The sequence below is a fragment of the Nomascus leucogenys genome, chromosome 18, assembly GCF_006542625.1.
Source record: "Nomascus leucogenys isolate Asia chromosome 18, Asia_NLE_v1, whole genome shotgun sequence".
NCBI lineage: Eukaryota > Metazoa > Chordata > Mammalia > Primates > Hylobatidae > Nomascus > Nomascus leucogenys.
In genome coordinates, this window is record NC_044398.1 from 70,915,101 (window position 1) to 70,987,189 (window position 72,089).

At 38.8% G+C, this 72,089-nt stretch overlaps 1 protein-coding gene and 1 pseudogene across 2 annotated transcripts; both read right to left on the reverse strand.

The window, feature by feature from the left end:
- Window positions 1-1,491: 1,491 nt before the first annotated feature.
- On the reverse strand, window positions 1,492-2,928 carry LOC100591102 (annotated as a pseudogene).
- Window positions 2,929-6,218: 3,290 nt separating this feature from the next.
- Window positions 6,219-44,430, reverse strand: ELOVL7 (ELOVL fatty acid elongase 7). 2 transcript variants are annotated; one of them, XM_030798630.1, is made up of 7 exons: window positions 44,333-44,430; window positions 28,618-28,808; window positions 24,543-24,623; window positions 23,280-23,336; window positions 20,928-21,033; window positions 15,468-15,604; window positions 10,867-12,781 (listed from the first exon to the last, which is right to left on the reverse strand). In XM_030798630.1, the coding sequence occupies exons 1-7, from the start codon at window positions 44,394-44,396 to the stop codon at window positions 12,572-12,574; spliced, it is 846 nt and encodes a 281-aa protein (XP_030654490.1). In that variant the 5' UTR covers window positions 44,397-44,430; the 3' UTR covers window positions 10,867-12,571. The 2 variants fall into 2 exon arrangements, with proteins under 2 accessions (XP_030654489.1, XP_030654490.1); XM_030798629.1 differs by lacking the exons at window positions 28,618-28,808; window positions 44,333-44,430 and adding an exon at window positions 6,219-6,283 and having other exon boundaries at window positions 12,564-12,781; window positions 24,543-24,655.
- Window positions 44,431-72,089: the final 27,659 nt, after the last annotated feature.

Genomic DNA, 72,089 nt, shown 5'->3' on the forward strand with positions numbered 1-72,089 from the left:
AATAAAATAAAATGAAATAAAAGGGTTATAAGATAGTATTTGCAAGCCCCATGGTAGCCTCAAATCTAAAAATATACAACAGATGCAAAAAAATAAAAAAGAAAAAGAAAGAAATTAAGACATACCACCACAGAAAATAACTTTCACTAATAGGAAGTCAGGAAGGAAGAGAGACTACAAAACAATTAGAAAACAAATAACAAACTGACAAAAGAAAGTCCTTACTTATCAGTAATAACATTGAATGTAAATGGAGTAAATGTTCCAATGGAAAGACATAGAGTGGCTGAATAAAAAAAATAAGATCCAATGATCTGTTGCCCACAAGAAATACATTTTGCCTGTAATGACACACACAGACTGAAAATAAAGCGATGAGAAAAGATAATCCACACAAAGGGAAACCAAAAAAGGGCAGAAGTAGCTATACTTATAGCAGACAAAATAGATTTCAAGACAGAATCTATAAGAAGATACAAAGAAGGTCATTATAGAATGATAAAGGGGTCAATTCAGCAAAAGGATATCACAATTGTAAATATATGTGCACTCAACACTGGAGCACCCAGATGTATGAAGCAATATTATGAGAGCTAAAGAAAGAGACAGACCACAATATAATATTAGCTGGAGACTTCAACACCCCACTTTCAGGATGGGAGAGTTCTTCCAAAAAGAAGATCAGTGAAGAAATATTGGACTTAATCTGCCCTATAGAACAAAGGGACCTAATAGATAATTACAGAACATGTCATCCAAAGGCTGCAAAATACACCTTTTTTTCATCACATGGATCGTTCTCAAGAATAGACCATATGTTATATTACAAAACAAATCTTAAAACATTCGGGAAAAATAACATCAAGCATCTTCTCTGACCACAAACAACTCACCATTCACCCCGCCCCTCCTATCCCAATCAGTACTGCTCCTGGTCCTGCACTCTTAAAGCCGAAACACTGGGCTCACCTTCCATATTTCCCTCAAGCTCAGGCCAGGGTGTTTCTTTCCTTTCCTCATCTGGAATTACCTGTTGGGCACACTCTTCTGCCTCATTTTCTGTCTGGCAAACATCCCCTTATTGTTCATGAGGCAGCTGATATTATCTCCCCTTTAAAGTCTCTGCTTAAGTCCTACCACAGCCCAGATAGAGCTATTTCTCCTTTCTGTGCCTACATTGTACAGGCTAAAAACTTCTTTCTTCCTTTCTCGCTTTCTTTCTTTCTCTTTCTGCAGAGCTAGCTGAGGTTTTATTTTGGACCATAAAAAAAAAAAGCAATTGAATTGTTTTGTAGCTGGAGAGATGAGCATGGGAGATCCCCAGGCAGTAAACTCCCCTGGGGGTGGGCTGAGGGCTAGGGCTGAGTCTCAGGTGGGTCTCCCATTCCCTGTGCTCCCCTGCACAGCCGCCTCCCTCGCGTGCTCTGGGGTAGCCGCAGGAGTGGCAGGCTGGGAGGGGCTGCCGCCTCAGCTGTTCACTTGAGCAGGACGTCAGGAGGACTCAGACACCAGCTTCCCATCGCGGGTCTCAATCTTCTTCACAATCATGGCCCTGATGGAGCTGGTGCGGCTGAAAGCGCAGGAGCCCGCGCCAGAGCCAAAACTGGAGCCCAGGCCGTAGCTGAGGCCGGGGCTTGTGAGGCCCCCACAGGTCGAGCTCAGACCACCTGCACAGCCGCTGGTGGTCTTCATACGGACACTCATGCTCTGCATCCTAGACTCCAGCCGGCTCTCCTCGCCCTCCAGCAGCTGTAGGTGGCGATCTCGATGTCCAGGGCCAGCTTGACGTTCATCAGCTCCTGGTACTCACGCAGCTGCCGCGCCATGTCCTGCTTGGTCCGCTGCAGGGCGGCCTCCAGCTCAGACAGCTCGGCGTTGGCATCCTTAACGGCCGGCTCCCCACGCTACTGGGCATCTCTGATGGCGGCCTCCAGGGCAGCCCTCTGGCCTTTGAGGCCCTCAGTCTCAGCCTGGAGCCGGCTTATGTTCCAGTTCATCCAGGAGATCTCAGTCTTTGCATGCCGCAGGTCATCCCTGTGCTTCCCAGCCAGCATCTGGAGCTCCACATACTTGATCTGGTACATGCTCTCAGCCTCAGCCCAGCTGCGGTTGGCGATCACCTAGTACTGTGCCTTGACCTCAGGGATGACGCTATGTCCAGGGAGCAGCTGTTGCCCATGGACAGCACCACAGATGTGTCCGAGATCTGGGACTGCAGCTCCCAGATCTCCTCTTCATACAGCTGCCTGAGGAAGTTGATCTCGTCAGTCAGCCCTTCCAGAATAGACTCCAGCTCTACCTTGTTCATGTAAGCTTCATCCACATCCTTCTTGATGAGGACAAATTCATTCTCCATCCCTGTACGCTTATTGATCTCATCCTCATACTTGTTCTTGAAGTCCTCCAGCAGCCCCTGCATGTTGCCAATTCCGCCTCCAGCTTCAGCTTCTCCTGGCCCAGAGTTTCCAGCTGCCACCTAAAGTTGTTGATTGATGTAGCTCTCGAACATGTTGTCCATGTTGCTCCGAGCCATCTTCTGCTGCTGCAGGAGGCTCTGCTTGGTCTCCAGCATCTTGTTCTGCTGCTCCAGGAACCGTACCTTGTCTATGAAGGAGGCAAACTTGTTGTTGAGGGTCTTGATCTGGTTCTTCTCCTGGGTGCAGACTCCTGGATGTTGGAGTCCATCTCTAGTTAAGGGAGCTCAGCAGGCTCTGGTTGACCATGATGGCGGTGATGCCTTCCATGCCACTGGCCCCACTATAGCCTCTGCCCAGGTCACCCCGGAAGCTGCTGCTGCCCACTTAGGAGAAGCTCGAGGAGCTGATGCGGGCACCAGGCCCACAAGGTGGACACCTTGTAGGACTTCTGGGTCATCCTGATGGACATGGTGGAGGCAGGAGTGGAGGCAGGTGGCCTGAACCAGGCAGAGATTCCAGAAGGAAAGGACAAGCTGCTTCTTGGTATTTATTTATTTATTTATTTATTCATATTTTAAATTCAGGGGTACATGTGCAGGTTTGTTATACAGGTAAACTTGTGCCACGGGGCTGTGTTGCATAGACTGTTTCATCACTCAGGTATTAAGCCTAGACCCTTTCATTATTTTTCCTGATCCTCTCCCTCCTCCCAGACTTCACCCTTAGACCCCAGTGTCTGTTGTTCTGTTGTTCCCTCTATATGTCCATGTGTTCTCATAATTTAGCTTTCACTTTTAAGTGAGAACATATGTTATTGGTTTTCTGTTCCTGTGTTAGTTTGCTAAGGATAATAGCCTCCAGCTCCATCCAGGTTCCTGCAAAGGGCATGATCTTGTTCTTTGCTATGGCTGCATGTATTCCATGGTGTATCTGTACCACATTTTCCTTATTCAGTCTACCATTGGTGGGCATTTAGGTTGATTCCATGTCTTTACTACTGGAGTGAACATACATGTGCATGTGTCTTTATGACAGAATGATTTATATTTCTTTGGGTATATACCCTGTAAAGGGACTGCTGGATCAAATGGTAGTTCTGTTTTTAGCTCTTTGAGGAATCACCACATTGCTTTTTACAGTGGTTGAACTAATTTACACTCCCACCAACAGTGTATAAGCATTCTTTTTCTCTGCAACCTTGCCAGCATCTGTTTTATTTCTTGACTTTCTAATAATAGTCATTCTGACTGGTGTGACATGAAATCTCATTGTGATTTTGATTTGTATTTCTCTAATGATCAGTGATGTTCAGCTTTTTTTCATGTGCTTTCTGGCCACATGTATGTCTTCTTCTGAAAAGTGTTCATGTCCTTTGCCCACTTTTTAATGTTTTTTTCCTTATACATTTGTTTAAGTTCCTTATAGATGCTAGATATCAGACTTTTGTTAGATGCATAGTTTCTAAAAATTTTCTCTTATTCTGTAAACTGTCTATTTACACTCTTGATAGTTTCTTTTGCTGTGCAGAAGCTCTTTAGTTTAATTATATCCCATTTGTCAATTTTTGCTTTTGTTGCAATTGCGTTTGGCATCTTTGTCATGAAATCTTTGCTTGTTCCCATGTCCAGAATGGTATTACCTAGGTTGTCCTTCAGGGTTTTTATAGTTTGGGGGTATACATTTAAGTCTTTAATCCATCATATGTGGTGTAAGGAAAGGGTCCAGTTTTTACTGCCACTACTAAAAATACAAAAATTAGCCAGGTATGATGGCAGGTGTCTATAATCCCAGCTACTCAGGAGGCTAAGGCAGGGAGAATTGCTTGTACCTGGAAGGCGGAGGTTGCCGTGAGCTGAGATTGTGTCTCTGTACTCCAGCCTGGATGACAGAGCGATACTCCATCTCAAAACAAACAAACAAGCAAACAAACAAAAACTATTTGTTTAACAGCAGAATATCTCACTGGACTTGTTTGCATGTTTGTTGCCCTCTATCCAAGTGAAAATCTCTGTGGGGATTGGTATTATTTGACTTTATTTTTATATTCTAGCACAGCAGTTGGCATATAGTAGGAGTTTAACAAATTGTTGAATGATTGACTAAACCACTAAAGAGTGAGCAGAGGAAGAGAACTTATAATAATAGCACATACTTATTCAGTGCTTCATTCATTCATTCATTCATTCATTCAACAACAGTTATTGAACTCCCGTAATATGCCAGCCATTGTTCTAGGCACTTGCAGTGAACAAAATAGACAAAATCATCTACCCTTGAAGAGATTACTTTCTCATGAGGAAAACAGTCAATAAATAATATTAATAGTAACTAAATGCATTGTATAGCATGTTAGAAGGTAATAAGTGCTGTACAGGAAAAAGAAAGATGAGGGTGCAGGCTGCAGTACTGAAAAAGTGAGATTTGAACACAGGAGAGAATTGAAGGGTTTAGCCAAGCAGTTATTTTGGGAACAGTCCCTTAGGCAGAGAAAAATAAATGAAGAACCCTAAGATGGAAATGCACTTACAATGGTCCAGCGACCAGCAAGGAGGCCAGTGTGACTGGAGCAGAGGGAACAAAGTGGGGACTGGTACGTGGTGAGGACAGAGAAGCAATGACAGAGTTTTTACGCTCAGTGAAACCAGAAACCATTGTAGGGTTCGGAATAAAAGAGTTACATGATCTGATTTACGTTGAGATGACTTTGGCTGCTATTTGGACAAGAAGTTTTAGGGAAGCAAAGGCAAAAGCAGAGAGTCAGATAGGAAGCTATTCCAGGAATCCAGGCATGAGATAAGGGCCCAGGATTGGTCAGATTCTGGTTATACTTTGAGAGGAAGCCAGCAGGATTTCTTGTTGGATTTGGCATTGAGTGAGAGAGAAAGGACCTGAGGATGACTCTGAGGTTTTTAGCCTGAATAACTGGAAGGAAAGCACTGCTCTAAAAGTTTTCCCTGTTTTAACTCATCTAATATCCCACAATAACTGGATAAAGAAGTATTGTTTCCATTTTCAGTTGGGACACTAAGAGACAGAGAAGCTGTCCAGGTTACAGAGCTAGCAAGAAACAGAGTCAGGATTTGACCAGGCCAGCTGGTTCCAGAGACTGTGCTCCCAACCAGTGTACCACGCTTCCTCTTTGTGACAGCATCTAGTAGGATGAAAGGCTTTTATACAGGGATAATATAATATTATAATCTAGGCAAATATTATAATATAATCTAGACTATATTATAATCTAGGATAATATTATAATCTAGGAAAAATTATTCAGGTCTGAACAAGGAAGGCTGCCACAAGAATACAAAGAAAGGCATAAATTCATGGGCAAGATAACCCAAAATGGGCAAAAGACACACTGACCAGAATCTGTACAACTTTTAAGATAGAAGGCTACAAGGGGGGGCTCCTGTCAGTAATCCCAGTGCTTTGAGAGGCTGAAGTGGGAGAATCATTTGACGCTAGGAGTTCAAGACCAGCCTGGGCTACATAACAAGACCTCGTCTCCACAAAAGATAAAAAAAATTATCCAGGCATGTTGCCACTCCGGAAGCTGAGGCAGGAAGATTGCTTGAGCCCAGTAGTGTGAGGCTACTGTGAGCTATGAAGGTGCCACCGTGATCCAGCTGGGGCAACAGAGGAAGATCCATCTCTTATAAAAAAAAAATAAAAGGAACACAGTAGCTCCAAGTTTACATCTCCACATTCAAATACTCAGATGCTTGTATCATTCTTATTTAAGTTGTAAGGACTATGTACAGAGTGTCCTTTTATGTGGCCTGGGCACTTAGAGATACTTACCTCATATCAAGCTTTCTCCCTTTAGTAACCAGAGTACATCCCAAACTAATTGAATCCTGTAGGTCCTAGAATACAAAGAAGGTGCAGCAATGTTTTAATAATGCTGTAGTTTGAATACAGGCAAAAATGTTCATATTTAGATTTGAAGAGTATTATAGTTTGTAACTTTGTTGAGTTATAGGTACATGTGCAGCCTGACCTGATGATACTGGCTGTCAATAAAATGTATGAACATGCCGAGCCAGCGCCAGGAAAGTAAGAGCCCTTTGGCCCTCTCTCTGGGGCAGCCTGGTATAAAAGACATGTTGTATGGCCTGTTATATTGTGGTTGTATCAGCTAGAAACATCTGGAAGAATTTCTATCTCCCCAATCATCATGTATCTTATGCTGCTTGAAACGAAGAAAACCATAACCCTTGCTCTCATTTAATCTAGGTACCTACCTTCAACTCCATACTCAAATCTGAGTCCATTTCTCTGTGCAAGGGGCCACTTTCTTAGTGAAAAATTAAAACAGCACTTACTTTCACCTACAGAACTAGTCAATACAAACCAGAACTGTGTGAATTAAACATAGGCTTTAACTCCCCTAAAGAGAAAAATAAGTATTCCTGTCTATTTTAGGTAATACTTTGTGTGGCAGACTGTATTTTCCAAGTACAATATTTCTCCCATCCTACATGTACTTACGAGGTAGCTTTTACATTTTTCCCATTGAGGGACATGGTCTGTGTCCTCTCCTCTTGTAAATGGGTGGGCTTTTGTACAGGGGAAGTGATATTCCCTGACTTCTATGGCTAGGTTATAAAAGGCAATACTGCTTCCATTTGTTCACTGGAATGCTTACTCCTGAAGCCTTCGGTCTGACTTCCCTGAGACTGCCATGCTGTGAGGAAGCTCAAAGTAGCCCAAGGGGAAAGACTACACGGACAGGACTTGAGACTACACAGAGATCTCCAGCCATCCCCCACTGCCTCAACCTCCTGGTTCCTGGTTAAGCCACAGTCTGGCTGCAATTGCACCAAGAACCCCAAACAATAACCACTCATCTTCTCAAATCATTGATCCTTCAAAGTGGTAAGAGATGTAGCCTTGATGTAGCTGTAAGTCATCAAATTTAGGGGTGATTTGTTAGTCAATAATAGATAAACTGTAACAGCTTGAGAAACAACAATACTATTTATATAAAGATAACAAAGGCTATACAAATAGCATACTGATGGAAAAATATATGCTAAATATATACACTGAATATATAGACTATATATAAATTATATTAGTATATCAATCATTTTGAATCTATTATATATAATACATTATATATAACTTATGTGTATATATATTCATCCAAAAGTAATGATTTAATCATTTGCTGATGCCAGGCAGAGTGCTGGCCCTAAATAAGTGTGTTCAATCACTTTTCCATTTAGACACTTGAAGAATTATATGTACTTCTGTGCAAAATAATGGCCCATCATGGTGGTGGATTCTCAGTGGGTGAGGTTACATCAGGTGCTTACTCAAACATCATCTCTTACCTTCTTTCTAATAGAATCTAATTTTGTTGGAGATGACAATGTGCCCATCTAGAAAATTAGTTCACAGCTTCCCCTGCAGCCAGAGATGGCCATGAGGCAGTTTTGACCATTGAGATATAAGTGGAAGTTGTTGTGTGGGACCCCTGGGAAAGCCCTTTAGAAAGAAACAGACCTAGACTCTATTGTATTTGGTACCCAAGGAGGCATACAAAGACATCTTCTTCCCTGGTGGTATATGGTATATGCAGATTTTCTCTGTATCCCTGCCCCTCCCCAGAGTACTTAGCTACATGACATGATGCTTTGGAATGACAGACACTAACTACAGTCTATTACACCCAACTGCTTCCTACGAGAAGGATATACTGGAAAATGCTGGTGACAGGGAGCCTGAGGCTCCATGGAAGGGATTCTTTTCCAGAGGCTCTCATAACCAGGCTGATCATGTTACTCCTCCATCAAACATCTTCAGTGGGTCCTGATGAACATTATTTTTTGTTTCATCAAAGGTAACTACTTAACATTAGGATAACATATCTTGCAAATCTGTCATACATTTTTCACTTGTCAACAGGTATGCCACCTTTGTTTTTATTAAAATTTGATGTAGGCTTGTCTTTTTAAACTGTACTGTAAACTTTTTAAGGGCAGGGACCACATCCAGCACATTTTAAAGTTTCTCATGACACTTAGATGCAGTAAGCACCCTCAATACTGACTGACTACCAGTGAAAATCATGTCAATTCTGTCATTTTGGTTTCTAACTTAAATAACATCTATACAGAACATTATAATACATACATTACTTTTTAAAAACTGGACAATTTCAAACATACACAGAAGTAGACAGAAGAGTATAATAAACTCCTATTAAGTGAACCCATTACCCAACTTTAACAATTATCAACACCTCCTTTTCTTTTTACTAGAGTATGTTAAAGTGAAATCAGACAACCTATCATTTTACATATACATACTTCAGTGTATGTATTTCACATATAAGGACTTTAAAATATATACATCTGCAAAACAGTAATAATATCTAATATTAATAATTTCTGTCTTTTAACATTTAGTTCATGTTCAGTTATATCTAATTGTTCCAAGAATGTCCTTTTATGATTTGGTTTGTTCAAATCAGGATTCAAATGACATTTGGTTAGTATATCTTAAGTCTTTTATCTACAAAAGTTGCCTTCTCTGGATTTCTTTTTTTTTAAATGACATTTATTTATCGAAGAAACCAGGTCATTTGTTCTATGGAATTTCCTGCATTTTGGACTCGGCTGATTGTACCCTCTTGGTGTCTTTTAACTCTTACATACTGTACTTCCTGTAACTAGTAGTTTAGATACAGAGGATTGATTAGATTCAAGTTCAAAATTTTTTTTGCCACGAATACCTCAGAGTATTATAGTGTATTATGAGACAAAACACCTGGTTGTCCCACTTTGAATGACATTAAGATTGATCAGTGGGTTCAGTCGTATCAGCACAAGCCATCCCCATCAACCTTTCATCTAACTGTTTTAGCAACCAGTGATCATTAGCTATTCCCACTTATTAGAGACAGTGGGGATGGCAAAATTATTCTTTTTTGTTAATTCTTTCCACTTAAAAAACCTTGCCTACTAACATACCACCAAGTTTAAAATTCTGTACAACCTAAACACATAACTCAAATTCAAATTCTTTCATAGAGTCTTCCCTGTCTGCTAAGTGGCAGAACTGTCACTCATCTGGCACCTATCATCTACTGCCCTGTCACATAATTTCATCTGCCAGTTGGTAAGCTCCAGGAGATCCCAATTATGTTCTCGGTATCTTTGTATCCCAAAGATTAACACAGCACGTGTACAAGAAATATGTAAAATAACTTTGATTGGTGAGTATTCAAATTAAAAGTCACCAACCCATGCAAATACATGCAGCTAGATTCCAAAATGAAAAATACACACACATATACATGCGATACCACAAATTTATTATAATACACAGGGAAAAACAAACTCAAACTTTGACAACATCCACAGAATGTTCCAGTCTTTAAAAAGTTAACAGAAATAAAGGGTAATGGAGAGAATATAATCTCATAATTTTATAATTAAGGCTGTAAATGGCAAAGTCCCATAGATATTTAAAAATCTATATTTGTATTTATTTATAATATAGATATAGGCCCTCAAGGATTCATAGAGATTTATGTAATAAACTGGATTTTGGAACTATTTATTTTGTTGTTGTTGTTGCTTGTTAGGTAAGCAAACCCAAACAAATTAAGTCCTGAAAAGTGGGATGAAATCCCACAGGAACTCTATGTGACCACACAGAACTCTAATAAATATGGCCCATACAAATTCTATATCCAGTGAAAATCATTTTGATCCACAATCATGTTGATGTTTCTACAGAGGATACTTCTAGCAGCTGTGATTTCTTTTGTAGAATTCTGGCTCTCCACTTCTATTCATATAATTGAGTATGTGTTTTATTACATGTTAGCTTATAGGCAAGTTAAACATTTTAAAGACTACAGGGAGGTTAGGAGAGGTTGTATGATGACGGTCGGCAAGTATGCAAGAAATAAACTCTCCTGTTTCATCTCTTTAATTTTTGCCTCATTTTGGTCTCTATACTACTTGGGGTCTTTGGAAATGGTGTGATTTATAACAGCACCTAGCATACCTTCTCATTTTAGCACAGGTTAGATATGAAGAGCCAAACCTGGAAAACAGTTAAGGAGTCCTGAGACCTTTCCAGTGGAATAAATTAGAGCAGCAGTTTCATTTAGCTGTGCTCTTTTGTCCTTTATTCTTTATTTTCTAAAAATATAAAATTATGGCCAGGCGCAGTGGCTCACCCCTGTAATCCCAGAACTTTGGGAGGCCGAGGTGGGAGGATCACCTGAGGTCAGGAGTTCGAGACCAGCCTGGCCAACCCTGTCCCTACTAAAAATACAAAAATTAGCTGAGCATGGTGGCAGGTGCCTGTAATCCCAGCTACTTGGGAGGCTGAGACAGGAGAATCACTTGAACCTGGGAGGCAGAGGTTGCAGTGAGCTGAGATTGTGCCATTGCACTCTAGCCTGGGCAACAAAAGTAAAACTGCTTCAGAAAAAAAAATAATAAATTATATATATATATATATATATATATATATATATATATATATATATGTAATTACTCCCATTTATCAACCTTTACCTTCTCATGCTGTAATCAAGTAAAATCACAAAAGATCACTTAAAGGCAAATAACCTTATGAATCTGGTAAGTGTAAACATAACAAGCCATGGTATTGAGTAAAACTTAGGCATTGCACAATAAGTATCTCTGTGTGTTCAAAATTAACTGGGGCTTTAAGTACTAATTGTTTAACGTCCTACAAACATAAACAGTGCTTCAAAATTGAGTATAAATAAAAGAAGAAAAAAATACGGAAAAATTCACAAATGTCCAAATATTATTTCTTGGACAAAACTCTACTGACTAGTAGTTTTGATTCTCTGACAAGAAAATGTAAAAATAACAGAAAGAAAGTAGCAATTTTAAAGAAACAAAGCCTGTGCCAAATGAATTTCAGTCCTTCATTACATGGTTTTATAGGTCTGGAAACAGAAATCCAGGTTGTTAATTAATTCATAATTCCAGAAAATACTTTATTGTTCAGTATACCTATAACATTAATTATATAATCTATTACCGTTATGTAGTCTGTTTGCTTACATATTCAATTTTCCCCTGGATATTCTCTGTGCCACAATTTGCCTCTAGTTGCTTCACAGCCACTCTAACCCAAATCTGGAAACTGTGTACAATAGGTAATATTATTTATGATTTAAGGGTAGTACCTGTAGTGTGCCAATAATATGAACATGTAAGTATCTAACCTACATATTTAACCAAGATAATAATTTAAACCATGACAATGTAAGAAAGTGATATGATACTATAACAGACAACAGGTTTTTCCCACTGAACTACACAATACTTTTTACATTGACAAATTCATCTCTTTCCAGAGACATACAAAGTTAATTGTAAAACAGTAATAGCAAAGTATTCATTAACCCATTAAAACAAATCACCTTGTTTTGAAAATAATCAACTGAATGAAACTTGGTGTCAAGTGCATCAGTGTACTAACCCAAAGGATTGCAACTTTGAAACAGTTTGTACAACAAATGGGTTGTGAGGAAGTCTTAACAGCAAAACTGGTGATGGCTACTGAAAAGATCCATTGAAAATTATCATTAAAGATTTTAAATGACAAGTTATCAAAAACTCACTCAATTTTCACCTGTGCTATCTTGCTAAAATGGGAGTTAACTCTAGAGCAAATATAGTATCTTCTGAATACAGTCAATAAATGACAAAGCCAGGGCCTACAGTTGGTTTCCAGACTTTCCAGACCCAGCAGAAGGAATGTATTGTATCACATGGATCTCTGTCTGTGCTCAAAATACCTAATGATATTTTTCATCTTTATTGGACTTCCTTGAAGAGTACTGTATTGCTTCATATCTTTTTTTCACTGTAACAAAATGTTTTAAACAAAACCTTTGGATTAGGTTTAAAAGCAGCTAAAAAAAAAAACAAAAAACAAAAAAAACTTCTGGCGGCTGTAGGCTCTAATTATCAGAAGACTGTTATCTGGAAGCTTCGGGCTCTCAAATATCAGACATCCCAATAACTTATCATAAAAATACAAGCTCTTAGTTTTGAAAAATATACAAAATGCACTGCATAGGTAAATATCTCTTGATTGTCAAGGAAGACAATGTATCAGTTTCGATCACAGACTTACGTTGGGCTTCAGTTATCTTTGTTTTTGCAAGTTCCATTTTTCACAGTTTTGGGCAACCTCTGACCTTTGGTGTAAGCGCGGTACCAAAAATGGAGAAAGAGCAGCAGAAACATGAAACTGTAACTCATAATGATGCACGCAAAGACTGGAAACTGATACTTGCAATCCTCCATGAAAAAGAACTGGCTTATGTGGATGGTGACAATAACAAACTGGACCTAAGAAATGAAAATGTGAAAAAAAATTATTCAGATATGAAGAGTTAACAATTCTTTACCTATCTATGTTTATGCACTCCCAAAGTGCAGAGAGTGCACTATTGGGCAGAGAAGTCCACCTTTAAATCTAGCCTCCCTGAGAGTGATAATGGGTGGTATAATGTCAAAAGCCAGTTGGAAGTATGGATCCACTATTCAGAACCGCAAAATTGCACAACCACAGAGTCTATATTTAAATGTTCCCTGGAGCTGTGCAGTGCAGCAACCTTTTTACTACTCAGAGAATCAACAGAGCAGGTTTTCTCTATAAGTCTCTGACTTGAGTCCTTGACTATGATGAAATGACCATGCACTACATGTGGCCTATTTTTTTCAGGATGATTTCAATTTCAAATATTCTGTCCTGTTATTGGACCAGATATTTTAATTTTTGGAAAATAATAACATTTTACTTAGAGCCCCTTGAATTTTGTAGTAGCCAAAGCATCTCTGAGTCCTTATACCTGCCACTTGTCCTCCACAGTCACAGATAAAAATGTGTCTGGGCCAGGCACGGTGGCTCACGCCTGTAATCCCAGCACTTTGGGAGGCTGAGGCGGGTGGATCACGAGGTTAGGAGTTCGAGACCAGGTCGGCCAAGATAGCAAAACCCTGTCTCTACTAAAAATACAAAAATTAGCCAGGCGCAGTGGTACGCGCCTGTAGTCCCAGCTACTCAGGAGGCTGAGGCAGGAGAATCGCTTGAACCTGGGAGGCGGAGGTTGCAGTGAGCCGAGATCGTGCCACTGCACTCTAGCCTGGGTGACAGAGCGAGACTCCATCTCAAAAAAAAAAGCGTCTGAACTGCCAGCTGAGGCAGAGAATCTACAAGGTGTGAGAGAGCACTGGTGGCCCTTCTAGTAGTGCTCAAGGGCTCTGTAGGGCAGAACATGTTACACAGTCCCAAGAGGGACCTTTTCTAGGCTAATATTCAGATTTTCTGGTTATCATGTTTTCCCTGATTAAAAAGCAACATGTGTTCTGTGGAAATTTTAGAAAAGTAAAACTCTATAAAGAAACAGACAACAATTACTCACAATCTGTCTAGTTATAATCATGGTTAAGATTTTCACAGTTTATTTTATTATCATTTTATCCTTGTCATCATCAACTTTCCTTGCATTATCTTAATGTATATTTATGACATTCCCACAGCATAGCCACTTATTCCTCTCATTTTGCAAAAGAGAAAACAAAACTTTAGGAAGGCTAAACGGTATCCTCAACATTCTATACATGTGTATGTTTGTGTATAATTGACATATTTGAGAATATAATGAACAAATGTCCATCCTATTTTTTCTACATCAGTATTTTTTCATGTTATTAAAAAGTCTGTACAACATTTAAGAGTATGCTAAGAGAAAAAAGCCTAAATACAAAACACAAAATTATATATGCAATAATATACAAATAATGTAAAAGGTGTACACATATGCCTGAGAGAAAAACTGGATGAAAACCAAATAAAAATATCATCAGTGATTATCCCTGGGTGGCAGAATTACATGTATTTTTTTTTCTCTTTGCTTAATTAGGTGTTCTCACGTATTTGCAATGAGCATATACTACTTTGAGAAAATAGTATTTTTTAAAGAAGCAATGGTGAGTAATTTTCATGACTTCATAGTATTTCAAAGTATGAATTAAAATAATTTATTTTACCATATCCTTATGGTTGGTCATTTAGTTTGCTGCCAACTTCAAATACAACAAATAACTCTGCAAGGAAATACTCTGATCTTGATTTAGGATCCTTACCCATTAAAATATCAATCTCTCACCTGGAAGAACACATTATATGAATGTGCCAAATTTCATGTAGGAAGTTACAGGATTTTAATAAAAAATTAATCTTCACCACGCTATCTAAACCAAATTCATACTTTCTCATCGGTGTTACTGGCAGAATACGACATCAATTTATTATAGACTGCAAATGTGGAAATACAAGGATGGCAGAATTCTCCTTTTAATAGACACCAATAAAATGTAAAGCAAATCATCATCTCAAACCCATAATGAGTCTCCAAAAAAATTAAATATCATATATTTTGAGAATTAATGCTTAGAATACATTATTAGGTCTAAACTGAGTGCCTCTGGCTTTTTCAAACATTGTTTATTTAAGGGCAGTATTCAAATTTAGGTAATACATATATGTTGGTCTAACCCTCTACATTTTTAATTCTCACAATGCTTTTTATTAACTAGAGGAAAGATGGACTTATAAATCTTAGGACTAGATAGGTAAGCACACAGGAAGGCTCATTGTTCCCTCAAAGTTGCATTCCCTCAAGGTCATTTAGATCTAATGGAATTTCTAATTTCTAATAGGTATTATGCCTATTGATGGTCATATAACTTTGGAGTTATTTTAATCACAAATGTATTTATTCTTGTATAAATGCATAAAATAGTATAAAGATGGCATAAAACTACACATGCTTGTTTAACTGTCTGAGCCTCTTGGTTACCAAAGTTCATCTAACATATTAAGAACCATGATGGCATATCATGTAGGGGCCAGACTCTCTACCCCTATTGTTTTGTCTTTCTTCTTTATTTAACTAGTATCCTAGTTCACAGTGAAAACAAGTGACTCTAGTTGCTTCGTATATGGTTTTAAAGGCAATTAATTGCTCACAAGCTGTAATGATGTCAAATATTTTTTCCACCACAAATACTTCTGGTAGGCTGGTCCCAACGCAGAAAGTCCATAGTAGGAATACATGACTACATGTACAGCTGTATTTAGAAGGGCATGGAATGTTCCCAAACCACCTGGAAAATAAAATTATTGTAACATGAGGCCATTGTTCCTTAAAATGAACCACATTTTCATCTGAACTGAGATTTTTGTATAATTATTTCTTGAATTTTGGAAAAAAATATATAAAATATCAATCCTTTTAAACAACTATCAAATTAGAGGGGGCTGGACAGTATATGTAGTAAAATATAAGATACGAACCTGAGAAAGTAAATTAGCATATCTTTATTTTGTTATATCTTAGCTTAAGGTGGTCTACGATTTGAATTTACTTACACTTAGTTGAGTTACCTTTTAAATATAGTATGTTGCTAAATAATAGTAATAACGTTCATATTTTAGTGAGGGTTAACATATAAAAAGTATACAAAGTACATTAATCTTGATGATTTTTCACGTATGTATACATCCATGTCACTACCAAGATCAAGACACAGAACATTTCCAACACCACATAAGATTCCCATGTGCTCCTTCCAAGAATATACCCCTCCCAAGGTAGCTTTACTCTAACTTATCACCAACTATTATTTTTGTCTGCTATTAAACTTCACATAAATGGAATTACACAGGATTACTCTTTTGTACCTGGTACATATATTGGTAGCTTGTCTTTTTGCTACTGTGTAGTATTATACCATATAAACGCATCACTAGTTACCCATTCTCCTATTGACAGACATGTGGGTTGCTTCCAATTTGGGCTATTCTGAATAAAGCTGCTAAGAATATTTTTGTATATGTCATTGTGTGGAATCAAATTTACTTTTCCTACTCTCAATAATCTTCATTAAATAATTTTGGCAGTAAAACCACTGGCTTTCACTAGCAAACTGCTGAATTTAATTAATTATTGTTTTCCCAAAGTAAATATCTACTAACTGTGAAACCATCCTTATTTATGGCTTCCAATTGATTATGCCTTCCTATCTTGGTTTTCTTCTTCTCATTTCGCCACATTTCCTACCGATCACCTTCAACTGAGAATAGAAGCAAAGAACACATGGGAATGTAAGACAAGATCATTTCAATTGTCTTTAGCTGGACCAGTAATACAGCAGAAGGGGAAACGGTGTTTAGCTGATAGTGTGGCGGGGGGAACACTCTCCCTGGGGTCTGTTTCCTAAGAGAACAATCTGGAAGAATATGTGTTCTTTATGTATAGCCTGACTCAGCTTAGTAATGTTCACCTGGAATTTACATTTTTCTCTAAAACATTCTATTTTCTTAATTCCAGTATTCTTTAATTCTGGAAATAAAGCAAACCCTCATCAATTTAGATTACAGTAGAAGAAGAACTGAATTCATAAACACTATGCATTACAGAAAGTTTAAAGGAAAATACAAATTCATCACTTCTAAAATAATCTGGAGAAAATCTAATAAATCTGTTACACAGTAGAAATTGCTTTTAAATAATTATTCCTAATTGCAGCAATTCTAGATATTTCTAGATACTAGCACTGCTGAAGTACTCTGTTAAAATAACCTGTTTTAAATAATTACTTTTAAGCAGTTAAGTATTCTCCCAAAGCCTGATTTATGCTATACTGTTCTACATAAACTTGCTCCTCCTGACGAGAGAAAGCTGTATTTTAGCTAATCCCTCAATTACCATAAATTTCAAGTCAGAAGGAACTGAATTAATTAAGCTTATTAACAACTTTCCAGCTTGAATTATTTACATTTGGATTGGTCTTCTTTCCCAAAGGAAATCTGAATAAACACATTATTGTGGTGTAAGAACACCTTTTCTAAGTTAATTTAAAAATAGAATAGTTGTCTACTTCTGATAGTTTAGGAGTCAAGGTGCTTAAAAGGAGGATAAGCCAAATACCTCTCAAATTCATTTGTGTTTCATAATAATATACACATAGGACATCTATTTCACCTTTGATATGGAACTATGTCAGAGCTTTTCTAACTAAGACACCTCTCCTATTATTTAAAAGAGGAGTGCCTATTTTCTATTTGGATACTTTCACCATTAAATATCCTAAAATGAGGATCTTAGGCACATGGATTTAACAAAGCACTAGTGTAGCCAAGAGTGTTTAGTAAGGTTTACTGATCAACATAAGCTATCAAATAAAAGTAACATGTTTACTTTCTCTAGTTATGATTATTTTCTGACAAGCTATTTTAATCAGTTTATTTACAAAACAACCGTATTTTAATTAATAATGTTTTTTGTATCTTCTTTGGAAAGCTTTCCTAACAAAATATTTTCTAAGCCTGTTTTCTTCTTTATGATAATGGGTCTGTAAACAAACATCTCAGAATGAATTACGATTAGTACCATCACATTTTACTCCTTTGGAAAAAATAAAGGAATCACCTGGGTAATAATCACAATTCTCCATATCTCTGGAAGGGGATATATGCATAATTAATATAAAAACCTACCACAGAAATATCTTCATCCTATTCAAAAGAAAAGCTGGATTGCTATTACCCCACTGAGGAGTACAACAGAAAAACAGGAAATTAAATACTAGATAGAGATCAGCTGTGCTCAAGTTTTTGCAAAAACCGGTTTAGAATGGACAGTTTCATTCTAGGAGTGGACGTCAGTGCCAAACAACATTTCTGGGAACAGCTTTTGTTGCTGTGCTTGTCACTGAAATAGGTATCAGGTCTGCTGAATAAACCTCTATTATTTACTCTATCAATGTAACTCTTTTGTCAGACATATTTCTTAGGTTTGGGGGGAATACTGGAGATTGTGACGGGTATTGAAATATACCATATGAAAAACGCTAGTGTGAGTGGCAGAAAGTTTTTTCATAAAAGGTATATAAGCTGATTATAGTGGAATTGGGGGTATGCTGTTTGAATTCATAAAAATAGGGAGGTTAGGAGGAGAGTTTTAATAGTAAAATATATCGTATAGAGTTCTGGTGAATAAATAGTGTGTAGTGCTCCTAGGAAAATTGTAGCAGTTAGGGCATTTATTACAATAATGTTTATATACTCAGCTATAAAGAAGAGGGCAAATGGGCCTGCAGCATATTCGATATTGAAGCCTGAGACTAATTCTGATTCTCCTTCTGTAAGATCGAAGGGGGCTCAGTTAGTTTCTGCTAGTGTAGAGATAAATCATATTATGGCTAGGGGTCATGATGGTAGGAGTAGTCAGTGTTTACTAGAATTCCACATGTAAGATTGAACAGAAGTGCCAATGCATGGAACATATGAGAGAGAAGAAAACTATCTTCTACTATTTTCATTTTGTAAAGAAGAAGAAGGATTAAGGTATGGACAAGAAACCCGTTATAAAGTGACTGATGTCCATAAACATAGTACCACTTAAAGACTGAGGTATGTCGCTTGAACCTGGGAGGCGGAGGTTGCAGTGAGCCGAGATTATAACACTGCACTCCACCCTGGGCAACAAGAGTGAAACTCTGCCTCAAAAAAAAAAAAAAAAAAAAAATTTGAGGTATATCATATTTAAATTCTCATTATTGAAAGCACTGCTTGCTTTTGAAATGGAAACTACACTATCAATGAACTCAAACATAGAAGTTAGAAAAATGCTCAATTGTATTCATTAAATAAAATTTATTTCTGCCATTTTTGAACTGTCAGATAGTCAATATTTAAAAATTAGAAAATATAGAGAAAGGGACGGAAATAAAGAGGGAGAAAAAAACCACTTTTTGTTTCAATATCTCCAAATCACCTGTTTATATTTTGGGATATTGCCTTCCAATCTTTCTTCTATTCACATTTAGTTTTCAGTGTGTATCCTGGCCTCATGGGAGAAATCAGAATAAATAAATTATAAGGATGTGAAAGCACCTTTTCTAGCGTTCTTTAAAAATAGAATAGTCATCTATTTCTGATAATTTAGGAGTCAAGCCGCTTAACAAAGAAGATGAGCTTTGTTAAATCCTTGTGTATAGGATCCTCATTTTAGGACATTTAATACATCTCAATATCATTTTTGTTTCACAGTTATATACACACAAGTAATAATAACCACTCTATTAGTGAGTGTTTAGGTATTTTCCAATTTTTCACAAACACCAATAAGTGTCAGTGTATATCACTGTAGAAAGAATGGGAAGGGTCTATATGCATATAAGGGGAAACAGAAACACAGAAAGTAAGGATAAATAAAATAATGGAGATTAATATAGTTACCGTTGATTTGACAAATGGACACCGCTGAGACTATCTTGTTTTAATGCAAATGAAAGGTTTATACTAACAACCCTCATAAGAAAAAAGCAGCTACATTTACTTAAAAACATTCCTCAATAATAAATGCCAATTTTGAACAAGGAGGTACTTTACATCCTGGAAAATCCGATGCCCATAAGCCATGGTAGCTACAGCTGTTTACTCATGATTCACAGCCCCTGTGGCTCCTCTGAGTTCTGGCATCCCCTTCCTGATACGGGCTTATCCATGTCTTCTCATGCTCTGAGACATGTAGATATTTTTCCTCCATGTTTAAAGAGTCTAGAACTCAAACAAGAGTTCCTCAATTGTGGTTCCCCCTTTCTTTTAGTCTAGCAGAGTTAGAAAGGCCAATAGAGGCAAGCTATTCACAGAAATGTTATCAGCTATAGGTCTATTTGAAGACTTTTAAAATTTAAGAAACTGGAACAAATAAATCCCCCAACCAAATTTTCCTAAGGTAAGAATATATCCTTGGGGATATCACTTATTTAAAACTGTATAATAGGATAAAATTATTTCTGGTTTCTCCAATTCTTGACGTTCAGAAGCCTAAAACGAAAAAGAAACAACCTGTTTTCCAAGCTTTCAATTTAAACTATTTTAGACCTTAAAAACAGTATCAACACATTCTTTAATATGGTAGGATGCTTTAGGAAGTTGGGGTAACCACAATTTGACACATCTTTAAAGAGCTGTTAGGGGTTAGAGTGTGTGTCAGCTATTAGAAATTTGAAGGCAAATAAGACATAGAATTTGAGATAAGCATTCCAACTTCCTGGGAACATACAGGAAATCGTTCTCTATACTCCTATAAAGCCAAAGCTTTTACCATTTGATTTATTATTTATTTATTTAAAGATATTCAATAAACCTCTCTGGGAAAAGAATAAAATACAAGCAAAACAACTAAAGAATATGTGTAGAAGGCTGTGCCCAGAAGTTATGTATATCTAAAGAGTGGGGTAAACCTAATTATTATGAGTCTTATGTTTATTTTTCAAGTAACAATTAATGAGAGAAGTATAAACAAAGTGACTCTTTGATTTTTTGAGTTTCTTATAAATCACATTTTAGAAAAACATTTTGTTTTTAGCATATAGAAATGTTGTTTATAACACGTGATCCCAACTTTCCCTTGTCTACCTGCAGCAAATTTGACTCCAAACCACCAGGTCCACGGCATGATGGTATGATGGAATACATGAAGGAAAGTCACTTGGCTATTTTTCTTGCGCAGAACAAAAAAGATCTGAAATAATTTAAAGAATATCAAGTTCACAGAAAATCATTTGATAGTGTATTGAGTATTATAAAAAATATTGGCAAAGTGCAAAGTATTTCATATCATAATTTCATCTAAAAGTGTTGCCTTATAGAATGCTTACAGAAGCTGCTAATTCCCCAAGGGGCAGCTCAAATCTAATTATTATGAAGTAACTTAGGTACGATGCCTACACATGGAAGCACCAACAAAAAGGCGAAAAAAAAACTTTATGCAGATTTTAAAATCAAAGATATAAAGTAAGGAATATGGCCAAAATTACTGAAAGAAATTGTATTGGTAAAAAGAAAAATTCTCCTGGATTTTGAAGTGTATGAGCAAGCAGAAGACTTAGGATTGAAATATTCTACATTGCTCTCTAATACATCTTACTGATATGGATAAGGGATTAGGCAAACGAAGAGGACTTGCAACAAATCAAAAGTTAGCAAATTATTATTAAAGAAAAATGAAGGGAGAAAAAGTTGAAAAGTGAATTTGAGAAATATGAGGGAAAAGAAAGCAAAACTGCATAGAAAAAAATGAGAAGGCGAAGGAAGATAACATTCAGAGTGAACGTTATCCAGTGGTTTGTAAAAACCCTATCAACAAAATGGTAGAATTTGGGAGAGGGGGAAATGTTCAAAAAATATTCCAAAGTGAAATTAAGAATATGAGTGTTAAGATTTTTAAATACAAGACTAAACAGAATAGCACAAGGAAAAGTATTAAGAGGAGTATTTGAGAAATGTAGTTTAGAGAAGGACATAGAAGCAGTACAGTTTCCTTATGGAAGCTGGAACTGAGAATATGCAAAGCAACTGAGAATATGGAGATTTTGCACAACTTCCAAGTGCAAAATGCGTTTGCTTATGCACGTGGAAGAAGGCTGAGTGGTGCAACAGAAAAAGCCATACACTAACACTCCGGGTCCTAGTCCCACTTAGTAGCAGCATTCCTCTGGGTAAGTCACTTAACTTCTTGGCTTCAGTTTCTCAGAGGGAAGGTTCCGGACTAATGCTTCTCAACTCTGACTGCATATTATAATAGCCAAGAAGCTTTTTAGAAATAGCTATGCTTGGTCTCTGTTCCAGACCATTTGGCACCAAATCTCTGGAGGTAGGGCCTTTTTTTGTCGTTGTTGTTTTCCCTAATGCAATTAATTTTATTGCACAATGCGGGCTAGAACTACTAGAATACAGGCTCTCAAAACGTGGTCCCTGGACCAATAAGTATTAGCACCATCTGAGAACTTGTTAGAAATGCAAATTTTGATCCCCATCCAAGGCCTAGTGAATCAGAAACTCTGGGGGTGGCAGTCGAGGCATCTGTGTTTTAACAAGTCTTCCAGGTGATTCTAAACACATGTTAAAGTTCGAGAACCACTGGATTGTATGTTCACACAAGTCCTTTCCAATTCTAATGTTATGTGATTAGTCATTTCAAAAGGTGAAGCATATGGAGATTTCCTACAAGAAATATCGTGGTATGCATTCCAAAGAAAACACACTTTTCCGTCTCAGAGCCAAAACTAGCTCCAAATAACTAAGATACACTTGCTGCAAAGATACAACAAATATTCAGCTTTCCTAGCTCCTCTGGAAACAAAGGTTCATGGCTTTCTCCTCTAAATCACAGACCCTAATTCATGACACATGCTTCTCCTAAGACCCTGTCATGCAAGTTCAGAGGTGATCTTCACTAGGATCTGAAGTAGGAAGAGACAGGGCCCAGCAAGCACAAACTTCAGAAAAGCAGCTGAATTACTGACAGCCCAGGGGTAATGCAACATTCTTGTGTAAGTTTATGAATTTTTAAGCATTTATCCTCCTAAAGGAATATGGATGACTGTGCTTTGGGATAAAAAAAAAAAAAAAGGTAAGATGTTTTCTGCTTTTTACTTCCTGAACTTGATTCATAAAACAACTGTCATCCATCTATATAAAGATGCAGTTTTGTAGTATATGACCCAGTTACCATGCTTATCTTAATCAACTGATAGCTATATAACAGAAACGTTATAGAGTTTGCAAAATACTGAAAAAAAAAGGTTATCCTATCTATTCTCTAAAGTCACTGATAATAAAAGGTAAAAAAGGTAACAGTAGGTCTGCCTGAAAAGGAGAAATAACCAAACTTATCAGACAACTGAAACTACAGCAGTTTATTGGTTTCACTGAAAGATCAAACATTTAAGATCAAACATTTACCAAATGTGGTGGCCATATACTCACCGTATCTAATAGCTCAATAAATTTGGAGAAGTAATAAAGCCAGCAGGTACGTGCCATCTGCAGAAGCACAAATAAATCTAAATTTATTTTATTTTATTTTGTATATGGAAGAAAAGCTTATATTTTTAAATTTTGGCAAAATATGCAGAACATAAAATCTGTCATGTTAACCATTTTTTAGTGCACAGTTAAGTGGCATTAAGTACCTTCACATTGTTGTTCAACCATTACCACCATCCATCCCTATAACTTTTTTCATCTTGCAAAATTGAAACTACACTCACTAAACTACATCCCATTCTCCCTCTCTCCTAACCCCAGCTACAATTCTACTTTCTGTGTCTATGAATTTGACTACCCTAGGCACCTCATATAAGCCAAATCATGCAGTATATGTCCTTTTGTGACCTAATTTTTTCACTTAGTATAGTGTTCTCAGGGTTCATCCCTGTTGTAGCATGAGTTAGAATTCCCTTCCTTTTAAAGGCTGAATCATACTCCATTCTATACATATGCCACATTTTGTTTATCCATTTATCTTTTTATTTTTTTGAGATGGAGTTTCACTCTGTCATCTAGGTTGGAGTGCAATGGTGCAATCTCGGTTCACTGCAACCTCCGCCTCCCGGGTTCAAACGATTTTCCTACCTCACCCTCCCGAGTAGCTGGGACTACAGGCCCACGCTGCCATGCCCGGCTAAGTTTTGTATTTTAGTAGAGACGGGGTTTCACCGTGTTGCCCGGGCTGGTCTCAAACCCCTGAGCTCAGGCAATCCACCCACCTCAGCCTCCCAAAGTGCTAGGATTACAAGCGTAAACCACTGCACTTGGCCTTGTTTATCCATTTATCTATCCATGGACACTTGGGTTGCTTCTACCTTTTGGCTATTATGAAAAATGCTGCTATAAACATGAGTATACAAATATCTCTTCAAGTCTCTGTTTTCAATTATTTTAGGTATATACCCAGAAGTGGAATTGCTGGATCTTATGGTAATTCTATTTTCAATTTTTTGAGGAAACAGATGTGAATTTATTTTTAAATCCAAGAAATTAAAACAGAAAAGCACCAATTTTCATTTTATAGAAAATTGTACAAGTGACTTTCTTTTATTCTTGTAATTTTTCACTTTCTCCACCACAACACACACAATCTGATAACTGAGTCATTTGCTTATTCTAAGTTTACATCCAATGTTACAAACAGTTCACAAAATTTTAACATTGATTTTGAATTTCAAGTTTTTCCAAAGAGAAACTTACCCTCAAAGCTGTGGGTGACCGTGAATAGTCAACAATTTCACATCGAAATGAATAACCTATACCCCAGCCAGACATCACAAACTGCAAGAGAGCACATGCATATTAAGAAAGGAAAGCATTTTCCCAACAGCCACAACAAAGGTAGTTTTGATAGTGTCTCTTCATTACATTTTCAGCTGAGTCAATATTCAGTGCAGAGGAAAAGGTAGCTGGAACAAATACAAAATGAACATGCTTGATATCAAAGCTTGATATCAAGAATATTCAAAACCACAAACTCATATATTATTTATATAAACTGTGTTCTGACTAAAATGCTCATCTCTTGGGATGATTATTCTAATATGGTGAGTTTTGCTTAAACAGCAAATACTGGTAGGTGACTTATCTTAGGTTCATCTATATATGTGTGAGTGAATGTGTACTCTTAAAGGGAACACTTGGATCTGAATCAGTCATTTCTAGCAATTTCCAGTCTTTCTACTTAGTCAATAACTAAACATGAAAACCAAAATGCCTCAATGTACTCATAAGATGACTGCGACAACTGGGCTTTTCCCATCATTGGCTGGTGAGTGTGATGTGAGGTAGTAGTCCATGGCTCAGATATTATTAACAGTTTTATTGTGGATTCACAAGACAAGTAAAAGAGGAAAATGCTCTTGTTAACAATAAAAGTGCAATCTGGCAGGCCTTAATTCCAACACACCCACAAAGTGATCCAAGGCTGATGGTGAGAAGAAAGAGCCTATTGTTGATAAATCTGAACTGTAATTCAAAGATTATAAAGATTATACTGACATTCTTTCAGTCTGATGGTGGGAAGGTCTTCTTTTAAAACAGTAACTGAAAAGGAAAAGCCAAGGGCCTCAATTTTAACTTAACACATATATGAAATGGTTGGCTTAATTTAGGGTACTGACAATATGATCAGTTCTTCTCTTTTCTGACTTCTTATTCTCATACATGCCAAATCCTCCCGGGAGATCTTCTCTCTCAGTATAATGGTTATATCCTTTTCTCCATTGAACCATATTTTAAATTTCTAGTTTTAATTACTATTAAGCTAAAATTAGAACTTTACAATTAATTAAATTCTAAAAACAAAAGCTTATGAGGCATTGTCAGAATAATATTCTGATGGTGTAAAGAAAAGAAACAAACGAGAAGAACAATTATTAGACACTATAGTATTATAAAATGCATCATTCTTTTCTGAGACTAGCCTCTAGCTTGACTTATAAGATAATTTAATCACACTGTTAACTTGGTAAGTTATAAAATCTTGAAAATTAAGACTCAGAAAAGCACAAGATATATATTTCATGAATGAGAAAAATAGTTAACAGAAACAAATCAGTAGATTTTGCCAAATGAATAAGGGCACATGACATAGAAATGGCTAATTCTGTTTTATAAAGTCCTACCGTCAGTGAGTGTCCCCATATTCTCTTGTGCTCAGACTAATTTTTGACTAATGTAACGCTCTATGGCCAGGAGCTATTTATTGGAATTGTGATGAATAATTCTCCACCTTACCCTACCCCAAACAAGCACTGTGTTCAATGAAAGTTGTGTGACTTGGCCTTCTGTTGGGTCTTAAGTGGTCTCTGCTAGAGTCTGACTGGTGCCAAGTAACTAGCACTTTCAAACAGTCACTACACAAGAAGGCATCTGAGTTCCTTGAGTCTGATGTGCTTCCCTTTCAACTTCTTCAGATTTGGCCTAACACCACTGGTGGAGGTGTTTGCTTTGTAAACCGAAAGAAATCATACTCCATACAATAAACCATGTGTTCAGATGTGCCATCAACAGATGGATGGCATGCTGTGTGGCTATCAAAAGCCTTTGTTTAAATAGAGTAGAAAGTTTAAGAACATTCCAACAGCCTGTGGCACTTTTTACATATATGTCTATATTCCAGGCTAGTAATAAGAAAAATTAGGCCAGGCCCAGTGGGTCACACCTATAATCCCAGCATTTTGGGAAGCTCAGGCAGGTGGATCACTAGAGCCTAGGAGTTTGAGACCAGTCTGGGCAACATGGCAAAACACCATCTCTACAAAAAATACAAAAAATTAGCTAGACATGGTGGCGCATGCCTGTAGTCTCAGCTACTTGGGAGGCTGAGGTGGGAGGATCACTTGAGCCTGGGAGGTCAAGGCTGCAGTGAGCCAAGATTGTGCCACTGCACTCCAGCTTGGGCGACAGAGCGAGACTCTTTCGGCGGGGGGCGGGGGGGGGGGGAAGAATTCCCTGAATTCAAAAAGTAATAATTTATATATTTGGCAAGCAGTTCCTGAAACTGACACATAAGTAACTCAAGTATTAGCAGTAAATGAGAGTCAGAAACTCTCAAATTCAGATATTTTAAAACTTTCTTTTACATTGTAATTGATCAAGTAGGAATCAAGGCTGACCAGTGATGACTGGATTCTTTCCAAGCCTGAGAAATATATTTGAGGACATTACACTCAATGACAAATCAGACATAGACCCTAAGAATATGAGAGCAAGGAGGGATCTGAGAGACTATTTGGTTCAATCCTATCTTTATAAAATGAGAGAACTGAGGCCAGAGGGGTTAAATAACTTGCTAAAAATCAGGCAGACAGTCAGTGGCAGAACCAGAACTAACTAGTTCCTAATCTCCTGGCTTCCAGGTATGTTCTTAACACCTTACTACAACATGCTGTCCCCTAAGACCATACGAGGACCTTATGTTTTCTTTGCTCCCATCTCTATCGCTCTTTTCCTCTCAATTGCTCATTCTCCTGAAGGGACATTAAGAGTGGCCTGTGAGTTAATTTTGAAAATAAAATAGAAGAAATGGAAAGCAGCAGAGTGAGTCCAGACTATAGGGAGGACTGTGAGAAATAAGGCCAGAGTATTTTTTTTTTTTTTGAGACAGGGTCTTGCTCCGTCACTAGACATGCTCACGGCTCATTGCAGCCTCGACCTCCCAGGCTCAAGTGATCCTCTCACCTCAGCCTCCCAAGTAGCTGGGACCACGGGCGTGCACCACCATGCCTGGCTAATTTTTTTGTATTTTTTGTAGATACGAGGTCTCGCTTTGTTGTCCAGGCTGGTCTCAAACTCCTGGGCTCAAGCAATCCTCTTACTTCAGCCTACCAAAGTGCTGGGATTACAGGTGTAGGCCACTACACCTGGCCAGCCACAGTAGATTTAAAGTGATCAATATGATGGATCTGTAGCAACAGTCAGGTCAGAAGAATGCATGTGGAGAAACTATGGTGCCAGGAGAGGTCAGTGGGGCCATATTGGGCCCTTGTGAGCCCTACTTATGACTAAGCACAAGGTATGCTATAGAGGAAGTTAATAAAAAAGGATAATGAAGCCAGCCAGAGTTGGAAAAGAAGGAATCTCAGAAAAGAACACACTTGGGGGTGGCTGAGGCATGTTTAATAGCACAGGGGAAGAGAGAGAATTCATAAATCTGTTTTAGGGTCCTGGAAGAGCCCCATCTCTCTTATTAACAATTAAGGGACAGTAATGAATTAATGAGTTAATGGGAAAAAATTAAGGAACAGGCTTCCTCACCTACTGCTTTATATGAATCTATGCTCTCTGTCCCCACAAAGCCCAGCTAAACCAACCAAAACAGTCTACCATCCTACAGTTCATCAGAGTATCCAGAAACCAAAGGTTCCTACCACGATGATGACAACTCTTTACTGAGTCAAGATGAACTCTGATGTCAGACAGACCTGGGTTCAAATATCAGCCCTCCACTTACCAGCTATGTTACTTTAAGAGTTTCCTCAAAACTAAAATTTATGAATTAATTCAATCATCCATTAAGGCAATTATGTACAAATCCATGGAATAGATGTTAATTTTTCTCATTATCTGTGAGACAGATTATACTGAGATCCTCAAATGAGTTTATTATTTGGTCTATACCTAACACTATTTTGGCAAATACGTGCTCTAGTGAGATCAGTTTCTTAATTCCTTAAATTGCAAAGGTTACCCTTATAACAGAAAACATAATGACACATAGACAGAAAAACTCAGGCAAAATTCTCCCATTAGGAATACTGAAGACACTTGCCTCGTAACACATATACACAGAAAAGAGTACTATGAAAAAATTGTACGTTATCATCGCTTTCTTGAGTTCAAAGGGCTTGCGATTTTCCATGAGCTTTGGTCCCAGAGAAGTGACAAAATAGACATAGAATCCTAGGAGGATGGTTTGTGGCAGAGGCGAGGACATGAGGAGCCAATCTTCAACTCTTGGATCTAAGAGAAAAACAGTATGTGAGTACACACCTGCTTAGCCAAGGGATAACTAACAGCAACCAACATTTCTTTAATTGAGCACCCAGATCCTACTATTAACTGTGAGCTATTTGGGCAGTGATCACTACTATCTTTAGAAAGGTGAAAAAGAAATCAACAGGAATGAGGAAGTATCCTGGGGCTAGAAACAGTGGGGCTGTCAACACCCCAAGCCTCAGCAGGCTAGGGGAAGTACTAGTTACCAGAACCCAAAAGGAAAGAGAAGGAAACTGATCGCCTGCATGATGGTATTAGTGCCCTTATAAAAGGCACCCCAGGGAGCTCTCTTGCCCTCTTTCCCCATGTAAGGATACAATGAGAAGATGGCAGTCTGCAACCTGGAAGAGGGTCCTCACCAGTACCCGACCATGCTGGCATCCTGATCTCAGACTTCCACCCTCAGAACTGTGAGAAATAAATTTCCATTGCTTATAAACTACCCAGTCTATGATAATTTCTTATAGCATCCTGAGTGTGCTAAGACAAGCTTTGACTGTCAGTTGAGGGATTCGGCCAGCCCAAGACAATTCTGTAAGTATGGGGCCAAAGGAATAGATACCCCAACTCCACCCTCCTCCCTCTCTCCACTGGCTGAATCTAACCAGAAAGCATATGGCAGGGAAGCAAACCCAAGGATACAGTCTTCATGGATCGTTCTCCAGGGCCCAGCACAGGGTGCAAAGCTATCTGGAAGAGAGAACACCCAGCGACATCCCACCGTGTGTCTATAGCCATTATTAATATCTTGGAGTTTTTCCATCCATACATGCTTTTTTATATATTTAAAAAATGTTTGTGTTTGCTGCTTAATTTTTTTCCTTCCCCAGGAAAACTGGCACACTTCCACATATACTGTATCACAGGATCACAGAATAGAAAGGGAGCTGAACATCCTCTGCGTATTTAAAGTATGGGATTTTGGGGTCCATGTGGGCTAACCAATGTGATATTCTGAGCAAAAAAAAATGCACGGTCTCACAATTGCAAACAAAAACTTATCTGCTTACTGCCAGCTCCAGGCCAGCAGAGATGGATGAATAAAAAATTACAACTCAGGATGAAATGTGATTAAGTCTATAATTTCTAGTAGTTCAAGTTTAATTTTACTAAATGGCCTCATGAAGCTAGAGTATTATGAAGGAAAGGAAGTATGGACAAGTTTCCAGAAGGATCTGACTCAAAATTATGCCACGACTAACCTCAGGATGCTAACTACTGTCACTTTTATCAATTGGAAAAGAAGGGTAGGGAGAATGCAGCTCTTGCTCTTTTAAGCTGCTAATGATGTGGCCAAGCACTGACAAATTCTGAATACACCTGCAAGTGGACTTCCCACTCAAAATTTCTTCAGTAGGACCCTATGACTGATAACTCACTTGGCTTCAATTTTAGTGCCGGAGTGCTTACATTTGACCGTCAGATGTGCATGGGTGATTATTCTGCGTTCAAATAGGCCTCCCTCAAAAATACTGGCAGAGGCCCCTGTCTCAAAAAAAAAAAAATAAAGAAATAAAGCCAAAGAGTCAAGAGTCAGCTCCATACTAGATCCCAGGACATTTAAGAATTTAATATATGATTAAGGAAGTCCCAGAAACAAGCAGGGAAGGAAGAGATCTTCAACAAATGTTGATAGGAAAACTGACTGCTTGGGAGAAAAATGAGTTTGTTTCTTATCTTATATCCTATACAAACAAGAATTTTCCAAACTATGCATGGAAACAAGCTATTTAAAGACTTTCCCAAAGAATTGGGGAGTACCGGAATGCTGGGTTAAACAAACAGGTTGCATTACTGCAGGATTTCTTAATGCTTCATGTTCATCATGAATTGCCACGATGGGAATAGCAGTATGCCATATTCTCCAAACTTATTTGGCCATAATACACTATTTTTTTTTGTAGAATGTTATTTAACATCTTATGAAACTAATGTTCTGTGGAACACAGTTTGGGAAATATAGCCATTCACTAAAATAAATTTATAAATTAAATGACTGAAGATTAGGTGGTCAGACATACAAAGAAGAGCTAGTACCAATCCTACTGAAACTATTCCAAAAAATTGAGGAAGAGAGATTCCTCCCTAACTCATTCTATGAAACCAGTATCATCCTGACACCAAAATCTGGCAAAGACACAACAACAACAATGACAAAAAAGAAAACTACAGGCCAATATCCCTCACGAACATAGATGCAAAAATCCTCAACAAACTAGCCGGGCGAATCCAGGAGCACATCAAAAAGTTAATTCACCACGATCAAGTGGTCTTTATTCCTGGGATGCAAAGTTGGTTCAACATATTCAAGTCAATAAATGTGATACACCACATAAACAGAATTAAAAACAAAAACCATATGATTATCCCAAAAGATGCAGAAAAAGCTTTCAATAAAATCTAACATCTATTCATGATAAAAACCCTCAACAAACTAGGCATTAAAGGAACATACCTCAAATAATAAGGGCCATCTATGACAAACCCACAGCCAACATCATACCTAATGGGCAAACGCTGGAAGTATTACCTTTAAGAGCTGCAACAAGACAAGGATGCCCACTCCTATTCAACATAGTACTAGAAGTCCTAGCCAGAGCAATCAGGCAAGAGAAAGAAATAAAAGGCATCCAAATTGGAAAAGAGGAAGTAAAATTATCCCTGCTTGCTGATGATATGATCTTCTACCTAGAAAAACCTAATGACTCCACCATAAAACTCATTTTTTTTTTTTTTTGAGATGGAGTCTTGCTCTTGTCACCCAGGCTGGAGTGCAATGGCACGATCTTGGTTCACTGCAACCTCTGCCTCCTGGGTTCAGGCGAATCTCCTGCCTCAGTCTCCTGAGGAGCTGGGATTACAGGTGCCTGCCACCAGGCCCAGCTAATTTTTGTATTTTTAGTAGAGACGGGGTTTCACCATGTTGGCCAGGCTGGTCTCGAACTCCTGACCTTGTGATCTGCCCACCTTGGCCTCCCAAAGTACTGGGATTACAGGCGTGAGCCACCGCGCCCGGCCAAAACCCTTATATTTGATAAATGAATTCAGTAAAGTTACAGGATACAAAATCAACGCATGAAAATCAGTAGCATTTCTATGCACCAAAGCATTATCCTTAAGAGCTGGACAGCTCTTCAACCTCAAGCTGACAGCCAGATCAAGAATGCAATCCTATTTACAATAACCACACGCACAAAAAATAAAACACATAGGAATACATCTAACCAAGGAGGTAAAAGATCTCTACAAGCATTACAAAACACTGCTGAAAGAAATCATGGAAAATACAAATGGAAAAACATTCCATGCTCATGGATTAAACAATCAACATTGTTAGATGTCCATACTGTTCAAAACAATCTAAAGATTCAACGCTATTCCTATCAAATTACCAATGTTGTTTTTTACAAAATTAGAAAAAACTATTCTCAAATTTATAGAAAACCAAAAATGAGCCCAAATAGCCAAAGCAATCTTAAGCAAAAAGAACAAAGCTACAGGCATCACATTATCTTACTTCAAACTATACTACACGGCTACAGTCACCAAAACAGCATGATAGTGATACAAAAATAGACACATCAGCCAATGGAACTGAACAGAAAAACCCAGAAATAAAGGAGCATACCTAAAACCAACTGATATTCAACAAAGTCAATGAAAATAAGCAATGGGGAAAGGACTCCCTATTCAATAGACAGTGCTAGGAAAACTGGCTAATCATATGCAGAAGACTGAAACTGGACCACTACCTACCACCATATATGAAAATTAACTTAAGATGGATTAAAGACTTAAATGCAAGACCTAAAACTATAAAAATCCCAGGAGAAAACCTAGGAAACACTCTTCTGGACAATGGCCTTGGCAAAGGCTTTATGACCCAGTCCTCAAAAGCAATTTCAATACAAGTAAAAATCAACAATTAAAACCTAATTAAACTAAAGAGCTTTTGCACAGCAAAAGAAACTAATAGAGTAAACAGACAACCTACAGACTGGGAGAAAACATTTACAAACTATGCATCCAACAAAGGACTAACATCCAGAATCCACAAGAAACTGAAATCAACAAGAAAAAATAAATAACTTCATTAAAAAGTGGGCAAAGAGCATGAACAGCCACTTCACAAAAGAAGACATACAAGTGGCCAACAAACATTAAAATGTCAAATAATTACAGAAGTCATTGAGGCTGTGGAGAAAAGGGAATGCTTATACACTGTTGGTGGGAATGTAAATTAGTTCAGCCATTGTGGAAAGCAGTTTGGAGACTTCTCAAAGAACTGCAAATAGAACTATTATTTAACCCAGCAATTCCACTCTTGGGTACATACTGAAATGAAAATGCCAAAAATATACATACATTTGCATGGTCACTGCAGGACTATTCATAACAGCAAAGACATGTAATTAACCTAGGTGCCCATTAATGGTGGATTGGATAAAGAAAATGTAGCACATATACACTGTGGAGTACTATGCAGTCATTAAAAAGAACAAAATCATATCCTTTGCAGCAACATGAACGTAGTTGGAGACCATTATCCTAAACAAATGAACACAGAAATGCAAAACCAAATACTGCACGTTCTCACTTGTAAGTGGGAGCTAAGTCTTGGGTACATGCAGGTATAGATGGGAACAACAGATTGGAGAATCCAAAATGTGGGAGGGAAGGAAGGGGACAAGGGCTGAAAAACATACTTTTAAGTACTATGTTCACTATATTCATGATGCAATCCCTAGAAGCCCAAACCTCAGCATCACACAATATAGCCTAGTAATAAACTTGCACATACACCACCTGAATCTAAAATAAAAATTTTAAAAACAGGTAGTGATAGCAAAAGAGAAATAGGAGATTATTTTGATATACAGTACAGAAGAAGAAAATATAAAAATTTATAATTGGTTAAACACAGGGAATGGAAATAGGTAAATGTTAAGAAAAATATTCAGATTTCTCACTTATATGTGGGATGTAAGAGTCAAAACAATTAAGCCCATGGAGATAGAGTAGAATGGTGGTTGCCAGAGGCTAGGAAGGGTACTAGGGGGTTGGGGGACAGGTGGGAATAGCTAATGGGTACAAAGAAAATAGAATGAATAAGACCTAGTATTTGGTAGCACAACAGGGTGACTTATAGTCAATAATAATTTAAATGTATGTTTTAAAATATAATTGGATTATTTGTAACCCAAAGGATAAATGCTTGAGGGGATGGATACCCCATTTTACATGATATAATTATTACACATTGCATGCCTGTATTAAAACATCTTATGTATTCCATAAATATATACACCTACTATTTACCCACAAAAATTAAACAAAAATTTTAAGGCCGGGCACGGTGGCTCTCGCTTGTAATCCCAGCACTTTGGGAGGCCGAGGCGGGCGGATCACGAGGTCAGGAGATCAAGACCACAGTGAAACCCCATCTCTACTAAAAATACAAAAAAATTAGCCGGGCGTGGTGGCGGGCGCCTGTAGTCCCAGCTACTCGGAGAGGCTGAGGCAGGAGAATGGCGTGAACCCGGGAGGCGGAGCTTGCAGTGAGCCGAGATTGCGCCACTGCACTCCAGCCTGGGGGACAGAGTGAGACTCCGTCTCAAAAAAAAAAAAAAAAAAAAAAAAAAATTTAAAAGAAAAATACTCAGATCTTTAAAATCACTTAGATTGAGAACACAGGATTAGGGGCAATATTGGTCAAGCAGAGGTGGCTTATGTTTTAAAACATCTTACACTTAGAGTGCCTTTAAAACATTCATATGAAGTCTTTCATAAGCAGCTGGATATATAGATCTAGAATTAGGAGAGAGATCTGTGCCAGAGATGTAGGATTGAGGGTTGCCATCACATAAATGATGAACAATAAAAGCAGTGAGATTGGCTTAGGCTAAGTGGGTACAGTAAGGAGAGTAAGTGCTGAAGTTAGGATCCTGAGGACTCAGCATTCACAGAAGGAATTACTGAAGGAAAAAACATAAAAACCAAAAAGGAACAGCTAGAGAGGTAGAGGGAAAACCATAAAAGTGAGATACCCAAAGCCAGGGAAGAGTGGATTTTCGGAAGGAGTCAAAGCATTAAGTGTGGCAGAAAGGGGAAATAAAATATGGACAGAAAAATGCCACTACATTTAACAAAAGGACGTCTCTGATGCTCTTATCAAGAATAATTTTAACAAGGTATCATGCACAAAATAGAAATTTAAAAAAAGCCTGATGACAGATACTTTTCAAAACAAAGTTCTACAATTTTGGAAGTATTTTCTCATATTAAGATTTGTCACAGTTCTAAATCAGGAAAAACCTCAAAATCAGCTACCCAGGTACACATCACTGAAATCTTTTACTGCTTCTATTGGTTCCCCTCCTTCCTTTTAACAATGGCAAACTTTCTAGGATGTCTGGTTGCTTTGTGCAATTAAAACCACCACAAGGAATGCTTGCTATGGGTCTGTATGTCACAAAAGAAGTCTCCATAAATAAAAGTTGTCACAGAACCAGGGACCAAGGGAAAAAATTAGAACTGATCAAACTTTGATAGATTTCTTCTATAAGTGGGTAGTGCAAACCTTAAATACATGAACATCATTGTATTAGTCCACTCCTGCGCTGCTACGAAGAAATACCCGAGACTGGGTGATTTACCAAGGAAAGAGGTTTAATTGACTCACAGTTCTGCATGGCTGGGGAGACGTCAGAAAACTTACAATCACAGCAGAAGGCACCTCTTCATGAAGTGGCAGGAGAGAGAATGAGTGCCAGCAGGGGAAATGCCAGACACTTATAAAACCATCAGCTCTTGTGAGAACCGATCACGAGAACAGCACGGGGAAACTGTCCCCATGATTCAATTATCTCCCACCAGGTCCCTCCATAACATGTGGGGATTATGGGAACTATAATTCAAGATGAAATTTGGGTGGGGACACAGTCAAACCATATCATTCTGCCCCTGGGTCCTCCCAAATCTCATGTCCTCACATTTCAAAACACAATCATGCCTTCCCAACAGTCCCCAAAAGTCTTAATGCATTCCAGCATTAACTCAAAAGTCCAAATGCAAAGTCTCATCTGAGACAAGGCAAGTCCCTTCTGCCTATGAGCCTGTAAAATCAAAAGCAAGTTAGTTATTTCCTAGATACAATAGAGATACAGGCACTGTGTAAATAAACCCATTCCAAATGGTAGAAATTGGCCAAAACAAAGGGGCTTCAGGCCCCATGTAAGTCCAAAATCCAATAGGGCAGGCATTAAATCTTAATGCTCCACAATGATCACCTTTGACTCCACGTCTCACATCTAGGTCATACTGATGCAAGAGGTGGGCTCCCATGTCCTTGGGCAGCTCTGCCCCTGTGGCTTTGCAGGGTACAGCGCCCCTTCCTGCTGTTTTCACTGGCTGGAACTGACTGTCTGTGGCTTCTTCAGGTGCACAGTGCAAGCTATCAGTGGATCTACCATTTTGGGGTTTGGAGGATGCTGGCCCTCTTCTCACAGCTCCACTGGGCACTGCCCAAGTGGGGACTCTGTGTTTGGGGTCTGACCCCACATTTCTCTTCCACATCGACCTAGCAGAGGTTCTCCATGAGGGCTCTACCTCTGCAGCAATCTTCAGCCTGGGCATCCAGGAGTTTCCATACATCCTCTGAAATCTAGGTAGAGGTTCCCAAACCTCAATTTTTGACTTCTGTGCATTCACAGGCTCAACACCATGTGGAAGCTGCCAAAGCTTGGGGCTTGCACCCTCTGAAGCCACGGCCCAAGCTGCACCTTGGCCCTTTTTAGCCATTCCAGGAGTAGCTGGAATGCAGGGCATCAAGTCCCTAGGCTGCACACAGCAGGGAGCCCTGGGCCCAGCCCCAAAAACCATATTTTCCTCCTAGGCCTCCAGGTCTGTGATGGGAGGGGCTGCTATCAAGGTCTCTGACATACTCTGGAGACATTTTCCCCATTGTCTTGGTGACTAACATTCAGCTCCTGCTACTTATGCAAATTTCTGCAGCAGGCTTGAATTTCATCCTAGAAAATTGTATTTTCTTTTCTATTGCATCATCAGGCTGCAAATTTTCCAAACTTTTATGGTTCTTCCTCTTGAATACTTTGCCGCTTAGAAATTTCTTCTGCCAGATACCCTAAATTAACTCTCTCAAGTTAAAAGTTTCACAGATCTCTAGGGCAGGGGCAAAATGCTGCCAGTCTTTTTTCTAAAGCATAGTATTATTTATTCCAGTTCCCAATAAATTCCTCATCTCCATGAGAGACCACCTCACCCTGACCTTCATGGTCCATATCACTATCAGCACTGTGGTCAAAGCTATTCAACAAGTCTCTAGTAAGTTCCAAACTTTCCCTTTTTTTTTTAGACAGAGTTTCGTTCTTGTTGCCCAGGCTGGAGTGCAATGGCACAATCTCGGCTCACTGCAACCTCCGCCTCCCGGGTTCAAGTGATTCTCCTGCCTAAGTTTCCCCAGTACCTGGGATTGCAGGCATGCACCACCACGCCCAGTTAATTTTGTATTTTTTAGTAGAGACACGGTTTCTCCACGTTGGTCAGGCTGGTTGTGAACTCCCGACCTCAGGTGATTCACCCGCCTCAGCCTCCCAAAGTGCTGGGATTACAGGCATGAGCCACGATGCCCAGCCAAACTTTCCCATATTTTCCTGTCTTCTTCTCTTCCCTCCAAACTGCTCCAACTTCTGCCTTTAGGCTGTTTCAAAGTCACTTCCACATTTTCGGGTATCCTTATAATAGCGCCCTATTCTTTTAGATACCAATTTACTGTATTAGCCCATTCTCACACTGCTATGAAGAAATACCCAAGATTGGGTAATTTATAAAGGAAAGAGATTTAAATTTGCTGGGGAGGCCTCAGGAAACTTACAATCATGACATAAGGCACCTCATGAGTGCCAGCAGGGGAAATGCCAGATGCTTAAAAAACCATCAGATCTTGTGAGAACTCACAATCATGAGAAGAGCATGGGGGAACTGTGCCCACGATTCAGTTACCTCCCACTGGGTCCCTCCCACGACACATGGGAATTATGGTAACTACAGTTCAAGATGAGATTCATATTACTATGTCTAGTTTTTATTGCTAATGAAATAAAAAACTAATGAAAACAATACTGGCCAGGCGCCATGGCTCACACCTGTAATCCTAGCACTTTGGGAGGCCAAGGCAGGTGATTGCTTGAGGTCAGGAGTTTGAGACCAGCCTGGCCAACATGGTGAAACCCTGTCTCTACTAAAAATACAAAAATTAGCCAGGCATGGTGGCGCGTGCCTATAATCACAGCTATCTGGGAGACTGAGGCGTGAGAAGAGCCCGGGAGGTGGAGGTTGCAGTGAACCGGAGATCAGGCCATGGCACTCCAGCCTGGGCAACAGAGTAAGACCCTGTCTCAAAAAAAAAAAAAAAAAAACAAAAGAAGACCTCTGGAAGGATGTTAAATCACCACCTTTGCATGGTGAGAGTTTAGTTGGCTTTTGTTTTTTCTTTTGCTTTATAAACAATTTCAAATGATTCTATTATTAATAGTCAACACACATACGGTTAGAAATGAGCTTAAATGTCAGTAAAAGAATTGCTGAATTAGAGATATATTTTATTTTATTCTTTCATTGACTCAGGAGGGGGAAAAATCAAATGACATCATTTCTCTGTTCTTCCTCTGGTAGCAGTAGAAAGAAAACAAGCCAGGAAAAGCATGCTGGGCTGGCTCAGGAAGCAGAACAAAATAATTTTAAAATAAATAATTTTTTCCCTTAATTTAATATTTTCAGCACACACCTTAAGTCCTGTACATGACTTTCAAGTTCTACAGATAAAAAATAATTATGGGAAACACTGGTTAATTTAAAATACCAAGCTTTAGAAATTCTATTTCAGCAAAACTCTGGAGTCAGACAGTCTGCATTCTGATCCTGGTTCTCCCACTAGCTTGCTATGTCACCTTGGGCAATTGACTCACCTTCTCTGTATTTAGTTTCCTCATCTGCAAATTGGGCATTAAAAGGCATGTATTTCATAGAGGATTGATTGAGCTACTATATGTAAAGAGCCTAAGTGCTCAATAAGCTTGCTACTGTTATTATAGCAGATCTCAATTCTGCTAGCACAGCCAAATTGCCTCTGCAGTATTTAAAAGTCAAATTGCAAAAAACAACCTTGGTCCAATTGAATCAGAATCCTAGGACATGGTTTCTGTGCATCCATTTTTTTAAATGGGCAAAGGACCTGAATATACATTTCTCAAAAGATGACAAATGGCCAACGGATAGATGAAAATAATTCTCAACATCACTAATCATCAGGAAAATGCAAATTAAAAAAACAAAGAGATATAACCTTACATGTTATCAAAAAGACAAAAGATAACAAGCATTGGCAAGGATGTGGAGAAAAGAGAACCCTTGTACAATGTTAGTGGGACTGTAAATTACTACAGCTATAAGGAAAACTACGTGGAGGCTCTATAAAAAACTAAAAATAGAATTACCATATGATCCTGCAATCTCACTTCCAGATATATATCCAAAGGAAATGAAATCAGCATATTGAAGGGATATCTGCACTCTCATGTTCACTGCAGCATTATTCATAATAGCCAAGATGTGGAATCAACCTAAGTGTCCATCAGTGGGTGAATGGATAAAGAAAATGTGATATCTGTCAATCTAAAGTTATGCCTTTCTGAATTACAGACCTGTAGATATATAGATAGAAATAACCAATGGACTATTATTCAGCCTTCAAAAAGAAAATCCTATCATTTGTGACAATATGGATGAACTTGGAAGACATTATGCTAAGTAAGATAAACCAGGCACAAAAAGGCAAGACATGTTATCACTTATAAAGGAGTCTAAAATAATCACATTTATATAAGCAGAGTAGAATGGTGGTTACCAGAGGCCAGGGGGCTGGGGGAATAGGGAGATGTTGATCAAAGGGTACAAAGTTTCAGTTCAACAGAAGAAATATCTTTTCGAGATTTATTGCACAGCATGATAACTAGAGCTAATAATAATGTATATTTCAAAATTGTAAAAAGTAAATTTCAAATGTTTTCACCACAAAAAGTATTTGAAGTGATGGATATGCTATTTAGATTGAATTAATCATTTTATATTGGATACATATATCACAACATCACTTTGTACTCCATAAATATATGTAATTATAATTTGTCAGCAGCCAATGATTTGTTAATTGGTGACCGTGATGAACTGTCATAGTTAAGAGCTAGGGGTCTGGTGTGAGACCACGTTTCCTCACCTGTATTTAGGGCTACAGCACCCCTCACTAGGTACTCTTCAATAGTCTTATATGGTTTCACTGCCTCCTGATCCAATCTGCTACATTGGTCTTCCATGCAATTGTCAAATTCATTTTCTAAAAATCAAGTTGTCCTTAAATTCTTCCTCTGATTAAATTAGCTCTCCCTTACTGAGAAATAAAATTGCTTAAATTAGCTCTCCCTTACTGAGCAAATAAAATACAAAATCATTGGGATGACACCCATTACTCTGGCCATTGTTCACTTTTCTGGCCTTCTCTCTCAGCAACAGTTATACCTTTCTGAATAGAGAGTCCACTTCCATGTAAGGTAGTGGGCATGTTACAGGGAGTATCAATGCACCTGCTGGGTGACAGTTAAAGTTAATTCTGACTCTGTTTATGATCCCATTTGGGATAGTGAATAGCAAAAGTTGGATAGCAGGGGATCTGTTCTTCCAAACAGCTCTATTTCAAAAAACTGCACCAAAAACTACTTGGTTCCTAAGCTCAAATAATGAGAGTTCAGGTAGCAAGGCACACCTCTATTTGAAAAGCAATGAAAATGTTAGTATTGAAGTTAAATACTGAATTCATGAGAACTACTATAAACCTTCATAAAAGGATGACCCTTAAAGAAACTTGAATGTTCCCTGTATCATTACATAAGTTGCAAAAGTTAGGGTTAGGCATGAGGTGCTCTGTCTTTCCCAGAAACAAAAGGCTAATGGGGTGGGGGATGTTTCATGTACCTTCTTTTTGGCATCAGATTTGGTTTAAGTGTCATGAGTAGAGCCATGATAGAAGCAGAGGATGGGAAGGCAGGCTGTCTGACAGTCTATACCCCAATGATTACCAAAGTTCTGATTTATTACTAGCTTAATAATTCTTTTCTAAGCGTGTCCCAGGGAGAGAGCATAGGGAAAGCAGAATGCCACATACATAGAATATTAATGGGCTTTTCCATCAACTGCTTCTAAGAGAGTATTCTCTTCTTAAGTAGCAGGTACTGGCTGAAAGAGTACATCTTTAAGATTCCAAGTACCAATGAAATGAAGAAGCTGGAAGGAAAAGCAAACATGTACCTTAAGTACTTTTTGAAGTACTAAAGTTTCAGAATAGCAGCAATCTTACGCATACTTCATCTTCTTGCAAAAAAAGTATCATGACTAAGTCTGAAAAGTCATCATTTCTAATCAAATGCAAGGAAAGCTGTATTTTAAACATTAAAAACCTTTTCATTTCTCCATAATCCAAAATGCTACTATAGCATTATTTCAAACTCTCACATTTCACATCTAAGAATCCAAATAAATCCTCTTAGAGCTAAGTATTAATTAAACCATTTTTTATTCTGTAGCTGTGGAATTTTTCCACATGAAATAACTATGCATGACCACTACTTCTCTAGCAATCAGAAAACCAATGAATATCAGTAAGTTTCCTTAGGCTACTCAGGGTTAGGGCTAAAGCCAAGAATACACTTGAAATTCTTGGCCCTTGATCATAAGATCAGACATTTCCAGGGTAAGCAAACAAAAACTGGACTAAGATGGCCAGAAATGATTCCTAATGGATCTCAGAGATCAATACTACACTAAGTAGAAGGAAAAAACTTTCCTGTTAGGCCTAACAGGGTTTTTCATAAGGCTGTACATCTCAAAACAAAACATTTTAACCCTTTTAGACCATGCTTGGGAAAAAAATAAAGAAAACAATTTTTAAGTATATGCTATATGAAGAGTATTTTCAGATGAAATCTATCATCTGTAGCAACCAGAACCACTATTTACGTTGGGATACTTCCAAAACAGCAGAGCACTTTCATGTATGTTATCTGGTAGCTGGTAGATGCTATTCTCACTTATGTTTTGCTAATAAAGAAACAAAGACTCACAGCCAATAAATAACGTGTTCAAGATCATCCAGCTGGGCTACAGCAGTGTCAGACCTTAAATCTAGGTCTTCTCACTCCAAATCCCCATATCCTCTCTCCCCTCCCAAGTCTTCAAATAAGCATAACTTCAAATACAAGTATTCCTTGCCTTCTCCCTGCCTCTCTCCCCTCATCTTCCCTGCACCGTTTGCAATGCTGTTGTCAGGCCTCCACTCCACATCTAATCTAATTTCACTCAGCAATTTCAATGTAGGTATTCCTAATAAAAATTAAGGAGTTGATCCATGGATAAAAGTGGAAGTGGAAGTCTAAAGAAGTTCATATTAAGGCATTTTTAACTTCTAGGAATACATAGATATTTATCATTATCTACATCTATTCAGCTCTTGAGTTAGCATAGCGATTATTTGAGTCTCTTGGATTCTTGTATCTGGGATAGTGACTATCAAGAATTGGATAGCAAGAGATCTGTTCTTCCAAATAACTCTATTTCAAAAACTATACCCAAATCTACTTGGTTCCTAAGTTCAAATAGTGAGAGTTCAGGTAGCAAGGCACACCTCTCTTTGAAAAGCAATGAAAATATTAGTATTTAAATTAATACTGACTTTATGAGAACTACTGTAAACCTTCAGAGAAGGATGACCCCTAAAGAAACCTGAATATTCTGTGTATCATTACATATATTGGAAAACTAAGAAAAAAAAAAAAAAAGAAGAAGAAAAGATAGGCATAGTCACTATGTATCCCCTACCACAGTGAAGCTTCTCTCTCTGTGAGATACTTACAAAGAACCTTGGCATTCCTCAAAGGAAAAACTGTTGGGAACATTTTTAGTGAGATAAATTTGGTCTTTAGTAGTCTGCTGAGAAAGCTGCAAATGATGAAACAGTGTATCTTTGCTGAAATCATTGTAAATTTGACTATAACTTCAACTGTGGTAGGTGCCAAGAGGTGGTGCATTTACTTCCTGAATTTGGTAGACTTGCAATTTCTAGCTGATAGGTAAGAATCAACCTAAAGTAGTGATGGTGGTGAGTATGTATAGCTCAGTATCTCAAAAATAAACTCAGATGTTAAATACCAGAGTACTACAACTAATAACCAGAACACATAGGTTCTAGTCTTTTCTGCCATCAACTAACCTTGACTTTGAGGTCACATTTCTTCAACTGTAAAATGAGGCATTAGCTTCGATGATATCTAAGATCCATCTCAGCTCTAAGATGCTCTGATTCTTTGTTTTTGAAATTTTACTTTTGTTCTGCTTTGAAAACTTTAAAAAATGGTTATAAAAGCAACACAACATATTTGTTGTGATTTAAAAATATGTAGACAAATACAACTAAGGAAATAAAAATTATCCATAATCCTACTACCCAGAGATAACTACTAAACCCCATGAAAGAAATGTATGGAGTATTTTATAAGCTGCTTTCATTTAACATATTTTAAACTTCTTGCTATGGCATTAATGTTTTCTGAAACATTGACTTTTAAAATAAATGGGCAAGGGTAAAAGGCAGGCATATCAGAATCACACAGAGGTGTCCCAGGCAGTCATTCCCTGGTTTTTCTGTTCCCTGTTCATTCTGACAGGTTCCTGGGGGCTGCAACTCTTTCATTCAAAAGAGTTGGCAGTGGCCGGGCGCAGTGGCTCACGCCTGTAATCCCAGAACTTTGGGAGGCCGAGGCAGGCGGATCACGAGGTCAGGAGATCGAGACCATCCTAACACAGTGAAACTCTATCTCTACTAAAAATACAAAAAATTAGCCAGGCGTGGTGGTGGGCGCCTGCAGTCCCAGCTACTCGGGAGGCTGAGGCAGGAGAATGGTGTGAACCCAGGAGGCGGAGGTTGCAGTGAGCCGAGACTGTGCCACTGCACTCCAGCTTGGACGACAGAGCGAGACTCCATCTCAAAAAAAAAAAAAAAAAAGAGTTGGCAGTAACTGTAATTTCCCTCAGGAGCATTAGGGAAGAATCAAGCTGAAGAGCACTGTCCTTCCAAAATCACTTTTAACAGCTACTAAGTTAGAATGAGCCATCATTTATTGATCAGTTCCCTTCACTGGATATCTAGGCTATTTTCATTACTGTAAACATTGTAATGAACATCTGTGTAGCTCCATCTTTGTAAATATCTGTAATGAAACTCGTGCACTTCCTCTTCGTTAACTAGTAATAAGGGACTGTTAAGTTGCAAAGTCTCTCATTCTGTTCCAATGAAACCCTATTAAATATGAGAATCTGACATAAAAAGGAAGGATGAACCTCAATTAGGAAATGTGGTTACTCACCAGCATCTTTGATCCAATTATCATAAAGATGAACAGTCCTCGATGTAAGATCACTGAAGGCCATTTTCCACAGGATTTACTGGCTGTTTTAATGGGTTCTTCAGTAAAATAAAACAGAAATGAGTTTATGATCTATAAATGCAAATAAAGTCAAGCTTATAGTAATACATTATTTAAAATGCTAAAAATTTAATTTGAATAACTGGCAAGACAACAAACTCCCACTGAAGGCAAATGCATTAGCAAAGTACTTTAAACCCTGATGCAGTTGCAGACATTTCGGATTTTCCATCCTTCTAGAGACACTGCTAACATCACTGAAAAAGACTAATATTCTATGTACAAGTCCCAAAAGCAGTAAATGACTCTAAGAACTTTCATAGGAGCAGCTCCCTTTTATGCTGACAACATAATTCAGGAATGGACTGCACTTGAAGTGGCAAAGCTAAAGCCGAAACCCTGGAGAAGAAAGTCAAGAGATATACAAACTTTCAGAGAAGATAAACTGATCCCAGACTTAGAGCTCATCTTCAGGCCTCATAAAGTCATCTATATGCAAATTTTTATAATTTAAGTAGAATAGAGACAGAAAGAGGGAAAGGAAGGTCTGTAGTATCCAAGGAAAAGCTGCTTAGTTTACCTAGACAGATAGACAAGAATAACTGGAGAAAGAAATCTGAAAAAGAAGACCAGTGAGGAGAAACTAGCCTTATTAGGTATTAAAAGATATTATAAATCTGCAGTAATTAAGACAGTGTGGCACTGGCACATGGAGAGACAAATGAATGTAATAGATTAGAATGTTCAGAAATAAACTAAATACACTTGAAAATTGAGAACTATATTTCAGTAACTAAATATTTTAGTAACTAAAATATACCTAAGATGTATATTTTACCATATTTTAACATCTGTAAAATCAGGGCTCACCTTATAAATGAATGGTGTGTCATAAAATTACTGGTATATTTGATTCAAAGCCATGTGGTGGGAACATGAAAAAGTTCTAGAGATGATGGTGGTGACGGCTGCATAACAGTGTAAACGTACTTAATGCCATGGAAATTCACACTTAAAAATGGTCTGGCCGGGCGCGGTGGCTCACGCCTGTAATCCCAGCACTTTGGGAGGCCGAGGCGGGCGGATCACGAGGTCAGGAGATCGAGACCATCCTGGCTAACACAGTGAAACCCCGTCTCTGCTAAAAATACAAAAAAAAAAAAATTAGCCGGGCGAGGTGGCAGGCGCCTGTAGTCCCAGCTACTCGCGAGGCTGAGGCAGGAGAATGGCGTGAACCCGGGGGGCGGAGCCTGCAGTGAGCCGAGATCGCGCCACTGCACTCCAGCCTGGGTGACAGCGAGACTCTGTCTCAAAAAAAAAAAAAAAAGGTTAAAGTGGTAACCATTTAAATGAAAATATATATAAAATGGTAAAAATAATAGGTACATTTTACCACGATTTTAAAAAATTGGCCAGGTGTGGTGGTTCACACCTGTAATCCCAGCACTTTGGGAGACCGAGGCAGGCAGATCACCTGAGGTCAGGAGTTGGAGACCAGCCTGACCAACATGGTGAAACCCCATCTCTACTAAAAATACAAAAACTAGCCAGGCGTGGTGACGGGCGCCTATAATCCCAGCTACTCAGGAGGCTGAGGCAGGAGAATTGCTTGAACCCAGGAGGCAGAGGCTGCAGTGAGCAGATTGCGCCACTGCACTCCAGCCTAGTCCAGCCTGGTCCAGCCTGGGCGACAGAGTGAGGCTCGGTCTTAAAAAAAAAAAAAATCCTCTAGGGTTCCCACAAGAAAATTCAGACTTTCCTCTAGGATTCTAAAGTAAAGCCATTTTATTTATGTAAGTATAGATAAAATTATATATGGCATATGGTATATGATAAAGGTGGCATTTCCAATGATTGGGCACTGAATTACCAGACATTATTCACTAAATGGTGTGGTACACCTGGACAGCCATCTGAGAAAAAAAGGTTCAATCCAAGTGTTATAATATAAACCAAGATAAACTCCAAATAAAGCAAATATTTAAGAAAAACAGAACCATGAAATCACTAGATGACATAGTAGAAGACTTTTATAACCTTGTAGGCTTACTAAGACCTAAAATTCAGAAGACATAAGAGAAGGCTAACAAATTTAATCATAAATGGCAAACAGTAAAAAATATGTTCAATTCATATCATAGACAAGGGCTACTCTCCCTAATATATGACAAGTTTCTAGAAATTGATAAAAGACCTTAAGTCAATAGGAAATGGGCAAAGTTCACAGAAAAGGAAATACAAGTGGCACTTAAACATATGAAAAGTTGTTAACTAATCATATTTAAATAATCTGCAGTATTTTTTATCTATTGAATAAGCCAAAATCCAAACACTTTTTATCAAAATGGCCAAAATCCAGACAACCATTAACTGTGTTGGCAGGAGTGTGGGAAATTCTCTCTCTTCATGCATTACTAGTGGAAGTACAAATTAGTGTAACTCTTAGGATAATTTGCCATTATCAGTCAAAATTATAAATGCATACTTTTAACATAGCATTCCTACTTCTAGAAACGTATCCTGTATAAATACATACACATATTCAGAGTGGCATATATGCAAGTTTATTCATTGCATCAGTAAGAGCAAAAGACTAGAAACAATCCAAATGTCTAGATTTAACACCATGAAATATTACGACATTGTAAATAAGAATGAAGAACCTCTCCATGTGTTGATACGGAACTATTTCCAAGATAAATCACTATTTGAAAAAAGCAAAGAGCTGGGTGCAGTGGCTCACGTCTGTAATCCCAGCACTTTGGGAGGCTGAGGTGGGCAGAGCATCTGAGGTCAGGAGTTCGAGACTAGCCTGGCCAACACGGTGAAACCCTGTCTCTACAAAAATACAAAAATTAGCCGGGCATGGTGGCAGGCGCCTGTAATTCCAGCTACTCGGGAGGCTGAGGCAGGGGAATCGCTTGAACCTGGGAGGCAGAGGTTGCAGTGAGCCAAGATTGCGCCATTGCACTCCAGCCTGGGCGACAAAAAGAGTCGCCCATGTGCCAGTGCCACACTGTCTTAATTATTGCAGATTTATAATATCTTTTAATAAATAATAAGGCTAGTTTCTCCTTACTGGTCTTCTTTCTTTTCTTTTCTCGAAAAGAAAAAAACAAAGAAAGTACAAAATTTAAAAATGATGACCTTGTATATAAAAGGAGAAAAGGCATATGAATATAATTTTACATTTACTCATAGTTGTATAAAAGGAACTCTTAAGAGGTAGACATGAAAAAGGGAATGGGGTACAAACTGGGCTGAAGGAATGGAAGAAAGATTTTATACCGTTGTTTTGTGGCTCATATGGATATTTTACCTATCTAAAAATAAAGAATAAAATCAGCTGTACCTTTACTGGAACATTCCTACTTAAAAACCCATACACAAATACACATATGCAGATACACCCAAAATAGGAATTTTGTCTAAATTCTTTAAGAGTTCATCCCCTCCAGAGGATTCCTCCAAGTCCAGGAAGGCATGTCAGCATGGCCTCTGTATTGATACACCCAGTCTTCTCAGCTGAGTTCAGACTCAAGACTGGCTGTGGTGATGCCAGGGTCTTCCCAGAGTCGGCCTGGACTCTTATTTTCCTAAAAAATCACCTCTCATCTCTACAGCAAAGGGGTAATGTGTGGTTGTGAGCAGGGGCTCTGGGCTCACAACAACCTTAGTTTTTCAATCCCACCATTTAATAGCTGTGTGACTCCAGCAAAATTACAGCTCAACTTCCTAATCTGTAAAATGGGAATTCCATTCATTACCCACCAAGATAAAAGAAACTAACTCATAGAGTTGTTCTGATACAATTAATTAATACAAATATTAAATAATACATATTTGTAAGGTTTGTAGCACAGAATCTGATTTTTTAAAATGAGCATTCAATCAAACTTATCCTTTTGTTTTAGTTTTAGGGTGGTTTTTTTGTTTGTTTTTTTTTAGTTTTGTTTTGTTTTTTTCTGAGACAGGGTCTGGCTCTGTCACCCAGGCTGGAGTGCACTTAGAGAGCTTGGCTCACTGCAGCCTCAACTGCCAGGGCTCAAGCGATCCTCCTGTCTCAGCCTCCCAAGTAGCTGGGCCTACCAAAGTCTGCCACCATGCCTGGCTAATTGTTTTATTTTTTGTAGAGATGGGTTTCACTGTGTTGCTCAGGCTGGTCTCAAACTTCTTGGGCTCAAGCAGTCCGCCTGCCTCTGCCTCCCAAAGTGCTGGGATTATAGGCGTGAGCAACCGTACCCAGCCAAAATCAGCCATTTATCATTTAGAGAGAGAAATTGTACCAATTTATGGGGACATACAGACATAAAGATTAGACACTGGGGACTTCAAAATGGGGGAGGAGGAAGAGGAAAGGAGAGAGGAAGATGTAGACTGTAAAACCTCCTATGGGTACCATGTTCACTGTGTGGGTGACAAGGGTAATAGAAGCCCAAATCTCAGCATCACACACTGTACCCTTGTAAGAAACCTGCACGTTCCCCCAAATCTAAAATATATTTTTTTAAGTTGTGCCAATTTAATAGGAAAACATCTGGCCATCTCATTACCTGGTACAGTTAAATGGCAGTTTATGGAACAAATCTAGAAAAAACTCTACTACTTTTACTTTAAGAGCTGGCATATAACAGATTGTATGATTCTTCCCATTGTGTCTTCCAATTGTCTTAGTATGAGTGTTTTAGACCACACAAAAAGCTACATTTCCCCCTCACCTTAACCACTGATATACTAGCCCTTGACCCATTATTCTCAAAATTAAAGTACTGAAATAATGCTCGTTGAGTTATTCAGAATCAGAGTGAAATATTTTAGTTTTACAAGCCATGTGGCAGGGTTAGACTTCGAAGTGTTATTCTGTTTCTATGCGATTTTTTCCTCTTCTTCTTTCACTGCCTCCACATAGGCCATTTTCCCCTCCCCAGTCCTCACTGAAGCACAAAGACTCAAAGAAACCACACTCTAATGCAGGTCAGAAATATTCACAGGCAGCCAAGAAAGGTGGTTTCTCCAATCCTAAAAACTACACAAGACTGAGATGAAGGAAGGAGGAAAGGCAGACAGAGGAAGAACCCAAACTGGATGAGGCAGGAGTAGATGTCATCAAAGCCAGCAGGAGATGAAGGACTACAGAGGTATGAAAAAGATCCAGTAACCATAGCTTTTTGGAGTGTGGACTCCTCTCTCACTAATCCACTGCTTGTAGATAATCTGTTGTCCTGTCCATGGTCTTTACTATTTGTGGGCCCAGCAGAACAGAAGGAACATCCACAATTGCACAGGGATGGGGCACAACAGAAAAACCTGATCCCCCTTACCTTGTTGGAACTGAACACGAACTACTGAGAATTTCCTCATGAGCTAAGAGTGATGGACTGGATGCCAATGTTACATGGTAGGGACTGACTGGTTTAGAAAAGTGTTAACAACTGAATTATATTGCAAGTATAGTGATACCCCTAGACTAGACCCAGACATATCTTTGCCTTCTTTTACCATGACTCATCATGGGCACTTGATTGCTAGACAACGGGCACATAAAGATAGGAGGCAAGCCTGGCATGGTGGCATGTGCCTGTAGTTCCAGCTACATGAAAGGCTGAGGTGGGAGGACTGCTTGAGCCTGGGCAACACAGCAAGACACCATCTCTAAAAAAAATCAGAGGGAGCAATTTACTCCATGTGGTATAGGTGTATAGGTAGTAGAGATATCCTTTAGTTAACAGCAGAACCAGGACCCGAAAAGACAATTTAGAATATTTGATGGCAAAGAAGTTCAGACCTGGCAATGGCTTAAAAATCAAGGCTCTTGTATGAATGAAGCTCACCAGACTATTGAGCACAAGAGAACTGGATAGAGAAGGAAGACTAAAAATGATCTACAAACCTATCCCCTTGATGCATCCCTGCCTTATCCCAGGTCTGACCATGGCTGGCCTAAGTTTAGCGGAGGTGCCCCATAGTCTCAACATGGTCCACACAAACTTTTCATGGAGCAGAGAGCTGGAGCAGGGAGTTGGTTAATTGCTTGAGGTATTATGAGAAGACTGAAGAGACACTATCAAGAGTTTGAGGAGTGGGAGGCCCTTCAAGACGGGTCACAGGAAGCTTTGGTGTTCAGATTGTTCTTGGACAAGTACCCACTGTAACTCTCAATGCAGTAGTTAAAGAGGTTGGTGTTATGCCACAAAGGTTCAGAAACTCATCTCATATTTGGGTAACATGAACATGCAATTTCTCAAAGGAAGAGTGGTAATTCATAAATAGGATAATACTGCTACAATCTTTTTTGCCCAGACCTGGAAGCCATGGGGATAAAAATGGACTCATGAGACTGAACTCTAGCATCTTCAAAGCGCTAGCTCAACACTGCCCTAAGCTAGCAGGCACCAAATACCAGGATGACATGTTGCTGCTTAAAGCAAAATCAAGTAGAGGAACTAGATTTGGGTTTGGGGTAGCATCCACAGAGCCCCGGAAACATTAAAGTTCAAGAACTTTAATCTGAAAGACTCCTGATACCCAAGAAATGAAGCAGAGACTTAAAACTCTAAACAAAGGTAATATCTTATCCTGCTGCTAAGGGGATGTGGACCTCCTACAAAGTGAGCAGCAGAGGACAGAAGCAAGAGATCCTTGTCCTTTTTCTGGGAGGACTCTCAGAGGACTTATCTGAAATGATCTACCTGTAAGACTACAATAAAGAGGTGCCAGCTGCATACAATATCCAAGTCCTGGGGCCCATGATCGTGAAAAAGAAGAAAGTACACTAAAAAAAGAAGTATTGTACCATAATACTACCTGACTATATTTTTAGCAGTTGTCAGAGATCAGAGCTCAGCAATGAAGACATTGAGAGGTTGAGAGGAAGGTAATCACAAGAAAGCAGTGGCCTAGAATTTGGGGCTACCTTAGATTATAAGGCAGTAGAAAAATCACCACCCCTCCATTAAGGGTGGAAGAAACAAGAGAGATACTTCAGAGGAACAGCTAAGGCACACAGTCAGAGCTCAGCCTGCCTCCAAAGGCCTGAAAAATATATGGCAGGAGTAGAGTAAACAGGAGCTCACTCATGAGTACTGGTGCTGGTGTTTCATTGGCCCACGTCTGCAACTGCCCCATGAATGCTGCTCCTTGATTTTGATAGTATCACATGACAACTCGGTCATCTGGTAAAGAAGTGACTTAATTTGCCTCTTTAGACCCAAATTAAAGATGTCAGGTTCAAACATGAGAAATGCGCCTTCTTCGTAGAGCAGAAATCCCTTCCCACAGGGCAACCTACCTGGAGACTACTCAGAGCCACAAGCTGCCTACATTAGCATGATGTAGACCTAACACCAGAACATACACAGTGTGCCTGGGCACCTGGTCACTTTGTCCTTTTTGCCCAAGTCTATTTCAACAGTGATCAGAAGGCAGAATTCTGGGACAGCATCTTACTGGAATTCACTCAGATGAGGATGGGACCTCAGAGGTGCTTGCAGTGAGAAGCACCAGACAAGAGCCCAGAAATCATGGCCAACCACTTTCAGGTAGACTTTCAAATGTAGAGATTTATTCTAATTCTGCAACAGACATTGGAGACACTGTACCTGAGGGAAAGGAGTGGTAGCACATGGCTTTCTAGGGCATATCTTTAATCTAGGAACACAGCCATATGGTTTTCTCTTTCTCTTTTGATGTTTGGGAGGTTCTGGCCTCCCCACTGATCTCTGCTTTGCGAATCAGATATCAGGGACAAATCTGGAAGAATAGAACTGGCTAGCCACAGATGCTGCTCAAGGGACCACACATTGAAATGAACTGCAGGAAGGTACCAACATAGGGATGGAGCTCTGTGGTGGAACTGGGTACTGCAGGGTAAAAACCAAACAGCTAACCTTCCTATGAGAAGCTTTGTCTGGCCTCATATGGGGGATGGGGTGTTTGAAACTTTACCCTTGTACAGAGTAAGGGAGGAGAAGGGTACAGGGCAAATCAAGCTATTCCACAGAAATAACAAATGCTTAATGAAGAACGGATCAGAACATGCCTTCAAATGCAGAAGGTGTTGAGCAAAAGCAGTGTGGAGAATAAAAAGGCAAAGGCAGCTAACTGTGACTGATTAGATAGGGACAGGGAAGTCCAGATGTGAGTCAGAACAGGGAAGTGGGATCACAGCCCACAAGGTGGTGAAAGCCTCCCTGAGAAGAAGGTACTGAGAGACAGGACTAGCTGGACTTCCTAGGCCGACTAAGAATTCCTAAGCCTAGCTGGGGGAGGTGACCACACCCGCCTTTAAACACGGGGCTTGTAACTCAGCTCACACCCAGCCAATCAGGTAGTAAAGAGGGCTCACTAAAATACAAATTAGGCTAAAAGCAGGAGGTAAAGAAATAGTCAAATCATATATCACCTGAGAGCACAGGGGGAGGGACAATGATTGGGATATAAACCCTGAAAGAGGCCGGGCAAGGATCAGACTACACCGGTTGCGGTCAAGAGATCTTTATTGGAGGTATCGAGCAGAGAAGGAAGAGAAGAGAGGAGAAGAGGAGAGGAGAGGAGGGGAGGGGAGGGGAGGGGAGGAGAAAGAAGAGAAGAGAAGAAGAGAAGAGAAGAGAAGAGAAGAGAAGAGAAGAGAAGAGAAGAGAAGAGAAGAGAAGAGAAGAGAGCTGCTGGTGTGCTGGGTTTTATATCCCTTGGGCCTATGTGGGGCGGGCCCAAGGGAAGGCGGGAGATGCTTCTTTCTGATTGGCCCTCCTTTGGCGGGTTCAGACAGCGCCCGGTCAAGGAGGGGAGAAGAACCCGGAACCAGCGCCATTAAGGTACCCCTCTTACCTAACAAACCCCAGGCATTCCAGCAGGGAGCGGCAACCCCTTTGGGTACCCTCCTGTTGTATGGGAGCTCTGTTTTCACTCTATTAAATCTTGCAACTGCACACTCTTCTGGTCCGTATTTGCTCTGGCTCAAGCTGAACTTTTGCTTGCCATCCACCACTGCTGAACGCCGACGTCAGAGACTCACCACTGATTTCCAACCCTCCGGATCCGGCAGGGTGTCCGCTGTGCTTCTGATCCAGTGGGGCGCCCATTACCACTCTTGATCGGGCTAGAGGCTCGCCATTGTTCCTGCATGGCTAAGTGCCCAGGTTCATTCTAACCAAACTGAACACTAGTCGCTAGGTTCCACGGTTCTCTTCCGTGACCCATGGCTTCTAAAAGAGCTATAACACTCACCACATGGCCCAAGGTTCCATTCCTTGGAATCTGTGAGGCCAAGAACCCCAGGTCAGAGAACAAAAGGCTTGCCGCCATCTTGGGAGCAGCCCGCCACCATCTTGGGGGCTCTAAGAACAAAGATCCACACACGGTAACAGTATTGCATAGACGGTCTCTCTCTGGGTTATGACCCTAGAAAATCAGAGGCCCCAAGTCTCTGCTCCTACCATCTTTGGCAGGAAAAATCCCTGAGATAAGAAATAAACTTCTTAGTAAGAATTTAAAGGTTGCTAGGGAAACTTCCACCTAGATATTAATCTACACATTTCCTAGTATTCCCTTCCTCATCTGTTTTCTCACTGGAACTGATTCCCCACTCTCGTCCCCATCCTTTATACTTTAGCGGAAACAAAATAAAGAGGCTGTGAGGCTGGAGGAAAGTGACCAGCAGCTCTGAAGTATATTAAAACAAGAAGGATGACTATAAAGTAATTATTTGTTTAAAGCAGGATTTCTCAACCTTGACAGTATTGATATTTGGGGGCAGACAATTTTTAGTTGTGGGGAAGTGTCCTGATTATTGCAGGATGTTTAGAACCACAACTTGGCTTCCATCCACGAGTGCCATGAACAAGTCCTCCCCAGTTGAGATGATCAAAAACATTTCCAGAAATTGCCAAGCGTCCCCTATGGGGCAAAATCCTCCCAAGTTGAGAACTATTGTTCTAAAGGAAGCTACCAACATGTATTCATTCAAATAAATGTTTGCCTCAGCGTAATCACTTTGGCAATTACACATTTGTGCGAGTGATACAGTCATCAAAACAATTTTTGAGCTTTTCTTTAAAAATCAACTTCAGAGTTTTTCAGAATTTCATTTAAATGGTTTTAAAGGAGGAAAAATCTTTGCGTACTGCTTTTACACAACAAGTTCATAACTAATCAAAAGTTAAGGTTGGTTTAGAGGCAAATGGATCAAGTGGAGCTATATTTTTATCAATGAGGTGGGAAAGGGTGGGGAATAGAGCTGGGTTTAATGAAAAAGTAATTTACTATGGACATATTTCAGCTTATTAATTTACTACGGACATTTTGAGAACAATTCCAAAAACAACTTGGCAAATGTTTGGGGCTATGGCAGTATTAGTGGAAAAGATATATAGTAGTCTGAGTTGAATATTTGAGGAAACACTCATTTAGATGTATATATTCCAGCAGAATAGTTTATCTGCTGGAATTGTCACTTATAACTCCAATTAAAAGGAAGCAAACCTAGAATGTGGAACAGCCTCAGTGAAAAATTATTTCAAATGACAAATTTTCAAATTTGTTAATTATAACACTTACGCATGTGTGTATGCAGCAATATATACATACTGTACACACACACATTACAGAAGCAAAAATACATGTCCATTCCACCTACTATACAGGATTTTGTGTTTTGTTTTGATGGCTCATGTATATTAACCCACATTTCTCCTTGGTATTTTATTTATCACCCTCCATTCTCCTTTTGCCGTTTCTCTCCATTGAATAGGTTGTTCACACTGCCTTGGAAATAAAAGAGAACAGCAGAAAGCAAAGAAAGTTTTATCTTAGCTTTTGGGTTACAAAAGCTTAGGCATTTAGCCATACAGAACATAGGGCAGAGACAAGAGGTGCCCATGCCTCCTGGCACAGGAAAGCATCCTTCAGGCTTGAGGAGAGTCTGAGGAAAGGAGTTAGTACAGATCCCAGAGAGAAAGGTAATAAGCCCTGAGGAAGTGCCAGGTAGGATAATGGGAGGCAAGAGCAGGAGAGGTCAGGCACTCTTGCCTGGGCAGAGCTGGGACAGGTGGCCAGTAGGACTTTGGACAGCCACTGAAAGTTTCTTTTGCTCCAGTCTGGTGCAAGAGCAGTACAAGGACTTCTGAGCATCCCCAATAGGCATGGAAGTGTGAAAGGAAAGTATCTTGGGCCCCCAAAGTCACTAAAGGGAAAAAGCAGCTGGGAACTGCTTAGGGCAAACCTGCCCCCAATTCTTTTCAAAGTTATCCTCTGCTCACTGAAATAAATGCATACCTGATTGCCTCTTTTGTAAAGGTTAATCAGAAACTCAAAAGAATGCAAGCAACCCTTTGTCTCTCACCTATCTGTGACCTGGAAGCCCCCTCCTTGCTTCGAGTCTTCCTGCCTTTGCTTTGAGTTGTCCCGCCTTTCCACACCGAACCAATGTACTTCTTACATACATTGATTGATGTCTCATGTCTCCCTAAAATTTATAAAACTAAGCTGTGCCCCGACCGCCTTGGGCACATGTTGTCAGAACCTCCTGAGGTTGTGTCACAGGTGCGTGTCCTCAACCTTGGCAAATAAAGTTTCAAAATTAACTGAGAAACCTTTCAGATTTTCTGGGTTTATGGAAGTACTGCAGAAGAACCATAGAAAATGAAGGAGTCATAAAAGTAGAAACAACATATATCTCTTCAGATCTGCAAGCACAAGTGGCCAAAGACCTGATGGGACCCTGGATATCTCAAAGGATGGCAATGTAGACAGAGAACATGGAGGATTAAAGGGCTCCTCCTCCCAATTACCTTGATACTACATAAGCTTTTTTAACTTGCTGAGGGTGGAGGGGAGGTGCTTAGAGATTAAAGTTGACTTAAGTAGTTTTCTACCACCTCAAGGAATAAAAGTTTGAAATAAAAATAAAGCTGTAAAGAAAATTATTTTCTTATATCAGGCCAAATAGACTTTAAGTCAAAAACTGTCACAAGAGATAAGATCATTATATGGTGATAAAGGGGTCAATTCATCAAGAGAATATAACAATTATAAATACATATGTACCGAACATAGTAGCATCAAAAATAATGCAAAGATTAATAGATCTGAAAGGAGAGAGAGACTACAATACAATAATAGTAGGGGACTTTAATATCCTACTTTCAACATTGCATAAATTATGAAGACATAAAATAAATAAGGAAACATTGAACTTGAAGTACGCGTTAGATTAAATGAACCTAACAGACATGTGCTGAACGTTCTATCCAACAACAGCAAAATACACATTCTCCTTAAGTGTACACAGAACATTCTCCATGACAGATGATATATTGAGCCACAAAACCAGTTTTATCAAATTTAAGACGACTGAAATCATATCAAGCATCTTTTCTTATCACAATGGTGTGAAACTACAAATCAATAACAGGAAGAAAACTGAAAAATTCACAAATACATGGAAAGTAAGCAACATGCACCTGAACAACTCATGGTCAAAAAAGAAATCAAAAGGGAAATTTAAAAATATTGAGACAAATGAAAATGAAAACACAACTTACCAAAACTTATGGGATGCCACAAAAGCAGTTCTAAGAGGGAAGTTTAAATGCCTATAATAGAAAAGAAAAAAAACTTCAAATAAATAATTAACATTACACTTCAAGAAACTAGAAAAAGAAAAAGTCAGCAGAAGCAAGAAAATAATATAGATTAGAGTAGAAATAAAGGAAATAAAGACTAGAAAAACAATAAAAAGATCAACAAAACTAAGAGCTGGTTATCTAAAAAGTTCAACAAAATTGACAAACCTTTAGCCGCACAAAGGAAAAAAAAGAATATTAATAAATAAAATTGGAAATGAAAGAAGAGACATTGCAACTGAGACCACAGAAATGCAAAGGATCATAAGAACTACTGTGAAAAATGATACACCGACATATCCCAGAATAAATGGATACACTCCTAGAAACATATAACCTTCCAGGATTGAATCATGAAGCGGGAGAAAATCTAAACAGACCAACAGTGGGTAAGGAGATCAAGTCAGTAATCAAAAACCTCCCATAAAATAAAAGTCCAGGACCTGATAACTTCACTGTTAAATTCTACCAAACATTTAAAGAATAACTAATAGACCAGGTGTGGTGGCTCATGCCTGTAATCCCAGCACTTTGGGAGGCCGAGGCGGGCGGATCACCTGAGGTCAGGAGTTCGAGACCAGCCTGACCAACAGAGAGAAACCCCGTCTCTACTAAAAATACCAAATTAGCCGCGCATGGTGGCACATGCCTGTAATCCCAGCTACTCGGGAGGCTGAGGCAGGAGAATCACTTGAACCTGGGAGGCGGAGGTTGCGGTGAACTGAGATCACGCCATTGCACTCCAGCCTGGGCTCGAAACTCCATCTCAAAAAAAAAAAAAGAATAACTAATAGTGATTCTTCTCAAACTCTTCGAAAAAAAACTGAAGAGGAGGGAATACTTCTGAACTCATTTCACAAGGTCAGCATTACCCAGATACCAAAACCAGACAAGGACACTACAAAAAAAGAAAACTTCAGGTCAATACCCTTGATGAACATATAGGCAAAAATCCTCAAGAGAATACCCGCAAATCAAATTCAATAGCACATAAAAAGGATCATTCACTATGATCAAGTGGGATTTATCCCTCGGACACAAGGATGGTTCAACAAATGCAAATCAATAAATGTGACATACCACATTAATAAAATGGAAGACAAAAACCACATAATCATTCCAATCGATGCAAAAAGAGCATTTGACAAAATTCAGCATCCTTTTATAATAAAAACTCAATGAATTCAGTTTAGAAGAAACCTCAAAACAATAAAGGCCATATATAAAAAGCTAACATAATACTCAGCAGTAAAGAGTTGAAAGCTTTCCCTCTAAGATCAAGACAAGGATGCCCACTCTCACCACTTTTTTTGTTGTTTGTTTTAAAAAATAGAAATTTATTTCTTACAGTTCTAGAGGCTGCAAGTTCTCGATCAAGGTGCCAGCAAGATAAGGTCTCATTCTGAAGTCTCTTCTCTTGGCTTGCAGGTGGCAACCATCTCACTGTGTGTTTGAATGACCTCTTTGTTGTGCCCTCACCACTTCTATTCAACATAGTAGTCTTCCCTCCATATTCATGGGTTCTGCATCCATAGAATCAGAGGGCCAATTGTACATATTTTCAATCCACTGTTGGTGGATGTGGAATCTTCAGTTATGGAAGGTTAACTGTACTACACCATTAAGCATTCTAATTTTTAAAAATGTTTTACTTATTTATTTATTTGGAGACAGGGTCTCATTTTGTCACCGAGGCTAGAGTGCAGTGGCATGATCATGACTCACTGCAGCCTTGATCTCCTGGGCTAAGGAAATTCTCCCACTATAGCCTCCCGAGTAGCTGGGACTACAGGCATATGCCATAATGCCTGGCTAATATTTTATTTTTTGTAGAGATGGGTGTCTTACTGTGTTGCCCGGGCTGGTCTCAAACACCTGGGCTCAGGTGATCCTCCCACCTTGTCCTCCCAAAGTTCTCGGATTATAGGCATGAGCCACTATGCCTGGCCTGGACTACAGGAATCTCGGATTTTGGTATAAGGTCCTGTAACCAATCCCCCACAGATATGAAGGGCTGACTGTACTGGAGGATCTAGCCACAGCAATTATGCAAAAAAGAAATAAAAAGGCATCCAAATCAGAAAGGAAGAAGTTAGTGTGTCTCCTTGCAGCCAATAGTGTCTTATAACTAGAAAACCCTAAAGAGTACCAGGTGTGGTGGCCCACATCCGTAATCCCAGCACTTTGGGAGGCCAAGGCAAGGGGATCACTTGAGCCCAGGAGTTGAAGATCAGCATGGGCAACAAAGTGAGCCCCGATCTCTACAAAAAAATTTAAAAATTAGCCAGGCATGGTGGCGCACACCTGTGGTTTCAGCTACACAGGAGGCTAAGGCAGGACGATGGCTTGAGCCCGGGAGGTCAAGGCTGCAGTGAGTCATGATCGTGCCACTGCACTCCAGCCTGGGTGACAGAACATGATCCTGTCTCAAAAAAAAGAAAAAAAAAATGAAGAAACTAGAACAAAGCGAGCAGAAGGAAGGATAAGCAGCTTGCTGAGTCTGTTCAGTCTTTCTTCCCTTGTAGGACGCTTGCTCCATCTCCTCCTGCCCTTGAATGTCAGATTCCAGGCTCTTTGGCCTTCGGACTCTGGGAACTTGCACCAGTGGCCTCTCAGGGGCTCTCAGGCCTTTGGCCTCAGACTGAGAGCTGCACTGTTGGCTTCCCTAGTTTTGAGGCTTTTGAACTTGGACTGAGTCACACCACTAGCTTCTCTCTCTTTCTCCAGCTTGCAGATGGCCTATTGTTGAGACTTTGCCCTGTGAGCCAATTCTCCCTAATAAACTCTCTTTTATATATATACATATATCCTATTGGTTCTGTCCCTCTGGAGGACTCTAATAAAGACTTGAAGAGTTTGTCAAGTGAGATTTGAAACCATTTACTTTAGGTATGGGATTCGGTCAGTACAATTTTTCTTTTATATCCTTTATGTCAATGGTTCTTAAACCTGGTTGAAAATCAGAATCACCCAGAGCGAGATTTGGATTCAGTTAATGTTTGGGAAAATTCTGATGGGCCAGGTTTAAGAATCTTTTCTTAATGCTTCATAAATCATTCTCAGACATGACGACACCCGTGACAACATGAGCAACAGGCATAAAATACGTGACAAAGGATTAGTTAAAGGTCACTCAGGAACGATAAGGCATCTGGGTCAAGAAGGGCAGGAATAGGAGGTGCAATCAATGCTGGAAAAGATTAATCTGGGATTTCAAAAGAACTCACAAGAGATGTGAAATATGGGGACCGATCTTTGAATCAGCACATATATCCAGGATGTAAACTAACCTTTTATATCTGGGATGATTGCTTGAAGTTCCTAAGTATCTGTGAAAGAGAAAATCACTACTATATCTTATATCTTAGTAAATTACAGAAAATTCGACCTTATATTAGGTCTAATTTTATTTACTAATTTACTAATTTTCTTAGTAAATTACAGAAAATTAGACCAAAATTTACTAATTTTCTTAGTAAATTACAGAAAATTAGACCAAAATTAGACAATTTTGTTTGTAATTTAGGCAAACAAAATTGATGAAGAAATGTCAAAGATACTAAACACCTAACTTTCTGTTTTTCCAATGGCAATGTTACAGCATCAGGGAGGATGCTTTCATCTGCAAGTAACAGAAAACTCAAAATGGCTTAACCAGTAAGGGAATATGTTTTCTCATAGTATAAGAAGTCCAAAGATACGGCAGTTCTCCTGAGTTGGCAAAATTCTCTTTTCTCATTTTTACGGAAAAAGATAGTAGCAACCATTCCAAATAGCACATTCTCATACACCTTTATTTAGAGCAGTGAAAGAGAACTTTGTGTCTCTTTTTAGGAGCTTCAAAATCCTTCTCAATGCTCCTCCAGAGGCCCTTAAATGTCACTTCCCAGAATTGCATCACATGCCAACGTTTAAACCAAGCACTGAAAAAAAAAAAAACACTGGGACTGCAGTGATTTCTTGGTTAATCTACATTATATTTACCGTCCCATCCCACCCCACAAGTCACAAGAGGAAGCACATGACCTCAGGGAGAAAGGAGAATCCCAGAATAAGGAAGAAGAGTGGTTAGCTCACATGGAAGAAGGAAAGTTGAGAGACAATGTTGGCTGTAGCCATGACACAGAGATTACTCTGCAGTGTCATTTCAAGTATAAACTGAATCTGACGGCCTGAGCCTATCCGAGTGATCTCTACCTTTCCTGCTGATACGTGCTCAGGAAAAACTAATCTTGATTTTCGTTTAAACAAAGCATGATTAATAAGTGAATATGTTAAGTATGCCTGATAAACATACTTTGCAACACCATATAAGACTTGTTAGTGAATTACATACCTGCTATTTAGAAGTATCTTGTGCCATTGTCTCTCTGATACAGATAACACACTATAAACCTATAAACACAGACAGCATAGGGTTGGGCTACTACTTGTAATTGTTGTTATATCACTTCCATGAACTCGTGTTGCTCTGATGGGTATACAACATATTTAAATAAAATAGATGTTTCCCATCCCCCAATAACAATGACATAATAGAACATATTACCACATTTTCTATATGAATTAACTCAGGCCTGTCTTTCAATCAAGTTTAAGAGTAGTCATTTCCACGTCAAACAGAACCTCAAAACAAGTATTTTTACCATCCTTTCCACTCCCTACTACTCCATTATTTCATCTCAATTTTCACTTCCTCATTTTCCCTTCATAAAGGGATTTATTAAGAATAAAATGCCTCTAGAAAATATAACATACGTGCATGACCCACCAAAGTAATTCAGATTGCATTTCTGTTTGGCACAAGCTCTTCAGTATAATCATGACTCTTGAGTTTGAGCAGAGGCAAACAAACTAGATGTTAACTCACCAACCTCAACATGTTAACATGTCAACTTGTAAGAAATGAAGGAGTCCTAGAAGCCAATGATACAGCAACAGGCCCCACTAGGAAATACAATTCACGTAAAAACCTTAGCATGAGTGCTAAATACTGTGCTACTTAATTGCGCTTATTTTTACTCTTATTGATAATAGAGGGCCTCTGAATCTAAGCAGAGCAATCAGTATCCTTCCGAAGTCTCTGGTCCTAACTCAGCATTCTATAATTGGAGAGACAGGGCAAACTTAGAAAAGAGTCAGAGAATCTTTAGGGGAAATAAAGGACCCACTGAAGTCGCCATCAAGAAGTATAAGCTCAGTGCTAGGCAGTGCGGAATGGGAGGATAAAGACAAGGGCCCTACTCTCAGGCAGCCTCAACATGTGCAAAGAGTCTAGACTCTGGGATGAATAAATGTGAGTAAAGAAAAGCATCTTAAAAACTGTACAGATGATAGTGACCACTGGGACCAACTGGGAAGTCTCTCTATCAGAAGAAGTGATAAGTACCCCAAAGGCAGTTTAATTCTTATTTGTAATTTAAGTGCTAGGACTTGAATAGTCCTAGTCTTGAATAGAACAAGTGCTTAATAAATATCTGCCGAATGAATTTAAAAATGTTGTAAACTCAGAAAAATAAGGGAAGGCAAGAGGGACAGACCAAATGCTCCATTTCTTAGGCCTTCTTCCCCACTTTTTTGAAACAAATACAAAATACTCCTGTCATTCATTTTCTCTTCAAACACAAATTAACTTTTAGGCATCTATTATTGTGCAAGAAAGTGCTAAGCAAGACACAATATTGTTTTTAAAATACGGTTCCTAAATTCAAACAACTGAATCTGGCAGGTAAAAGGCACCTACTCAGATTTCACCAACGCAAAGCAGAATGCAGGGGCATGCAAACAGTTCACACAGACTGCAAAAGTCCTTAGGAATGAAGAGTCACATCTGTATCCACATGTGACCTAGAAGAAAGGCATAATGGAGGAAAGGATACATGAGCTGAGCCTTGAGAATAAAATTTCAACAGGGCAAAAATGTGCACAGATGAAAGGAGAGGCCTGCATTGCAAGTAGAGAAAATTCATTTGCTTATTCAACCAATATTCTGAAGTATATGTTATAGGCCAAACACTTTTTTAGGTGACCATGATACAGTAGGAAACAAAACAAAAATCCTAGCTTCATGAGATTATGAAAAGTTGCACATGTGTTTCCAAAATGTTTGTTACTACAACTTGGTAACATACAGGGCTAAGGATGGAAACAATAGGAAGATCAAGACAGGAAAAGTAGATTACAGCGGTGGCACCTGATTCTGGAGGAATCAAAGGCCAGCCAGGCTAAACAATTTTTTTAGAGTTATTTCTGTTGACCATGAGGAGTCATTACAGGTTTCTCAACTGAGAAATGTCTTAATCAACGTGGTGTTTTGAAAAGATTGTCTGGGTGGTGGAATCCAGGGCTGGGTAACTAAGGGTGTGGTTTAAAAGCAGGGAGAGCAATTACACAGTATTGCATCCTATTGGGAAGGATCCAGCATAAGCCAATATTGCACCCTACTGGGAAGGATCCAGCATAAGCATCACTTCCTCTGAGATGTCATTCTTGATTCAGCCAGTCAGGGCTAGGTGTGTCACTAAGGTATCCTCAAAAGAATCTCTCATCTATGAGAGCACTTCCTGTATATAGTATTGCAAATCTATTCTTATCTTTTCTACTCATGAAGAGGAAAGAGACTGAGCCTCATCACGTCCACATTCCCAGGGCCTAGACCAACGCCTGGCATGTAGCAGGAAATATGTGTGATATGAGTAAATATCCAAGTGTTATGGATTGAATTGTGTCTTCCCAACATTTGTATGTTAAAGTCCTAACCTCCAGTTCTTCAGGATGTGACCCTATTTGGAGAAAGAGTCTTTCCAGAAGTCATCAAATTATAATGAGGTCATTAGGTGGTCCCTAATCCACTATGACTGGGGTCTTTATAAAAACAGGAAATTTAGACACAGACATGCACACAGGAAGAACACCCACCTATAAGCCAAGGGGAGAGGCCTAAACAGATCCTTTCCTCATAGCCCTCAGAGAAAACCAACCCTACCAACACTTGGATTTCAGATTTCTCATCTTCAGAGCCATGAGGTAATAAATATCTGTTGCTTAAACTACCTAGTTTATGGCACTTTATTACAGCAGTTGTAGCAAACTAATACACCAAAGTGAAGATGTTCACTCAACTTGAAGAAAAATCCAGAATCAGAGCCCAGGATTAAGGCCAGGGTTACCTGTAAAGAGAGGCAATCATTGTCATGGGAGCAGACTAAATCTCTGTGAGGAGACATGGCAAAGGGCAGCACCCAGGGGACACCCATGTTTAGGAATCAGGAAGAGCAGCTGAGACAAATTTAAAGAAGCAACAGCCAGAAAGGTGCAGAAGGAAGCTGCCTGATAGGAGCTTCAAATACTGCAAAAAAAAAAAAAGAAAAAGAAATGATGGAAAAAAAGTAACAGAAATTTATTGTCTCACAGTTCTGGATGCTAGAAGTCTAAAATCAAGTCTTGGTAGGGTTGGTTCCTTCTGAGGGCTGAAGGAACTGTTTGCGGTCTCTCTCCTTGGCTTGTGAACTGCCATCTTCATGTTCACAGGAAGGAAGCCCCTCAGGGAACACCCATGTTGGGGAAATAGAAAGAGAATCCAGGGACAAACATAAAGAAGCAAGTCAGAGAGCTGCAGAAGGGAGCTTCTACTTTGGTATTGGTAGCAGCTGCAAATACAGCAAAAAGAAAAATAAATTGTCAAAAGAAAAACTGCCCACAAAATTTCACAGAGGCAACCAAATAAGGAAGGGCTAGATACAAATGTTCTAAATTGCAAAAACGCTGTGGCCCAGGAAAGGGTCGGGAGCACAGTGGCATCTACAACATGGCAGGGTTCCTAACTCAACATGGCCTCTTCCCCCAGCTGTGCTGGGGATGCAAAAGAGCCTGAGAATCCTCACAAGTAACCCCACGTCGGAGGAGAAGCAAATAAACTCACAATCCTAATTTTGTTTTTTTTTTTCTCCAGGTGGAGAATGGAACAACAGGATTGATTCTGATTATGGAAACTCCATATACTAGTGAACAGATAAAAATGCCTTAAAGGGAATGGGATGCAACCTATGAGGTGGAATGAATCTTGTTATGAATATTGAACACTACAACTTAGGCTCCTGAATTCTTCTTTTTTTCACTTTCCATGTCTCGGGCTACAGGAAAAAATGACTATAAACTGAAATTATCAGCCCTCAAACTATCGCTCAGTGAGAAAAAACAAACTGGCTCAAAAACACTGAGGGAAAGAGACAGCAAAGCACCCAAATTGTATCAGAGTAAGTATGTGGTCTGACTAGAGGTGCCCTAATATTCATTTGATGAAAAAAAAAATCACTGGAAAACTTTACAAATAAACTGTGGGGGGAAAGAAAGCAAAGCAAAAAGGACACAGAAGACAAAAAATAACCAAGAACAAAAAAAGGTAACTAAAGGAACAAAAAGAAATTCTCCAGAAGTGTTTTGAGTTAAAAACAGGCATTCATAAAATGATAAAAGAATAAAATGGAATGGGAGACTGTAGAACCAATGAAACAAATTGAGGACCAAAGCATCATTAGCACACTAAAAAATAAATCAGAAACAGCCAGAAACAGAGTATTCAGAGCCAAACAGTGATTTCTAGGTATAGAAGAAAACCTGAAGTGTTCAAATGAAAATGATAAAGGTTAAAGCAATAGAAAAAAAAAAGAAGGGCAAAGATGATCCTATAAAAGGGTAATTGGTCTTTCTAAAGTACAAGATTCAACAAAAGAAAAAGTAACATATTCAAATACATAACAAAAAATAATTTCCTACTGACTTTATAGACAGACTGAGAAAACAAGATTGTAAGATAATCTGATGCATAACAATCAATAGCAAGACAAATCCTGGTTAAATTGATGAACTCAAAGAATAAGAAAAAAATTCTTATGCATCTATGCAGAAAAATCAAATTAAGGAAATCAAAGAAAACCTAAATAAATGGTAAGTGATACCATGTTCATGGTTTGGAAAACTTAATATTGTTAAGATATCAATTCTCCTAAATTGATCAACACAATTCCTATTAAAATCCCATACACTTAGCATATGACCCAGCAATTTTACCCTTAATATTAACCCAAGACAAACAAATACTTATATTCATTCCAAAACTTGTACATAAATGTTTATAGTGACTTTATTCATAGTCACCCAAAATAATAAACAACTGAAATTTTGTTTGACTAATTAATGGATAAACAAACTGGTATATCCATTCAATGAATTACTACTCAGCAATAAAAAGAAAAAGGCTGCTGATACAACATGGTTGAATCTGAAATGTATTTCTGTGATTCAATTTCTGTGATTCTTATTAAGTGAAATAAGCCAGACTCCAAAGAACACATACTATAAAATTCATCTATGAAATTCTGGAGAAAGCTAAACTATAAAGATAGAGAACATGTCAGAGGTTGCCTGGGGTTGGAGGATGGAGGGGGGTTCATTACAAAGTGCAGCACAAGAGAATTCTGGAGGGTGATGGAAATGTTATGAGAACAAAATGATTTTTTTCTTTAAAAAATAATATTAAGAGACTGGTAAAACGTTGACAATTTTTGAGAATGGTTGATGATAGTACATGGGTGTTAATCTCTACCTCTGTGTATGTCTGACAACTCTATTTTAAAACGTTTAAAAATGAAAGAAAGAAAAAGAATGTTAAGATGACAACTGGTATTGGTAGTGTCGAAGAATCTAAGGAAGAAAACTAGTTCTCCAGTGTTGAATGAATATGGATGAAGAAAAAACCTACTTAATTTTGAAACTAGCTAAATTTATAAACTTCTACAGTATAATACACAGTTGGGTGGCAGAAATCAAACCCAGGCCCCAAGGAGTGAGGAGGCATTGAAAGTAGCTAGTCTTGATAAATATAAATTCATCCCGGAGGAAGGTTTGAACTGGAAGGACTCCTAGAGTTTGTCTAGCTGTGATGACTGAAGTTCTGAAGGATTTTCCAAGAAAGGGTTGGACCCAACACTCAGGGATCACTCCCTTTCTATGACCCAGTTACTCAAGATACTTATTTACAGGAGGAAGAAAGAAGATAGTAGAGTGAAGGAGAGATTTATTTCAAGGACAAAAACATCTTGAATACATTTGTAAGGCCAAGAAAAGTTCGTGGGAGAGGAGAAGCTGAAATTGCATGAGTGTTTATGTATATGCCTAAGGCAAAAGCTTTGATTTCACAGGAAATCAGAAAAAAAGTAGGAAAATAGAGAAACCACAGCCTCACATCGGAGGAGAAGCAAATAGACTAACAATCCTAATTTTTTTCTCTGGGTGGTGAATGGAACAACAGGATTGATTCTGATTATGGAAACTCCATACACTGGTGAACAGATAAAAATGCCTTAAAGGAAATGGGATGCAACCTATGAGGTGGAATGAATCTTGGTATGAATATTGAACACTACAACTCAGCTTCCTGAATTCTTCTTTTTTTCACTTTCCATGTCCTTGGGCTACAGGAAAAAATGACTATAAACTGAAATTATCAGCCCTCAAACTATCGCTGGGTGAGAAAAAACAAACTTTATCTTGCCTGCCTGCTTTGCATTTGTGGCCAGTGGAACTTCACTTGAGGCTTGTTAACACAAATGAATCTTTGAATATTTTAGGTACTTAAGAAAATGGGGCATTTCTTATAGTATGAAGGAAAACATTTGTGGGCAGAAGAACTAAAAAAGCAGGTTGGCCCAGTTTAAGGCAGTACCCCTAGGATCCTCCTCCTGCTATATTTCAATACTTAACACACACCTTCATTTCCCATTCATGGGTGAGGACACGGACACTGGAATCACATACTGAAGGGAAAGGGAGATGATGAATTCATTCATTTATTAAAGGCTTTTCATGTGGATTTTTCTAAGCCCACTGCTTATCTAAATTTCTGCTTAAAAAGCTTCTACAGAGAATTGATGTTAGAAACATTATTTTATTCAAAACTGATGATAGATTAGCCCATTACCTATACATGATTATTCAGTGGAATCAATTACTAAATTATACAAATATGCAATCCTACAGCACATGATATGTAACCAGTACTGATATTCCACTCTTGTGCTTTAGGACAGGCAGGTCAGTTTTTCAGGGCTGGCATCTGATCTGATTCATTGGACATCCATACCACACTAGTTATTAATATTTTGGTTCTAACTCCTGCACATACCTCTATATTTGGGAGTCATTATACTGCATGTCATTTGTAGATATGTTTTACCTCACCTAGAATTTTGTTAAGTTCTTGTAGGGTAGGGTGGAAGGGTTTCTTAAGCAAATTTGTATTGTGCACAGTACCGACCCAGGGGAGGTGAGTCAAGGACTAAATATCCATGGTATTCATCAATCAGTAAAGAAATTCTCATAGCTGTACTGGGCAGTAAGAAGGCCCTATTTTCTCAGTTTCAATTTTAACTTAGAAGAGTAAGTAAATAAGATATATTTATCTGTAAATAACTCACATGACCAGGTCAACTTCTCAACTTTCTGGTGTCTAACTGTATTCTATTTGTGCTTCTGCCCTTTACTGAGAGGCTGTATTTATCTTCTCAAAAGATCTTCTTTAATGAGATTTGATTCTCAAAAACTTGAGGAACGTGTTTTCATTAAGGTCAGTTGTACTTTAAAAAAAAAAAAACTTTGCAAATTAGCTGCATTTTATTCATTTGAACTATGATCATTCATACCTAGAAGGAAAAAACAGTATATAGTATGTGTGTGTTTATGCACATACTATATATATACTACTATATATAGCATAGAAGATAGTATAGTCATTAGCATACTGGGCATTCTAAGTGTTTCTCTTTATTGGCTTCAGTGTCTTTCTCAAGTAGTCCATCTGACTTATTTTCTGATAAGTAGCAGGTGTCTTCCTCTTTCCCACTACATTTTGTTAGACTAATAAATAATGACATATTCCTGAAAGGGGAAATGGAAAAGGTAAAAATAAAAATAAATAAATAATGACATACCAAGAATAAAAGATTAGAAACTGAAAAACTGGGGCCTGTATAACTCACACAAAGGCCATCAACCTTTGTCTTCATGGATGTATGGATTAATGGGTTATGGAGGGAGTGAGTTATTTACCAGGAGAGTGAGTCTCTTATAAAAGCCAGTCTAGCCAACTCTCATGAGCCCCCTCACCATGTGATGCCCTGTACCACCTCAGGACTTTGTAGAGAGTCCCACCAGCAAGAAGGCCCTCACCAGATGTAGCCCCTTGGCCTTGGACTTCCAGCCTCTAGAATTGTAAGAAATAATTTTCTTATAAATGACCCGTTCTTTAGTATTCTCTTATAGCAACGTAAAGGGTAAAACACCTAATCTCAATCTTAATCTAAGATAAATTCTAGAAAAAAAAACATAAATGAGAAATATAATTCTAGGTACAGTGGCTCAGACCTTTAATCTCAGCAATTTAGGAGGCCAAGGCAGGAGGATTGCTTGAGGCCAGGAGTTTGAAACCAGCCTGGACAACACAGGGAGACCTCATCTCTATAAAATTATTTTTAAAAAATTAACTGGGCATGATGGCACACACCTGTTGTCCCAGCTACTCAGGAGACTGAGGCAAAGGATCACTGAAGCCCAGTAGTTTGAGGCTACAATGAGCAATGATTGTGCCACTGCACTGCAGCCTAGGCAACAGAACAAGATCCTATCTCTCAAAATTAATTAATTAATTAATTAATTAATTAATTAAATAAAGAAAAGGAAATATAAAGAATAAAATGTTATCCTGAGAGAAAATGAAGTAGTACAATGTAACAAAGAGTTTCTTGCTATTAAGTTTGACAATAAAGAATCAAATTTATAGTTTGGTATATATTCAATTTTCATCAGAAAATGTGTTGGAATAGAAAAAAGTTTTACTGGTTGTGACCTATGTAGTTCAATAACAATAGTGACAAGCCCTCTCTAGGCTGGAGAGGACAAGCTGCAAAATTTAATTGGAAAAAAAAAAGAAAAGGCATATGATAATGGAATAAGGGAAAGGAACTGTTCTTGAGTAGATATGACAGACTGTGATTTAGCATGGCAGGGATTCTGGATCACAGCATCTCTAAAGGGATTCTTGATGGAAGGTGTGACTCTTCTCAGATAACCATCTTGCTTGGTTAAAGGTTTCCTCTCTCACTGGAATTGTACACAAAGGTAGACAACCTCCCTCTTGCTAAACCCAAAGACTTATCCTAAGTTTTTGTCTACTCTGATCTGCCTGCAGACCCTCATTGTTGACCTCTCCTTCTCATAGCCCTGACCTTGGCTTCCACAGTATAGCATTCATCTCACTGGCCTCAAGCCTTTCCATCTTTCAGCTCTTGCTTGTTTTGTTTAGCTGGTTATTTTCTCCATACCCCTGCAATGGAGGATTTCTCCCCTCAATCCTTGGTGCTCTCTTTTCTATCTACTTGCTCCTAAAACAATGGTAATGACCCTAAGTCTATACTCTGAACCCTAACCTTTCATCCATGCCAGAGTCCATTTTTTCCAACTGCCAATAAACATTATAATTTGGATATTCCACCATCACAGGAAGCCTAACTAATCCCAAAAGGAACTCATCTTTCCCAGCTTCTATCTTCAACCAACAGGTTTCTTGATCCATCGCCTTCACAGGTGTTAATGGCTTGACTTTTCTTTTACTCCAAGCCATTGGAATCATCTTTGACTGTGCTCTTTCACCTCCAACCTGCGAGCTGTTACAACCTGACTTTTCTCAAATGAAAATGTTCCCCACAATTCTCACTGCTAACAACCAGAACTTCAGTTGACACGTGTATTACTATAACTGGGCCTGGATAACTCTTGCCTCTACTCGTATATCCCTTAAATCTATGCTTAGGGTTAATCTTATTAAGAGAAAAAAATAGCCCTAAAATACCACTTTCATCACCTTTTCCCCTTTCCCTATTCTAAATTACATCAAGTCCCAAGTTCTCAGCTCCACTATCTGACTCCACTCTTCTCATTCAACACTCCCTACTGCCCTCCAATGTAAAAATCTCTATTTCCCTTCAGTAAGTTATTTCTCACCTGCCCCCATTCCTCCCTCCCAATCTCAGAAATCATCAACTCTTTGTTTTTGTTTCTATCATGTTTTTTTTTTTCTGTTAACAGAAACAGGGATTGTTACTTCAGAGAACACTTGTTAAAAGACCACCAGCCTGGTTGTAGTACAAAACGGATTTGCGAAGAGGGGAAGCAGGAGCTAAAACTCGACAGGTAGATTGGGGCTAAGAAGGTCCCTAAGGGCAAGTGCATCATAGTCTTTTCTCTTAGACAGTTAGCTCTCAGGCAAAAACACTGAAACAATCATCAAATTATGATAAAGCCCAGACAAGCAAAACAAAATACAAAGGTCTCCCTTGTGACCACCATGTATGAGATTTGTAAGAACAAACATTTCCTGCCATGGGAACTTTGCCACTATGTGCCTCAGATGAAAGCAGTTCCTCTGCCTTTATACATTAACCAAGAGGTTCAAAAGCAAGGTGGCAACAAGAACGAACTCAGCTAAGCTACTTCTCTGACAAAGGTTGGAAAGACTTCTCTCAGTTGCCCAAATCAGCCTGTGCCAACCTGGAATCCTCATTATTGAAATCTTTTGCAAAAAGAAATCTGTCTTGATTAAAGTTTTAAAAATTGGTGGTTCTGGAAAAATAAATTTTTCATAATGGGTTATTATGAAATCTGTGAAATGGGTCAAAAATGCATAAGGAAGAAGCAGAACCACAGGTGACAATCAGCCTTCTCATCCAGCCTCAGTAGTCATCTTGGAGTATTGCTCAAAAGTCAAAGAGGTGTTAACAGATTCTGTGAGGAGATTGCAGAGTTTTCTTGAAACAAAGGGAGCTGACCCAGCATACCACAAGCAGTACAACTAGGCACATCCTCTGAAACCAACTATTGTCTCTACTTCTTGAGGCAAGGGAGTATAGTGAGTTGCTACCCAAGTTATCCAAGAGAATAACAATAACGCCCACTAACTGAAGGCTCTGGGTCATGTACTGTGCTAGGTGTTCCACTGACATTATCACATTCAATCTTCCTAGCAG

Bases quoted from the DNA above. Each gene is read 5' to 3' on its own strand.
- ELOVL7 (XM_030798630.1), bottom strand. From the start codon at position 44,396: ATGGCCTTCAGTGATCTTACATCGAGGACTGTTCATCTTTATGATAAT. The intron at 21,034-23,279 runs GTGAGTATATGG...AAATTATTTCAG, and splicing joins TTATTGAGCTATTAGATACG to ATCTTTTTTGTTCTGCGCAA. The intron at 12,782-15,467 runs GTGAGCAATTAA...TTCATTTCTTAG, and splicing joins ATTTGACATCATTACAGCTT to GTCCAGTTTGTTATTGTCAC.